The sequence below is a fragment of the Solea solea genome, chromosome 8, assembly GCF_958295425.1.
Source record: "Solea solea chromosome 8, fSolSol10.1, whole genome shotgun sequence".
Classification (NCBI taxonomy): Eukaryota; Metazoa; Chordata; class Actinopteri; order Pleuronectiformes; family Soleidae; genus Solea; species Solea solea.
The window spans coordinates 12,419,172-12,485,057 of record NC_081141.1 but is presented as its reverse complement, the minus strand read 5'-3'; the positions used below and the strand labels follow the sequence as shown (position 1 = coordinate 12,485,057).

Sequence of the window (65,886 nt, the reverse complement as noted above, 5' to 3'; positions counted from 1 at the left end):
TATATATATATACTATAATATATATATATATATATATATATATATATATATATATATATATATATACACAATATATAAAATATAATAGTATACAGTGTGTTAAAATCCATCACACACAGGAGCGTCCTGTTCATCAGGTATACTATTACAATTTGACAGAAATGGTAAATATGGTATATTTTCCAGCATGTGACCCCCACATGAAACAACAGAGACATGTTTGCACGCAGGTTTTTGTCCAGGTGAAAAATAGCATGTTCAGTTTGTCTTCTCAAGAGTCACACCTGTCCTTTAAGATGTCATTCATAACTAATATGCAGTTATGTTTTAGTTTGTATTCGTAAAAACAAATAGTAAAACGAGCAGTCATCTCTACTGTAGCTGCCTGCAGTCTGTGTAGCGTCTGCATGTAAACTGAACTCTTTCAACTTTCCTTTCCCTTAGTTTCACATGGATTTGCAGGCAAGAATTTGTCACGCTTATTGCACTGAGTGTTTGTTGGAAGAGTGCATGGAGGACACAGTTTCCCCTAGTTTCGGTTCATGTTTGAGACTGAGGTGGAGTGGGACAGCTGTTAGCAGCGACTGAGCAGTGGAACCGCTTTGTTTACAGTTAGCGCCATGAACCTGGAACGATACGTTTGTTCCTACGTTCTGTGGCCATCACTATATGTGTGTATTTGATGCTGAAGAACTGTGTTTCTGTTGTGACTCGGCCACAGGACGTTTAGCTCCTCAAATATGACGTCAAGACGCTTTTCATCTTCTTTCTGTTTAAGTCGTGCGTGAACAGTGAGTGCGTCCTCGCGGCGCGTTTCTCATTAGCAGTTTACACTTAGACTGTGGTTCCTCTACGTTCTCCATCCTTGAATGAATGAAACAATAAGCACACTCACCGAAGGATGTTTGCAATGCTGTCCAAATGGAAGTGGGACAAATAAGCTGCAGTGTCAGATCTCCTTATTACCACATTGTTAAATCCCCGGGAGGAGAAAGCAGCCTTTGAATTGACTTTGATTGACCCATAGCCCCTCCCTCCTCATATTTGTGAAAACCGGTGAAGTAGTTTTTCCCGTAATATTGCTAACAACAAACTAACTGAAGCATAGAACTGCCACAGGGGATGAAATCTATCTGATATAATATATCATTGTTTTAACTTTTTCTTCTTATAATGAAGTTGTTTTTATAACAATGCATTCTTCTCATTATAACAAGATCCTTTTTTACCTTTATGTTGGTTTTATTGATTGATTGTTAGTTACACAATGTTAAGCGGCTCTTAAGGCTCTTAAGGCCCATTAACACTCCATGTTCGTGCGTCCCAGGTGCTATCTCTGTCACTACCCTACATACTATCGTGTGTGTTTCGCATTGGTATGGACAATTACACAATACTTCCTCTAGGGGGAAGTAACCATTAAAAGGGTTTTTTTTTTTAAAATGTTTGCTAAATCTGAAAAAGACTGAAATGCAAGCAGATTTTGTGGTAGTGGAATATAAGACCAGTGAATCTGCGTCGGTGGGCCACGCGGTTGGTGTAGTGTTTAGCGCTCTTGCCTTTGAAGCAAGAAGACCCGGGTTTGCCACCCGGTCAGAACAAGGGCCTTTCTGCATGGAGTTTACATGTTTTCCCCGTGCGTGCGTGGGTTCTCGCACGCACGCATTGTCTCTATATGGCCCTGTGATGGACTGGTGACCTGTCCAGGGTGTACCCCGCCTTTCGCCCTATGTCAGCTGGGATTGACACCAGCGTTCCTCATGTGGAGGATTAAGTGGTAGAAGATGAATGAATTACTCGTTGGTGTTGCCGATGAGAGAGATTGATGATGAGTGGCATTTTCAATATTTCCATATGTCCGTCACAACTTTTGGCAACTTGCCTCGCCGGATAACCCTCAAATTAAACCACAAGTGACTGGAGCCGAGCGCCTGGTTTTCTGGCTGCAGGGATACATTTTGGGTGGTATTGCTTTGTTTCAACCGTCATCGTAAGCTCCCCTGCTTGGCGCAAAGTATGGATCGCCGTCTTTTAGAGTAGAAATGGGCCTTTAATGTTCTCAGGTTCACGTGCTGTTATGAAGGACACATGTTTTAATGGTAAACTCCCCCCTCTTTCTGCGAAGTGCATAAAATGAAACTATAGTCACTTGTCATTTACTCGCTCACACCAGTGTGCGGGAGGAACCTGTGCATTACCAATGGAAACACTCCGTATGCGTTCCAGCTGCAAGAGGAATGAACTGCCAAACTGAGACGCGACAAAGTCTCCCCTCCGAATGTAAACATCCTCCAACAATCATTTGATAAAGCCGACGTTAAGGTTAAAACCAATCAAATAGAGCACTATCTTGTCTTGTATTTTTTTTCTCCCATGGGGCAGTTCTGTGTTGCTGTACAAACTTAGTGAAGACATTGCATTGCTTTTTCTCTGATGCTGAAATATAATAAGTGTCGTGCTGTAAGCCATGATCTTTTAATATCAGTATGGGATACAATAAAACAACAGATTTTCTTTTACAATATTAGCCTCAAGTAATATAGTGAAATACATCTCCAAGTACTATTTTTTTGTTTTTTAATCATTCATTTTTCAGCCGTACTGCCGCCACAGTTTTGCAAATTTATTTTTATAGGTTTTTCCAAAAATGGAATGATCTGTTATGCAGGGATCAGGCTCCGGTTTACAAGGACTGAGGTTGCCTCATGTCTGGTTTGGTTTTTAAATGTTTGAGGTTGTCAGTATTTTTGCCTTTTGAGGCAGATGAACAAGAGACAAGAAACATGAATGGCTGGTCGACGACTGTGGCTGAAAGACAGCTGCTGGGTTCATGCTCTCATTTTGTGCCACCTACTCTCTCTCACTCTTCCCCCGCCCATCAAACTTGTTAAACAAAGCAATCAGGTTGTCATTTTAAGAGATGTTCCTAGGTTACATTATTATAATATTTCTCCATTAATCTGTGCTTGTATAAAGAATGGACAATTTGAATTTGGGACAGTTTGTGTCTTAATCTTTAATTATTTTAAAGAGCTTAAAATCTAAAATCCCCCAGGTTGAACTGGAAGAGAAGACACAGGTGAACAGTAATTTTCTGATTGATATTTTTCCTATAGATAATCTGTATATTGTATATAGTGAATGACTATTTTCTTAATTGTCTTACTGCTTGAGTTTCTGTATGTATATATATATATATATATATACATATATATGTATATATGTATATATATACATATATACATATATATGTATATATGTATATACTGTTTAAATGTGCACATAAAAATGTTTCATTCACCCCAAATCCTTTTTAGGAGTTTTTTAGTGTTTCCTCCCTTTTATGTGTCTTTTTTTGTAATAGACCCGTGTTACAATAAACATTCCAGAGGGTGTCATCCACCCACAGCCTAATTAAAGACCCAGTAGGCCAATTTAGACGGCTGACGGCTGTGTGTGTGTGTGTGTCAGTGGAGAGAGGCGGAGCAGTAGGGGTTGCGGTTCTACAGTGGCTGCTGGTTATGTGCAGGTGGCTGGATGTGAACGCTCGCTTTAATCTTGGCTTTGAACATGGCTACGCTCCGGGGCCTGCACAGGTGTGCGTCGGGGAATGGGATGGGAGTACTGGTGCAGTTCGGGCCTCGAGGCAGTGAATTCATCAAGTGGAAAGAGCTTTGCTGGGGTCAGAGGGCGACGCTGCATTGTGCGTCATGTTGTGTATGCAACCACTAATGATATGGATCATATAGACACTGGTGCCAAGGTTGTTGGTTGGTTTGCAGAGACGTCAGACAACGACCAGATGTTATGGTTGAATAATCATATTGACTCACTCTGTTTCCCTCCTAGGGCGAATGGTAGGAGTTGTGCATTAGTGTGTATGCTAGTGTCTTTTGTTTTTAATGAATGTAATGAAAGGTTATTTTTGGTGCTGAGGGAAATTTGTTCTGACCGCAAATGCTGACTCAGGGGGTGATGTCAGAGAAGGATACACAGTCATCATCCTCTTATCATGTTGTTGCTAAAACCAGAAAGGAACCAAGAAGACAGATTTCCCTAATCCTATAGATTTAGCCTCAGAAATGAGGTACGTGCTCGTTTTAAAGATTTGCTTCTTCAGGTTGTGCTCAGGTTCAGACATTTCCAACCTTGATACACCGGCTGTCCTCTAAGCATGGCTACAGCAACAAATCCAAAAAAAACAATGCTGATTTGTTTTCAACAATCCTTACATAAATAATATCCAGGATTCTCCAAGGGGCCAATTTTTGTTCTGCCACATATTTTCTAGTAATAGATTTGTCAGACAGATATATCCAAGGTGACATATCCACATTTCTCATAATATCCAGCCGACAGGCACAAATCTTAACATATGCAGTAGACTGTTGTATTATACAAAGAAATGGCGGGTTGAAAAATGTCTCAAATAATTGACTGGAGATTAAACTAGCTGTGACCTGTGCCAGCTGGGATTGGCTGCAGTGACCCACGACCCTCATTGGGAATAATATAGCAGTGGACGATGGATGGATGAAACTAGCTGTTTCATTCCACTCACTATACAGAAGTAGTGGCAAAAATGTCAGTGAATGGCTGGGTGTAAGTAAAGTAAAGTAAAGTAAGTAAAATATAAGGGAAACATGTATTTTCTATGTTTGATTTGAGAGTCTCAAATCACAATACAACGATCATGCATGCATGCCCAGAACAAAGCTTCGTTCTGACCACAAATGGGAGAAATGTGGCATTAAGATTCAGGTCCATGCTCTCATGTTTACTGAAGAGAGAGAGAACAAGGACATGACACAGTCTGGTCTCCTGAATTTTTGAATTCAAAGTATCTGGGCTTATACATCTAATTCAGCCATGCATAACTTCCCATTTGCTGGAAGGTTAGTGTTGTCAAAGAAAACCAAACATGCAGAACACACAGTGACACTGTTAGGGTATCACTTCTCACCGTAGTCACCGCTGACGAACTTTAAATATGACAAAATGGACAAAAGAAAATGGGAACTGTCCAAATGGAAAGAATGTCCATAGTTCAAAATGTGAATGTCGTGTATGTGTAGTGGCAATTTTTTTTTCTTTTATCTGGAGAGAAAGAAAAGAAGACAATTCTTGTCGACCACAAGGAATGTGGCCAGGCAGCATGTACAGACAAGCTCAACATGTGATCTCTCACACACACACACACACACACACGGTTTGCACGGCTACCATTGACTTCAGTTCATTTGGACAGCCTAAGAAAAAAAAGCATTATGCCTTACCTTAATCATAACACACATACAGAAAGTACTGGAGTAGTAATATTATGACAGATAAGGTCCTGAGGAGGGGACAAATACAAGTACACACACGCACACAAAGAGAGAGACAAAGAAGATAAAGGAGACCATGCTACAACAACCTCATAGAGTAAATGATAAAACTTTTTTATTTCATTCATTTATTTATTGTTGTTTTTAATAGATAAATATGTGATCATCTGTATTGCTCTGGAATCTTATTTGAGAAAATAATCGTTGTGGTTGCAGATTTTCAGTATTTTAAGTATCAAAGGTAAAGGTATATCATTTTTAGTATTAATCAGTGTTGTGATAGCAAAAAGGTGCATAAAATGAATGCAAGCGAATTAATGCAGTTAAAAACAGTTATATAAATCTATTTAAATAAAATGTATATTTTTTTTAAATACTAACCATTTGTATAAAATAGCAAAGTGTTTTGCTCTGAAAGGTAGTAGAGAGGTAATAGGAAAGTATCTCAAGACTCTTTTGAAGAACACATCTCGAGTAAATGTATTTGATCACTGATGACTTCATACTAAAAGTATACTGTAGCTGTCAGACAGAATGAAAGAATGCTGCACATCACAGTCACATATGAAACTGTCAGTACTGATCAACTGTAATGATTGTCAAACAATCTCAGATTGTCCTGTGTAGTACTGTACACTGTGAGTGAAGCTTTTACCAGCCAGTTTCTCAAGGCCACAGTTACATTTGTCAGAGGACACACGTCATGCTAGATGACTTTTGATTACTTTCCCAGTGCACCCCATCTCAACCCAGTCGGTTTTGGCAAAATAAATGTTGGGCCTTTCCTCTTTGAGAGTGGTGAGATCATCGTGGATTCTCTATTTTTAGGCTCGACTGGCTGCTTCACGGCTTGGACGCTTCTTCACAGAGCTGCTCAGTGAAACACAAGAGGGAGCTGTTTCACACTGAGGATGAGATTGGCCGTTTGAACTGGAATGAGGTGAGAAGCACAGACAGGGAGCTTGCACCTGTCTCCAGTGATCGAAGGAGACGAGGTGGGTGTTCATTTCAAATCCTAATTTATATTCAAATGTGTTAAACGTATACTTATGGCAGAACGTTTCTGCAAGAGTATTACTAGCCTGAAACGAATGAGCAGATCTGCTCCTTTGTTGACGCAAACCAGTTGGGAAAATAAATCCACAATGTGTGTGGATACAAAAAGTCTAATCATAAACTTTGGATGAAACCAAACTATAGCTCGATAACTCTTTTTTTGTATTTAATAAAATGTTAACCACTGCTCGCACAGGACCCTGATCCTCCCCCTGCACTTCCCTTCCTTTTATGACACTATATGGCTACTACTGTAACCCAGGGCTCTCCAAAATGTCATGGACCCCAAATTAGATTTAGACCTCTAATGTAAAAACCTCTTATTATGGGCCCCCTGATGATCCACAGCATGCTACTTAAAGGTAGCTCTAATCCAGTGGTGTGCGGGGGACGGGGGGTACGCTAAAGTACCTTCTGGCTGCCATTGTGGCCTCTAAAGCAAAATGTCCATCCATCCATCTTCTACCACTTTATCCCCCACATCTCAGCTGACATAGTGAGATAGGCGGGGGGACACCGTGGACAGTTCGCCAGTCCATACATTTTAAAAAGTGATTGTTTCTCCTTTCTAGTGGAGAAAAGTGATGCAGACACCCTTGCAACTTCATTTCCTATGGGTGTCCTTCCAATCAAAAACGGCGCTGTTATGAATGTCCCTTCTGTCCCTACATGACAGTGTCCCAAAGGGTGTCCTGTCCACAGAGGAAATTATATTCAGTGCTTCATAGAAAAAGCCCATCTTGTGCTGTAAAGGATGTCCCTTTATAGGTAGACACAGGTGTGTGAGAATGTGGGAAATTATTGGTGCCTGCACACGGTGTGCAGTAAGGTGCCCTTTTAATGTTTCGCCCCTGCTCTTCCAAATGCCTGCGCACGCCACTGCTCTAATCTCATATGCCTACTTTATAAGACCTAATAAATACAGTGAGTGATGTTGATTAATGGTAGTTTTTTATCCTCTGGAGTTATTATGATGTTATTTTTATTCCCGCAGTTGTTTTAATCAAGTTATTCCTGTGAGTGCATTTAAAAAAAACAAAAACAAAAAACAACAGTATCGTAATAGAAAAGAAATGTTGTTTTCTAATCTGCTGTTCAATGCAGCACAGAGTCCACCCTCCAACCTCAGCACAGCCTCCCTCTCTCTCTCTCTCCTTCCCTCCCTCCCTCCCTCCTACGTTCTTTCTGCTGCTTCCCCGGCGCTGCAGGTTGAATCTATTGCCCCTATTTCCTGTCACATGGGTTGGAAACAGGATCCCTGCTTTCTACTATCTGGTCCCGTCTTTGTAGTGTCAGCGTAGTAGTAGCTGAAAGACCCGTTTTGAAGTTCAGGGACTTTTTATAACGCGGACCAAAGAGTGAGTGCTGCACACAGACCCGGACACTCAGACAGAGAGTCAGTCAGTCAGTCAGTCCACTCCACCCCGCCGGTCTGCGCGCATCCGTCCGTCAAACTGCGCTTCACCTGAGATCCTAAGTCGCACCATGGATTCCTGGACAGTCACTTCTGCCCTTCTTCTCGCTGGCTTTATTTCTTCTGCAGCTCTTAATCATTTCGACACCGGTAAGCAAAACTTTTTTGTGTTTGCATCGCCTCGTTTTCTCTGAGGATGTTGGTCCGACATCACGTTCAGTACGCGCGTCGTCGGTGGCGTCTCCAAAGTGAATGGAGCTTTTAACGCAGTAGAAACTGCATTATTACAGTTTGTTGTTTGTTGTTGTATCTCTACAGAGACGACGCTGTCTTGTATCTCGCATGTCATGGAGTAGAGTCGCAGTTTAACTCCATTCATAGTTCAGCGCCTCCTTGGTTCAACTCTCACACAGGGCGCTGCTTTCCAAACTGTATGCTTCCTTTAGATTTTGGAGCCAGAGCAGAAGGGAGAGCTGTTGTATTGTCTTTTACGTTAAAGACAACAGTGTGGTGTGAGCCGAGAGACTGGTCTGATCAGATATTTCTGTTACCTACACACGCCTTCTGGGTAAACACATCCGATCCAAATCGTGCTCAAAAATGACCCGTGGGAGTCAAGTGAACAATTGGGGTTCGTGTGAATGTGGAGAAGGCTCTAAAGTCACCGTGAACTCTTGTTAGACTGTCCTTAAAAGTTACATTCAAGGGGAAGGAGCGGCTTTTACGCACCAGACTCTCGCGCCTACTGCGCTGCCAGTCCGGGTTTGTATTTCTCCTCTGCATCGGAAGCATTTAGTTTATGAATCACACTGAAACTGACCGAGTCTTATTTTTAACAGTTATAGTCGAAAATGCGTGTGAGGTGTTTTATCTCCACTGTGCGTCATTTGCGCTTGCATTGATCCACACGCAGAGATCAAATACACTTGAACTCATCCATTGAATTACGCTTTAAGTTCAGATCTATTCGCACGGATGCGCCTGCGTCTATGTGTGAGAACTGTGACAAAAGCTCCAGGCGGATCCCGTTTCAAAGCTGGAGAATATTTGTTTTAATGTGAATATCTAATAATGATGACCACACAAACCAAGCTTCTACTTGCTGTAATTTGCGCCGCGTTTCATGTCGAAGCAGCAAATCCTCGTGCTTTCCTTTTTAATTTTTTGTCTCTTAATTATAGCCTTGGATTTCAAATTAGAGGGTCCACCATCTGGGCTAGTGCGTAAGTACTCCCATGTGTACCTATGTATTAACAAAGTATTTAAAGCAATGGTATTCCCCCTCATAACACAGGGGGAAAGAAAAAAAGGGACCAAGTTCAGTTCAAGTCAGCTGTGGCACATTTACTGTATAGTAAAACAATAATTTCATGCGTCTGCAAGGAATGAACCATTCAAGCTCTCCTTTGCTCTGTTTGAGCCACACTTACATGTCAAGTCAGCACAATTAAAGGGGTAAAAGTGAATGGAAAACCAAAAGGAAAAGTCCACCCCTCAGAGTTGTTGCTTTAACTTTTGTAATGTTTTTCTTTATCACCACAATTTACATGCAAACTGTCTGGGGCTGCAGAGAAGTGGTCACAAATACTGCGCCGAATGTGTGCTGATTTAAAATGTCACACTCACAATCGGGGAGCAAGGGAAGGCTTTTCTTTTTCTTTTTTTTGCTCATGTCCAACAGGACAAATCTGTCAGAGGAGATGAAGTTGATGGTCGGTGTGGCTTGTTGTCCACGTCCATGCTGGGAAATGTGGAAACCTCAGGGGAAGTGGATGTGACACGCTGAGGGAAAGTAGACACATGTAAACAAGTAGAGATTCAAAACAACTCCTGGCCAGCACTGGAATAGTTGACTTTACAAGGATCTGCATTTGATGAAGCATTGCTGTTCCCATTCAAATTAAATCAAACTTTATTAAACTTTATCTATCTATCTATCTATCTATCTATCTATCTATCTATCTATCTATCTATCTATCTATCTATCTATCTATCTATCATACATGTATATATGGTATAAATGTGCTGTAAAATTGGGTCTAAATACTATGTATACACCCATACTGTGATGTAATTAGAAAGTAAGATCTCAGGATGTTTGCAAATGTGAATAATTAAATGGTTGATTTTTTCCCCCTTTAACTGCCGCAGCTGGGTCATGCAGCAGTTTATTAATGTTCTGCAGAGAGCCAGCCACAGTTGCGTTTGTGACAGAGCGTCAAAATCAATTATAATGGAGTGCTTTCACTGTCATGGTAGACTGAGGCACTTTATTTTGCATCCGAGGATAATCGTGTTCGGTAATATACGCGCGCACACACAGACACACAGACATTTATACACACATGCTTGAACGGTTAAAAAAAAAAAAAAAAAAAGGGGAAGATGGAGGTAAGGGTGGAACATGACGTGATGCGAAGCAGATAAGTGCCCTCATGCCACTTATGATCTCTTCCATATCATGCACGTCATACTGCCTATATAGAGCACCAGTAAAGTATAGACGATATATGCGATTCCTCTTCTCCCTGCACTCAGAGACTTTATCAAAGAACCTGTCCAGACTCCCACGTGCTGTTGTGATCGACTGTGGCCTGCTTTTGTTCACTTGGCAGGTGCTCGTGCCCTTCATAAAACTGTACATACAAGAGGAAGCTGAATGCTGTCAGAGCTGTCAGGATGAGCCGTAACTGAGTTGCTCTGTAAGCCGGTAATAACGTAGCTGATAGTTTTGGCCTTGTGAGCGCACTTGTGGTCGTTAATTAGCTGGGAATTGTGTTTTTCTTCATCTTTCCGGTACCGGTGATACTGAGCGAGTTGAAGATGTGGGTCTGGCAAGAAAAAAAATAAACCACAGTGCGTCTGCATTAATGTTGGGTTTATTTTTTAATGAACATGATCCATAATGTTTTTGAAGTAGAGGGTTGATGAGGATGCCAGAGTTATGATTCTCTTAAATTTCAGTAGCTGTTGCTGTGTTTGTACATGCAGGATTAACCTATAATCTGTCTTAATGATTCTCCACCTGGAGGATGGAGAGTATTAAAGGATTAGTTCAACATTTCGGGAAATATGATTATTAGCCTATTTGTTGTAAGAGTCAGACGAGAAGATTGATAACACTCGTGTTTGTTTTTTAGCCAACAGACAGACCGCTAAGATCAGTATAAAAGGCTAGAAACGGTAACGAAGGTAAACCTAATGTAACAACCAGGGGGGTTTCAAGGGACCCCATCCCTTAATGCATTGATTTTGTTCCTCTTCATTCTGCCTTTGCTTTCTTATATGACTCCATGAAGCACAAGTGTTCTGAAATTACAAAGTTGTTGGCAGCAAGTTAGAGGTACATGGAATAGACTTGTTCGGTGGTTTCTGACTAAACTGTCATTGCTGTTGACTGATATAATCAGTTGTTTTTGGGGGGCTTTTTCATGTTGGGGCCCCAGGCTGACTTTAGTATATCCATTTAGTATAACACATCACACACAAACAAACTTGCTTGAAGAAACGTACATGTTATGTAATATGTTTATGAGTAAGGTTAAGTCACATTGTTTGGGTTTGTTTGTTGTTGTTTGTTTCCAGTCTATATGACCTTGTCAATCTGCTCATCTTACTCAGTGCCTAAAACCAGATAAGCTTATTTCTTAGAATGTTGAACTATTGCTATGATATTTTTGTGTGTGAATCTTTAATGTCTTCTCCAATCTTTACAATATACTTGTGAAATTTTAAACAGGTTTTGACTTTTTTCTATCCTGTAGAAATCAATCAAACAAATGTAGAAGTGTAAAATTGCTTACGGCACAGTTATGCAGCCTGGGAGAAGACGTAGTCGGAGAGTACTGCTGTGGATTTAAAGGTTTACGTCGCAGTGCCGTAACCAGTATGACGCAACGTTTTGTAGTCATGAATGAGGGCAAGATCCGCAACAATAGCAACATGGATCGGGCACAACCTGTGCACGACTGGACTTTATTTCACCTTTAAAGGGAAGCAGTTAGATTTGGTTGTGTCGAGCTGAGGCTTGAAAAGGGCAGGCTGTAACATTCTGGCAACTTGGAATGTGTGCTCATTATGTGATTACAGAATTCAGAGCTGTCAGAAATATGTCTGCATGAACTGAGCATCAGGTTGACATCAGGTTGCGCCCGACCAAGTTTTTGGACGGATCAGAGTAGACAAGAGTTGCCTCATGGGCTTTCCTTTCAATTGCAGTCTTTGACAAGGTCATGTATAACTAGATATAGCTGCATGAAATAACTTGTGAGGCCATACTGAGAAACGTCTATAATATAAGGTATCTTATCAAACCAAGTTACCACAGGTGAGGTCGCTTGATTACTCCCAGACTGGATTGGAGATATTCGATCTCTTTAATCGTGTCCAACCCTGGTGCTTTTATTCCTCTCTCGAAGCAGTGCAGGCACCACAGTGAGTGATGGGTGGAAGAATGACAGCATGTGTTTTGATTTCTCTTTGTGGCCTGACATGCTTATAAGCTGCTGCGTAAACTGGCAACCCTCTGTTTCATCTGGCAACTCTGTGTTTTCCCTGTTCCCTGTCTGATCACTGTCCAGCAGGGCACGATGTTGGCCTGGACTCTGTGAGATCCCGTGCGTTCAGCCACAGACAGAACTGGGCCTGCTGTTGCTGCGCAGCAGACGAGGAGAGGTGGCTGGACTGTGGTTGAAAACACTGTACAGTGAACAGTAGCTCACACACACACACACGTGTTTGAAATGTAGATTTTGCTCCTGCCAACTATCAATAAGGGCTATGGTGCAAGTTTTGTGTTATTTTCAGCTGTGTTTTTGCACACGTTTGCTCACCTGCTCTTCTTCTGAGTCGACCTACATGTGTGCAAGGCTGCAGTTAACCATTATTTTTCTTTAGCTATTGGTTTTCAAATTCAAAGTTATCTTTGAACATGAGGTCCATTTCCCTCTGGAGCTTTTGATAGTAACATATGATTTGCATCAGCAGATAGAACTGTCTGTTGTAATAGATTTTTAAATCTATTCTGCACACATTCGGGACCTCTACTTAAAAGTAGTGTAAAAATGGCCGTGACAGCTTGCTATGACCTGAGGTAACATCTCCAAGTGCAAGAACAGGCAACGGTCCAACCCTTAAAGATATTTTAATATAATTAGCAAATTGCAGAAGCTGCAATTAAGTATATACAGTATGTTATGATTTGACCCAGGGTTTTTTTTTTCTGTCACTGCATTTACCGTTCGCCCATTTCAGTGACAGAGATTGTTTACAGAAAGGTCCTATTATTTTCTTATTGACATAATAATTATTTTCTTATTACCAAATCTATATAACACACTCACAGCAAGTGGCCATGACATCTGCCATTAGAAACTGTTCTTTTTGTAACCAGTGGAATCGACCCCTGGTGGCTGATGGTATTTTTACTTCTGCGTTGGCTTCCACCAGCAAACAGGAAGACCATTTTTATTTATGGTCTATGAGTCAGAGCTTTGTGATGATTTGTATTAAAAAAAAATGTAATACACATGGGAGGGAATTCATTTCTCTGAGTTGGCATAAGAACAGAGAAGTTCATATTTTGATTGCGTCTCATAATGCGTCCGATTGTTTGTTATTCAGTGACAATTGAAATCAAGCTCAAAACAAATTGCAGGAAAAATCACATTTGGATATTTTCTGCCCTTTGTATGATATAAACTAAGGAACGCAGCAAACTCAACCCCCCAACATGACATTTGCACTTCATTATTCATTTTCCATCCCTTAACAAATGACTTGTGTGTGTGTGTGTATGAGTTAAGTTCAGTTAAGTGTCTGCACTTTCTACAAACTCCCAACATTCCTGCTCCAGATTTTAAAGGGGCCACGTCAAGTGTCAAACCATGAGGTCGCACATCAATCTCATTCTCGTCTTGCTCCATCCTCCCCCGTCACTGTATCTGTCTTTACTTGATGCACCATGTCATCGGTCCATACAGTGCAGTTTCTGATTGGTTCCGTCAGCGCCCTTTAACCCCTGAGACAGAGCATTCTTTGTGAGTGTAAGTATGTGTGAGGAAGAGATATTCTGGATCATCTGCCTCACAGGATAATGACAGACCATCCGCTGCCGTTTGAAGAAACACTAGCTTGTGTTGGCAGAGGTAATCGCGATGGAGCGTTGGTTTGAGGAGAGACAGTGGGTTCTTAAAGAGTTTTACATAAGGGCTTTGGGTTAAACCCTCTGCGCTGACTGTGGGGAGTATCAGAGGGCATTGTGGGAAGAGGGCGGTTGGGGCCTGAGTTTCAGATGTGGGCCCTGTGCCCCGAACCCCCACCCACCCTGCTTTCCGGTTCACAGAGATGGAAACCTCTCATCCCTCATTGAGCTTCTGTGCAACAGAAACAAGTTCAGACAAACCACTGGGAAAGATCAGTGCACTGCACAGTGTGTGTGTGTGTGTGCTCTCTGTGAGACATGCATCTATGTAGGTGTTATGGATGTGATGTAGGAGCCAGATGTGATCTAGACACCAGACTTTCAGAGTGAAAACATTCTGTCAAAGTAGGTTTAACTTTGCCCCTCGACTTGCTCAGGGTTCAGGTTTATTTCCCATATAGGCTCATGAGTTTGATTTAGAGTCAGAGTTTGATTTAGGATCGGATTTTTACAATCATTTTTTTTAAAGTGGGCGTGTAACCACAATATAAATAAAAGTGTGGAACTACATTCTCATCCCCTGAACTTTTTTGTTATCGGTCCCCCCTCTGTGCATCAAAGTAGACACTAATCACTGAAAACAATTCTTTAAAGCTGCTGTCAGTGATGTCATCTTTTGGCTTCCTGTCTGCCGCCGCCGTCGGCATTCCCTCCCTCCTCCCTGCATCACCCCATGAACGCATTCGGTGGGGCGGTCATTTATTCACCTGTCAAAGAGTGGAGCGCTGAGACGACTGATTCTTTGTGGCATTCTGGCTCCTCATTGGATGACGTGTTATGGGACACTCAGTAGTTTTCTCTTAGATTTTCCAACAGAACCCAGAGAGTGTGAGACCCTGTCAAACTACCGAGCTGTTTAACACACATTTGAAGTAAATATTTGATTTCATTGTCAGGCGGCACCATTTGTAGTTATAGCTACCATTATGTGAGCACAGAATGTTTTTGGCATCCCTGGTGACATTATTACCAACACCAAAACAAATTACATGAATAGCTTAAGAGGAAACACAAGATGAGCTCTTTTTTTCTTAGCTTTTGACATTATATGACTCTTTTACTCTCAAGGGCATGCAAACATGGTGGCTTCAATTACACGACAAAGTGTTAGTGTCTCTTCTTTTGTCACTTGGAATGATAAGTGAACGGGTGACTTGGCTGATCTACCTAAACATGTGTACTTGTTTAAATGCCCTTCTGGTTGCACTCATGTCCAGTCAGTAGCCCGTGGTTGTTTTTAGCATAAACAGAGTCAGGAGTCTTTCTCCTCTTTGTGTTGCGTTCACGCATACTCAGGTGCACACCAGCCATCATGGAGCCCTCATAAATCTTCAGTGGAATGCCAGAAGGGGTTGAGCTTAGCAAGAAACACCCCCCCCCCCCTCCCGCAACTATATCAACTTGAGCTGACACTGGGAGTGTGATGTGACAGACAACTGTAGACCAGTCTCTTGCATTGTAGTGGAGAGATGATGCTAAAATGCTAGTTTGTTCTCACCTCTACCCAATGATGGAGAAGCACCTGCATAAGTAAGCAGTCAAGTCACAATGGTTGCCTGTTAACTGGATAGAAATATTAGAAATTTGATTATATTAAATAGTGTTAAAAAATATGCTAGGAAATCCATTGACCCCTGTGGTCTATACCAATTTGAATGGCTTTACATTTTGACATGGCTCTTTGTTTTTAAAACCAAGCTAAGTGAAATACATATTTCCCTCAAACGGACATCTACCTGCTCATATATTTTAAAGTGCTTTGCGTATATTTGTATAAATACAGATTAAGTGCATGATTAAAAACAAAGCTATCGCTGATTGTGCAAGCCTCCACAATGGGCTCCAGTGATGGTGTGTGACGGCATGAAAAACAAATCTATAATGGATAAGCATAAGTAAAGAGTAAAGAGTAAAGCATCCTCCCTTTTGAACATCCCAACGCTCTTGGTGCTCAGCATGTCTTGACATGTGAAGACAGGCCAATGTTTTGCAGAATTCCCTCATTTACTGAACATAAGTTTATGCTGGTGACAGCTGGTAACAAAAGAAGTCTTTCCATTTCCTGCTGATGTACTTCCTGTTGACCTCTGGGTGGTGCCCTGGGCCAGTCAAGTTGCGTGCAACACCCTATTCCGCCATGCCAAGTGGTTGGACCGCCCATAAAACCACTAACCACAAAGATGGAGAAACAGACCTAGTTATTATAAACACAATCATGCTTATTATCGTGCCACTGTGATCCCCGTCCTGTCGTGTTCAAAGGCTTGTATTTGTTTGATCAAAGTATCTCTCTGTGTTGTACCCAGCGCTCACCATTTCTCTCATTAAACTTTAGCTTAGCTCAGCTCTTTCATGCTTCTCTTACCTTGTGCAAATTACCACCTGCTCAGTCGGTTGGTCAGGGCAACCCAGCATGCAAAGCAGCCAGGCCATTTCCCCCGAGCCAGGATGTACGGTGGTGAGGGTGGTGTATGACAAGGCGTGATGGACCCAATAGTCATGGAAAGCATAGAGTGGTAAAGGAAAGGGCAGTCCCCAAACAAACTAGTGCAAGGTTTAGTGTGTCACTCTGGTCCATAATCCACGGAGGCGGTCTCGTAAGGCAACATGAAATTAAGCTGTCAAGCCTCTGCTGGCTGTATACAACTGTTGGGCTTTAAAGAGATAAACAATGTTTAGGTGGGAGAGTGTACTCATGTGGCCTGAATAGTGGTTTGTGAGGTTTTGTTGCTCGAAGGTCACTCAGGACCAGTCAGAGTATTCTCCCGAATGAGCTGTGACATGTTGGTTTTTGGAATGGAGCGCTGCAAAGCAATGCAATTTATTTACTTAACTTTTTTCATTTCAGACTCTCTACAAAATGTGTATGTATGAGGAAACACACTGCCGTCATAGACAACGACATTCTCTCTCTCTGTCTCTCTCTCCCTCCCTTTCTCTTTGAGCCCATCAGCTGGAAAACACTTGAGGCCGTGGGAGTAAATCAAATTTCCAGAGAACAGCACTGAAATACCATACAGCCTTATGTTCTTCTATGAATTCTATTAACTCCCCAACAAACAATTGTTTTCATTATCAAAACTCAATTTAATTTACAGAGAATGGGATTTTAAAAGAGGTTTAGAGGCCCCAGGGAGGAAGTGGCTGATGCATGAAAAAAAAATACAGAAAATATAAGTTCCTGCCTGAAAGTTGGATTTATATACGTGAAATCAAAATAGTGTGTTACCAGCTCTGGGTTTATTGTTAAAGCGAAGTGCAGCTTTGTGACTCCCTAACAACACTCAATGGCTGCTGTATTGTTTTTGCAATACGAGGAAAACAGTACAAAAAAAAAAAGATTAGGTTTCGGCATGATTTCTTCTGTCCAAAACCACTCTGGCTTCCTGTTTCCATATTCCTCTTTGAACATACTATTAATAAATCATGTTGGTAAATGATCTGTTATTCTGTCTTTGATTCAAACATATTACATGTTCCAAACATTGCATTGGTGACTGGTTGGGTGTTTTTACAAAAGAAAAACCTCCACAGACTCAGTTTCAGAGGGACAGTGTATTTTTGTGGTGTCACATGCAATTCCGAGTTTTGAGAGGCATAACCAACAGCAGAACGGCAGGATATTGAATTGCTACTGTGTGAGACATGACCTGTCCATCGAACTTTAGTTCTTTTTATACTGCAGTTATGGTTGGGCCAGGGCCACTGAGGTCTGTGCTTCACTGCGGTAGAGTAATGGCAACCACTTTAAATAAATGGAGAGTAATTTTGCTGCCGAGCCCCGGGTTCTGGTTTATGTCCAGTTGCAGCAGTCTGTGGCCAAAGAGGCAAATTGTCGCCTTTTCTCCTCACAGGAAACGCCTACAGACAGGACTTATTTAACAAGGACAAGCAAGTGGACATGGCTAAGTGGACAGGGGCAAACATTTGGACAAGTGAAGGGAGCAGACTTAGCTAAGTGGACAGCAAACATAAGAACAAAGCCAGTTGGCACAGGTAAGAGGCCGTGACAGTGAGATGTGCTAAGGATCAGAGAGTGCAGAACAAAAGACGGACAACATGTTTCCATGTGGTTGTTTTTGAAACAATATGAGAATAGAAATCCATTAACCTGAGCTCTGATACCTTGGGGGACTAAGCTTAAACAGTTCATAGATCCTGCTTTACAAGTGCACAGGAACATCTCAACTGTTGGCACAAAAAAACCATTGTCTCCCCTAGCCGTGGAGCCACTGATATCCAATTGCAATCCACGTCCCTTTGAAAGACGTTTGAACTGACGGGATGAAACCCAAGTCACTGAGAGGCCCTGATTTAGTTGTCTGTCCTGCATTGAAGGTGAATACAGCTCCCAAAGGTGGACACAAAATGAGCTAGGTCTGCAGCAGCCTATGTGGCACCAGCCCTTGACCAGCACCACCGGAGGTGTGGTCACACTCGGCCGATACCATGAAACAGAATCTGCTGGCCCTCAATAGATCCTCCGTAATGGATCCCCTTCTTAGGGAGGCCATTGGGATGCCCCCTGTCTTTTACCAGAGCCATCTGGTTCCTGGTACTGCACTCTTCCCACAGCCACACAAACCACAGTGAAAAAGGATCACTTTCACCATCAAGATCAGGAATTGGAGACGTAGGTGGTTAAAAGGGGTCTGAATTTTGAACGTTGTGGTCCCGTCTGTGGCAGCCTCTTGTGGTCGTGGAAGTACGTTTTTTTGCAGTTTATCTGATGACCTTTTATGACTGGAAACAGTGGAACGGTTCTGTGCTCGTTTGGTCCTCTGACCAGGTCGTTCAGTCAAGATTATTAAATTAGGAATATATGTGCATTTTTAAGAGACATCAATTTACAAATGAAGAAGAATGGGGCAAACTGTTTTCAAACCAAGTGATTCAGCGTGGCGGACGGTTAAGAAAACATCTGAATGCAAAGCTTATCGCTGCAATGTACATGGAGCTACAGTGTAAAAAAATTTCATTGTGCCAAGGAATGCGGGGAGAACAGATGAAGGCCTCCATCTGCAGTTTACAAGATAGACAAACAAATACACTGGGGCCCTTTTTTCTGATGTGTTTGCCCCTCACTCCAAATGAGTGTGCTGAGATTTCATTGGATACAGATGGGTGCATGTTTGTGCTCCACATATGGCGTGTGTTAATCTCCCACTGCAAGCAAGCAAGTAAAAGTTACACAGCTATGACTGTTTTTGGGTTGTTTTTTTTGACAGTGACCTCACAGTGTCCATCTGAATCTCTGCACTGGTCAGACTGTGGACACAGTGGACACAGTGGACACAGCGGACACAGCGGACACAGCGATGATCAGCTGTAGTTGCATTTAATCAGAACATATGTCTCAAAGCTGCACTCAGACATTTGATCAACTGAAGCCCAATTTCCAGTAAACATGTTGATCCTCATCTGATGGAATCAACTAATGAAAACAGGCATCAAAGCTGGTGAGCAGGCCCAGGATTCCCAGGCTGAGGTGACACTTGTGTTCGGGTTGAAGAAACTACGCAGACAGATCTATAATGTGTTATATATTAATGGTTATATTATAATGTTTTTATCCGCCTACACAAGTGCTCAGTTTTTGATGCAGAAAAAATAATCAATGTCCTTATGGAGTTAATGTCTCTCTGGTTAAGATGTAAGGGTTAGTCATACAAAACAACGTCAGACATATGAATTTTGTAGGAGACAAATTTTGCAAATACATGATATAAATGGCAAAGTGACTGAGTGTAATATACTGAGTGTATGTATAAAATAACTGTTAAACCATTCTTAAATGACAGTTAATAGGAACACTGTTGCAGGTTAAATAAGACTTGTAGAGCCTTTAAAATGTCTAAACATAAAGGACAAACATGTTTTGTTTTGGCAAGAGATGTCAACCGGTTTTCTATTACCCTCCTGTATTTTCCTCCAGTCAATAAAATAATAAACTAATAAAAGATAGCACAGCCTCAGTGTCAATAGCGCATATAAAAAACAAGACAACAACACTGTAAGAAAGATAAATGTCAATTGAGACTGAAGCAAAGCGGATTTGACTCCCCCCCCCTTAATTCATTGCCCAAATTAAATTTTGTGTCACATTTGACTGCTGGCAGTAAATCTACATTAGGAAATAACTCATTAAAACACCATGGCAAAAAAAATATAAAACTGTATTCAAAACAGCAGGAAAGAGCACTCTGTCGGAACAACGCTTGGTTGGGAAGTTTTGCAAGTAATGTCAGGCCTCCCTGGCTGATCGATGCAGAACATTAAGGATTGAAGGGTGCAGTGTTGTGGTCGAGTCACCAATCCTCAAATCCATGTCCGGTTTCCAGTCCCCAATGTTTAAGTCAAGTCTTCTTGGGTCTGAGTCATCAAGGTTGACTTGATTTCCATGATGGGCACCAGTGCTTTAACAATTACCGGAAGTGACACAATTGCTACTATTTCAGATCTTATTTACTGTGTAACTGGAGTTGGGAAAGATTTAGTTCATGGCATCACTCTTGGACATCTGAACAATCTGGACAATATCCATATATGCTGCTCAAGTCTAAATCAAGCAATGAATCTGGAAAATAAGACTTCAGTCCTACTTGAATCCATGTCCTCGACATGAGTACTACAACATATTTAACTAATATTAGTACTGTTTATTCATATAGTCCGAAATAAAAAAGTGTCATCCGAAAAGCTATTCCAAGCTAATTTGATCGTCTAAATTATTCTGTTGCTCGCAGTTTGTCCTTCCTCGATCATTGTTGTGATTCACACTCAAAGGAAAATGTTGAAATAATCATGTCCGTAAACAATAACCTGGAGAAAAAGGCCGAACCTTTGATCTGTAGCAGCCGTTTTTTTATTTTATTATCGCTATTATTTTTTGCACTAGCAGTGCTGGTCACATTGTTCCCTCCTCTCAACCTGAGACCATTATTTATTCAAGTCAGACTTCATCTTTGTGGAGCCTGTAATCACACAGGACTTCTTAAAGAGAAAGAAAAGACAGAGGAGGTGGTGTGTTATTGTGTGTGTGTGAGTGTGTGTGTGTGTGTGTGTGGGGGGTGGTTACACACAATCCCCTTCAACGGCCCTGACACAGCTTCAGACCAAACCAAACCACATATAATTTACATTCCTCAGATACCAGCTAACCTGAGAGCAAACGGGACGATCGAAAACAGGTGTGTTTAGCAACAACCCTTCTCCCTTTATTCCATGGTTTCGCCTTTCCTCGACGCTCAGCGGAGATGACCCTGACGTGGCTGAACGTACAGGGCAGGAGCTTATCACTGGACGAGCAAGAGAAATAGCAATAATCCTATGAGACAGGAGGCAAAGTGAAGCAGTGCGAGTTGCAACGCTTACATAACGCTGCCGCAAGTTGATTACTGCCTTTGGGATGTTGGACCATTGTGAGGAGAGGAGTTAGGGGATTGACTGGCGTACATTTAAACACACGTGCGTGTGTGTATATGAATGCTCACACATTTTTTGGGCAGATATCTACAGCACTGTGATGAATGGGTGCGAATGGTATTGCCACAATGACACTGGCCTTATTACAGAGGGAACAAAGGAGCCAGTGTGCATATTTATTTGCATATGTGTGTGTGTGTGTGTGTGTGTGTGTGTCCTCCCTTCCCTCCACATTGGATTCATCTTAAAATGCTGTGGCTCCTCTACTGATGAAAATTGCTCCCTTTCATTCTTACTGTAAATGCATATGGGGGAAATATGGGTACGAGGGGGGAGACGGGGGGGGGGGGCGGGGGGGAGCTGGAATGATACGGGCAGGAGTGCAGATTAATGCATGTTTTCTCACTGCTCACATGTTGTCTGAGCTCATTTTACCATTCATTTGTAAGGAAAACAACAAGGTAGAGGGCAACCTTTTAACACCTTACAAGGGATGGGCAACCATTCGCAACAGAACCGTTAGCAACATAAGCCATAGATCCTCTAGTTACCAAAGGCTCTGAGCTATGTGGGGCCCATATGGGAATGTGTTGTTTTCTTGCATTAGAAAGATAAAGCCTTTGTGTCGGAACGCTCTGCATCAGGTTTTTGTTTGCTGGTGAATGACTCCAGCATGCAGCTGCGGCACAGAGCTCCTCTGGAATGAGACTGGTACCTTCAAACTCAGACCCCTGTTGTTAGAAATGCAAAGTGCTTGTGTGTGCTGTTAATTTTACAAACGTGGGCTTTGTTGTCCCAGTCTATAATACAGAGGGAAATGTGAAAAAAAAACTTGTTCACTGGTGCTATGTGCAAGAAGGAGAAAATTAGTGCCTGGGTTAACAATCTGCAGGATCATAAAAACAGTCTTTGTCCCACCCTGACTCTGTGTTTGCCTCTGTTTTCCTCTCTTCTCTGTTCTTCTTATTTTAATCTCAACTGCCCTTGCTCTGTCCTTCACAATCCTAGATTCTCAATGCCCTGTTGTTATTTTCAGTTTGGTTTGATTAAAGATGGATACATCAGAGACATGGTAATTGTACATCTTGGAAAACTCGGAACACCCTCACCTCCTCTCAGCTTCTCTATCTCTGCGCCTACATTCATTTACAGGGCTGCAAAAGTCTTGTTTACTCTGGTGTCAGAGTTGGTTTAGAGCAAGTTCAACGGCATGTGTGTGAGTTTGTGGGAGATTTCCTCCTTTTATTTGTTTAACTTGTCCTCTTATTGTGTGAAGAGTTGCGTGATTACGCGTTGGCGTGTGAAAACTACTAGAAACAAGAAGCAAAAACGAAGAAGTGATTAATCTTCTCTTGAAATACGTCCCCTTTTTGGCAGATGGTAAGCATGACTTGAAGAACCTGTACGTAGGTGCCAAAGGGAGGTAGTTAAACACGACACCCCATCCGCCCTCATGTCAGGTTGGTTGGCAGGTCCTTGATGTCAAAAGTTTGCCGGTAGCTTTTTCTCTTGGGGTTGCTTCAGTGTCCTTTACATCAGTGTTAGGAGTCTAAAGCCCATCCGTCATTTCTGAATGTCTGCCAAGCAAAACTCAAAATCATGTCATGTTGCTCCAACCTTGCCCAAGAACAATGCCCTGATGCTGTGCATCAGATATCATCCTGGCCACTGGAAAATCCTACAAAGGTGAATTTGTTATCCACTCTGGTATGCTTACTGACTTATTTTTCCAAAATCTCTCCAGACACAACTATCTAATTTAACTTCAGAGAGCAGCTTGTAGTGGGGAGTATAGCAAACTCTAGCATGTGACATTCAACAGATGGGTTTGGCAGCATATGAAACCATCTATTGGCTCCAGAAGATTAGACTCTTACCATTACAGAGCCAAATAATAGGGACCACTCTAGAATGAGATGGGGCCATATTTTATAGGTGCTACCAAGCAACTTTGGCAGGGAGTCTTGTGGCTCTGTGGCTATCGTGGTGGTGAACTCAGGAGGTGGGGCAGTGGACGGGTTTTAGCAGGAAGAATGGTGGTGATAGAGGCTATTTTGGGAGTCAATGAGCTGCTGGTTTATGGCCTAGTTATCTGGGGCTACAAACTATGAAAAACCCATGAAAAGAAAAGAATGACAATAAAATCCCATTGAGAAGTCATTGTCAGGTTTAACTAGTTGAGGCATGAAGGGCAACGCCGCTCTTTTTGCACTTTCATTGACCCTTCCTCACGAGGGCTTGCTAAAAAAAAAAAAAAACTCTAATAGAAGAACAGAGATCGGAGATGCGGGGACAAGGTGTGGTCCATTAACTGCCAAATGTCCCCTTCAGCAGAGTCACCAACTTCTCCTTGGCAATCTCATTAAAAGAGCCTCACTAAATCTACGACTATCTGTGAGATCTGGATAATAAATGTAAGACAGTCTTTCTGCACTTCTCTGAAGTCTGATGTGGTTTTGGGGTGGAAATGAATGCTGTTAGGGAGAAGGAAAACCAGATTTGTGCTGCAGCCAGCTGTGTCCCCCCAGAAGAGAACTCTGTAACCCGCTACATCTGGCCTGGCTTGGCCTGGCCCTGGCCTCTTTTCTTACTACATTGACATTAATGAGCACCACAACAGTAATGGCTACCAGGACACCATAGAGGGAAAACATATTGTGGCCGATCACGTCTATATAACTCTCTGCAAGTATCTGAAACCGTGTGTTTGTGTTTAGCGCACAGCTCCCAGCTATAAACTCGTTCAGTGTCATTTTTGTAATAATGGGAAAAATGCTCAAGTTTTGTCTGTTTTGCTGTCCCCAAAGCTCAAAGCATATAATAAAGATGGAAGGAAGCTCTTAATGTCGGCCCACTGTGAGGAAGCAGTCATCTGTAATTATCACTGCGTTTCATCCCTCAAACACAACAAATAAGAGCTCTTTTGTGACCTGGCAATGTGTTTTGGTGAAACCATTGGTTTGTTTGTTGTATATGTTCCTGCGATCACATGACCAAACCCTCTCCAGTCACTCCACTCCTTTTCTCGAAGCATCAAGTGTTTTTGAAGTTGCAATATGGAAATCATTAACCGCAAATCCCAACAAATGCAATAACAGGCAATCAGCTCGCTCTCATTTGTCCTCTGCTCTGTCACATTTTTTTTTTCACTTATTGCTGGGGTGGTGCTGTACTCTGTAAGCACAGGGCTTGGTAAAGGGCGAGTCCTTCTTTTCCTTTTCCCAAAAAAAAGTCTATTTGTAGATCTGCATGTATTTTATAGGAGGCTTTTCCCCCTCCTTCTCTCAGTCTTTTATGCGGCGGTGGTTCTGTTTCCCATCATGGCCTATGATGAAACCACACAAAAGCCCAGGCCTTGTGACGAGCGCGCAATAGTTGCTTGGTGACAAAAAAAAACGGGTGTGAGGGGTGGGTGTGTTCAGATGGGAGGGGGTTTGAAGCGCGCGATGGACCGATCAGCAGATGAACTCGTCATTTCTCCTCGGAAAAGGATACAGTGCTAATATCTAAAAAGTACCAATGTAAAAGTTTCTCCTCAGCTTTATAGATGTGTGGCCATCCACAGGGCTTTTAAATGGTCTATTCATCTTTACGATGGCCTCACTTATCTCTGAGTCCTTGCAGATCTGCTACTTCCCATTCCCACCACAAGCAAATGGTGCCGAGAAACCACACGGAAGAACCTCCCTCCCATTTCCCTCATGGTGGCAAAATGCTGCCATATTTACCATCTCATCCTGGAAAGCTAACTTGGCCACAGTAGGGTGGGACGATTGCCAACAACAGTTTGTTCCAAGCGGACCATGTGCAGACAAGCTCTGCTTCATCCCAAAACTCCAGAGCAAAGTTTCCTGAAGGAGGAGAGGAGACATTTACAAAGTCATTTGGCTCTTTCCTTTTGATACAGTGTGTTGAGTAGCAACACACCCTGCCAAGTTTAGTCACTTTAATACTCGTTCTTTTTGAGGAGAAGATATTTGAAGGATGTGAGCTCATTTGGGATGCAGTCGGTTGCCCTGCCTGATGTTATCCTCTGTGACTCGGGCAGTCACAGTCGTGATTGCTTTTGGGGAGCAGTGACTCATGTTTGTGCTTGTGCAGCTGCCAAACTCTCAGTAGCAGTGTTTCCTTCTCTTTCTCTCTCTTGCTGTGACTGCCAGCATGTAGACAACTGCAAATACATTGAAAAATCATCATGATTCATATCTAATCATATTAGCATAAATCATTATCAGTATACCGTGCACATCCAAATACAGCCATTCCACAAACTCCTCAAAACTAGGTATAGCTCTAACAACCCAAGAAACATTTTCTTTTGAGAAAACTTTGCTCATGGATCACTTACATCCTTTGCACGTGCAGTAACGCAGACCTTCCATATGTTGTTGGATTCATTTAACATACTTAATTGTCCTCTGGGCATCACTTTTTGCACCCACCAGTGTAATTCCTCCCTTCTATAAAGGTGACAAAAACATGACTCCTGTTCTAACTCTATTAAACTTCTTTCTAACATTCATGGAGAGTCCTATTCTGCCTAAGCCACTCTCAGGTGGATTTACAATCAGGTGGCTGATATCCTTGTCTGCCATGGAGGTATTCATTTGCTTAGAGAGTTGGGACCCATTTACAGACAATAGCTTGGCATCATAATAGCAGGAACCTGACACTCTGCTGCTGTTAGGTTCCTGTCAGCCAGACAATGTACGGCTGATAAGCTTGACTGAGCACCATAGCCCAGGCAACTTTAATTACAGCTGCAATAGGAGGGATTGGTGGAAACATAGTTGACTGTTGAGTTTCATCCATTGTTTATGAAAATACTCATGTTTTGGGATCACCAAACTCATCTCATCTGATAAGCATGGACGGATGCCTTGTTTTTATACACGACAACATACCTGAGGCAATTTCTTTATCTCTGAAACTCTGCTGCTGTTGACATTTCTTATTGTGTTCATCGTCCTTTTCCATTTAATGTCTTTCTTTGCAGCCTATGAAGTGTCTTTCAGTGAGGTTTTTGTGATTTCATTGGTCAGAAGCTGACAGACAGATTTGTGAGATTTGCTGTGAGGCTGTAAACAGATTACAGAGGGTGTAGAAATGTAGTTCTCTCGCAGAACTGATTCATGCTAAAGTTGAGTTTTGGCATAGCATTACAGGTGAATGCAAGAGGCTTTTTAAATATATCATTTTTAATATAAAGTAATGCCTATTAGAATTAAGCCAGTGGCAAATGAGTTCACACAAATCTAATTAAGCCTCACAGCTTCACACAGCTCTCTATTTGTTTATCAGTATAGCTGTGCTTAGTTCAAGTGATTTGCTTTACATCACGAGTGATGCATAGCGGCTACATAGCCAGTAATGTGAAACGCCTGCAAATGGCATGAATATGTCTTAATACCATATGGCCAAGAATGCCCACAAAAAAGTTTCAGAAGTGGATTCTACTGCCATAAATAAACGTGGACATTAAACACGTATTACATCTGGGTAGCAGTGGGAGTGGTGTGGGACATATGACAAGATGTCTGCAGTGTTTTTATACTTACTTGAAGGCTGATATTTGCCATTTTTAAATAATAACAATAATTGGCATTGGCCGATTTCATATATTTCATATTTAGTTCATACATTTTTTTATTTTTTTTTTTTTAATGTAATGAAGTTAAACAATTCTTGTTTAATATTATTTGGTTTATTTTGTTTTAATTTTTTTGTTTCATTTAAAAAGTATTTTATCAGATGGAGGAAAAAGAGGAAAATTGGCTAAATATATGGATTTAAAACATCAGCATAAATGATGGGCCAGAAAAACCCATATCAGTTGACCTCTGGGGGTGACAGAAGTAACTGGTAAAGTGCTTAAAGTGTTAAACTTTACAGAACTCTGACAAATAAGAAATGTGCCCCTTTTAAGTGTTTTATCTTAACTTGGCTTTAAATTACTGATATTGTCCAGCCCCACTACACCTGTGAATTGACCTATAGTGGTTGTCAAGGGTGGACCTGGCAACTGACTGCAGACGTTGCATTGCGAGGCTAAGCAATCCCCACAGAAATGCTGAGTTGAAAGGAGATGAAAGAAAAGGCAAATAAGGGGGAGAAAGGTTAGAGAGAGATATAATAAGAAAAGGAGTCCTGGAGCACAGCTGGCTCACCGAGGGGTATAATGACCGTCATATTGCGACGCATTAGCTCATACTCAGCTGAGACAGTTTGCCTTGATGAAAGGGACCGGTCATTGGCTAACCACGTACATAGCAACAAGACGCCATGGAGATGAGCCAAACAAGCAGATGTAGTTTTTTTTTCATTTTCTTTTTCGTTTTTTTTTTATGTCCTGCTTGTCTTGCTCGACCCAGAAACCACCCCTCACCTGAATGTTCTGATAGTTTCCCTGCTGTTTTTCATATGTCTGACCCAGACTATCTCCTGCTCAATGGCAAAGTCTGTTAAATGTCAGCAGTTCATGGACGAAAATGTTCTACAATTCCGAGCTGCTTTAGAGCAATGACTGGTTATGACAGTCACACGATAAATGAATTGTTCTATCCTGATGCAATCAAACGAAGAATTCAGCTGGAGCTGTTCTCTTCGACAGGAGCCTCTTCGAGGTTGAGTGCGATGAGTGGCGATGGCTCGTCATGCGCCTGTCAGCCATTGTTTATTTGAATTCCCTCTTCACAGATGAAAAGCTGTTTCTCTGTTGCCATTGTTTCTCCTTGGGAACTTGGATTTCTCTCTTTCACACTTTCCCTCTCTCTCTCACTTGGCCATATGGTTGTCATACTCTTCCTGGAAATTTGAGCCATGTTTGCTTTTGTTGTATATCCACAGAGCATTTTCCTCCTGTGTTCATGTGTTGACATTAATTGAAACAGTGCTTTGAATTAATTATGCCTGGGCAAAGAGTGCAATTACTCCAAACTTAGTGCCTATGATCATTCCAAACACATTAAAAACATTTAATAACACAAGCAGGTCACACATGTGGCTGGCTTTTACGTGGCTGTATAAAACCTCTTGCCAAGCTCATGATTTCCATCTTAATACATGTCTAATCCCTAATAGCAAACAACAGATTTTGATTTAGTTTCATTTTTCTCATGTGCCCATTTCATCTCTCTGTTTACAGAGTGTTACACTGCCAACGGAGAGGACTACAGGGGCCGCCAGAACCAGACCAGCTTATATGGCGGTAAACCCTGTCTTCTCTGGAATGAGACCTTTCAGCACCCATACAACACCCTCAAATACCCCAATGGAGAGGGCGGATTAGGCAGCCACAACTATTGCAGGTGAGTACCTTTACGTCATTGTTTACAAGTGTGATGATATTATGTGGACTGAACATACTGTATGCCCACAGAGTTGGCAAAAAAATAGTAACATACACTTTTTTAAAATTAGTATAAAAAGTAGCTGTAATACATTTCACTGTATGCTTATTGTATTCAAAACTGTCATTTTTAATACAGCAGTTATATCACATCACTTTGATTGCATTCAACAGGATGCTGTATTTCCATCACAATAAATATTAGACTGCTATTACAGGACTTACAGCTATACCGTCTGTATTTATCTTCATCTTTATTCAAGTTTGAACAATGTCAGTTTAACTGACAACGCAGCATTGTCAGTTAAAAGTACTTGTTAAAAGTTCCTTTGTCCTGTTGTGTGCAGTAATGCGCGGTAAAGGGTCTCTGTGCAGGTGACAGCCGAATGTGATAGATGATGATCTTGCTGCTGAAAGGAAATCCCGCTCAAAAAAAGTCACTGTATTTTGATTTACTGTAAAAAATGACCCACCAATGAATTATATATATACTTTAACCAGCCTCTACAGCTCATTATTCAGTAGTAATGCTGTGAATGATGGAATTTTGTTGTAGTGTACATAAAAGTTTGATAAATCTGTAATCAGCATACATCCTTTAAAAAGTTTAACCCTTACATTTTTCACAAGAAACAAATCCCAGATTACAGAAAAGCCAAAATAATTGGAAAAAAAGGTCAACAGGTCACGACCCCTGAGATTCATATAAAAGACAACAGATGACATTTCCACGCACCCTTTATTTACATTTCCCGCTTGTATGTGCTCACTTGCCAAATGTGAATTTTAGGAACGGCCATTTTAATCCAGTATTAAATGGGCCCTGGAGCAAAATCATAAAAGAAGCTAATGGTATGGGTTTGGCTCTTGTGTCGGCTGGCACTGGAGAAATGAAGTAAAAAAAAAGATTTATTGCTACATCAGAGTTATTGAACAAACTTTATCTTCCCATCTCAGTTTCTGATTAAGACGTATTTCACTCAGTTTCATTGTTCTTAGTGCAGAAGATCTCTCTCTCTCTCTCTCTCTCTCTCTCTCTGTCACACATACATTAATTGTTAGATGTAGCATTTTGAATATATGCTATATGTGAATAAAACTGCCCTGCTAGTCCCTATCTATCATCATTTCCACTTTGTTATTGTATATACAGTCCATTCATATTTTTTCTACAAGCTTGTCATTCATTTTGCCATTCAGCAGTACAGGAAGCTTACTCTGGTTGCCTGAAAGAACAACAGCTTGTTTTTATTGAGAAGCAGTCTCCTTTAGTGCATGAGGTTCTGCAGTTTTCCCACTAAATTCTAAGCAGTGGCTCACAGAATAAGGCTACCCGTGTTTTAGCATTTATAATAAAAGCATTATAATGGTCATTTGTGTCACTGATGTAAAAGTGTTTTGAGCAGTGCCTCGGAAAGTCTTTCAAAGATACGTATGTTTGACAGAGCGTTGAACTTCCTAGACGAGGCAGTTGACTTTCTGAATAATTTAGAACCAGGACATTGTTGTTTTGCAAAGGCTTTGGAGCACATGGGACCTGTTCACAGAACTGCCCATGAATATTTTATTGGTGGTATCTGAACAGAACATTTTTTACACAGAGTTTGTGTAAGCAAAATGTCCTTGGTGTTAAAAACAAAAGAATCTCTATCCATCAGTCACTGTCAATGCTGTCAGAAAGATTTTGTATTTACAGGGAGCCACACTCCATCCGTAAGGCTGTTCAGATTTATCAAGCTGGCTAGAACAGTGCTTTGGCCTAGATTGCCAAGCCGTAAGAATCAGAACGCCCCCTTCCTCAACCCAAAGCCCCTGTGCTTTGAAGTGGCACTGAACAGATTCAGATGACAGTTCTGAGGAATTATGAGTAGCATTGAGGAAGGCTTTCCCTGCAATTTTTTTTTCTTTTTTTCTTTTGGCCGCACATGCAGTTAGCAGCTTTCCCAACTCACTGACAGCTCTGAGCTTTGTTCCTTTTCAGACAGAGGGATTTCTATCACATGGGGCTGGAGCTACAAATTCTCCCAGTCTGTCTCAGACTCCCTTCTCGTAAATAGTCACCCATCACCAGTGCTGTGGGGACCAAAGTGGCCACTTCATTGTGACATGATGAGGGATGGCATTTATAGCATGTCTGCACAGGGTCAAGAATGTGTGCAGGCGCTCATCATCACGTGCATGTGTGCATATGTTGTACATACGCGCTTGCAGAGACCATAAGGTCATCGCACCGCAGAGAAAGCTGCGCAACGGTTTTATTTTGGTGTCTTGCTTGATTACAGAAAGTTGGCTTATGTGATGGTGTTTGCTGCCCTGAAGGTTGTTGCTCAATTTGGATGGCAGAAAATCTGTTTCCAGTATTTGTTTAACCCCCTTTAGCCCTCAAACTTTCCCATCTCCTTATCCTCTCTCTCTCTCTCTCTCTCTGTTTGCTTTCATCTGAGGCTTATATTTGCAGACATTCCTGGTTAGAATTCTTGGTGGTAATTTCTGATGGTAATTCTCAGACAAAAGAGGGTGATAACAGAATGAAAGGGAGAAGGGGGCGGGGGGTGAGCCAGAGCAGTTTTGGCACGTCGTTCCCTGAGACAAATTGTGATTTAATGAGATGAGAGCTAAGGCTGGGCCACAGGTGGATAATGCGAAGCCAGGAACGCACGACTCTAAGCACGCAGAGAAGTAGAGGATTACAAACTCACTTCCTGTCCCATCATTTGCTTTTTTCATGGTGGTGGTTTTATTGTAGAGGACACCACAGCGGTGCTGAAAAAAAGAGGCCAAACAGCCCCCACATTTCATCTTTATAGCCTGCTGTAAAATACCCCAGTGAAAAGCGGGACAAACTGGGCGGGAGGAAATGTCACATTATTCCCCTGCAAAGAAAAAGGAGCGCAAAGCTTAAAGAAAAGGGCAGGAGCTCTGCTGTGTAAGCCAAGACTAATTTCAGCGTTGAATATACTGATCCTCTGCATGTTTCAATTTAGAATTTGTTTTATATCTTCACAGAAGTAAATATAAATATGTAGAGTTATTAAGGTCAGGCCTCAAGCTGTTGTTCCTCAGTACTTTTCAGTTGAAGCCAAGAGCTTTTTCAGTTCTTAATTTCTTCCCTGACTCTTTCTGATTTCTTCATGACATTCATAAGAACAATATCACTCTAATCAAACGACCATTCAGTGGTTGATTGAATACATTTGCCGTCTATGTTCTGGGCTATTTATATGCAGGTGTGTGTGTGTGTTGTAGGTGAGTGTCCACTATGGCTTCCAATGCTTTTCCTGAACATAGGTGAGATAATGGAAATGCCAGAATGAATAATGTCCTCCAAGTTGATTGTAATTGAATCTCCGATCTGTGGTCAAGGAAAATGCAGCCATCTTGTCCACCGTGGTATGATTACATTACAAACCCTGTGTGCTGCTTCGTTAAATTGGAGAAGTTAATAGAAGTGTCCTGTGAGAAGATGTAATGTGTGGCACCGTCAATTTAATTGTTGTCGCAGAATGGAAGTATGATCTCGCTCTTCTTGGGCTTCATGCGCTGGATTTTAAGAAGGATTCACTGATCCTTTGCAGAAACACATTATGTCTCAACTTTCACCTCCAAGTTTTTATGTAAACAGCTTTAAAATTGGATTCTTTTTCAAAGCACAATACCCTCTTAACCAGTGTTTGTGTTTCATGTTTTGTTCTGATTTAATGTTGCCGTCTATGAAATACTACTACTTTTTTTCCCCACTACATGTTACATAGCTCTAGTCTATATTCTGACAGTTATCACTGATCTAAACTTACATGGCTCTAATGTAGGAGACAATCCCATTAGGAGCAGGAATTCTATAAAGAGGTGATCATCTCTACTCATCAGAGAGGAAGGAGGGGAAACTGCAGCAATGGACAGGAAGTTATCTGAAAGTTAGGGGTGTCTTCCATGGAGTCCGTCATTTTGTGCTGGAATGTTTGTTTGCAAAAGATGTTCTGTTGTAATATTCAACTCCCCCCCTAGATTCCACTCATTTCTACACACTGGACATTTAAGTGGGAGTTTTATGGTGAAGCCAAAGCAGAAAATCCAACAGTGAGTCACCACATACTTCCTGAGGGAAGGAAAGGCACCAGAAATAACTCCTCCCATTTTTTTTTGTGATACTCAAAAAGGGCACTATTGTCCTTGTGACAGAGGATAATCCTCAGTCCTTGTTGTCACTATTTTTATTAGAAACACCCTCTGGTAAAGCTTTAAACAACATCTGTCGACCGTGACTTCCGCGGATCACCCAACGTAACAAGGTTTGTTGTCTTTGCGCATACACCTGCTGTAGGATCATTTCTCTATGCTGTAAGAACCACAAAGAAAAAAATCCATTCAGCACCATTATATTTGGTTGGAGGCAGGAACTCAGAAACAGTCATTTAGGCGTTTGTTGTCTCTAAAGCACAAGTCAGGGAACTGTGAAGTGTCTTCAACAGCCGAGCATGACACAAGAACATCATTATAACTTCCTCAGAGAACAACAATGGACAGTAGACTATACATTTCGGGCCATAACCAGCAAGCTCTTATCTTATTACCTTCTCTTATTACATTACTCTTCAATACATGCATTCATGCAGTACAGCAGAAGGCAGCGGTTTGCATGCTAAATCATCCAAGTCAATTAGTTTTCTCTCAGGCAGTAAATTGCCAGACTCTGATATGCCGTTGACCTCAAATCCCAATCCAGACAAGCTTCTCACCACCACTTTCCAATCAGCCTTTCTCTTCTCTGCAGTTCTGTGAAATGAGCAAAGTTTCACTTCTCTTGTCTCCTAAGGCAGGGAGGGTTACATTATATTTGTTGTTCTTTTGAACCATTATCTGCTTGTTCTCTGACTTTTTTTTTTTTTTTTAAACCAAAAACCTAATAACTATATATATAATGGGTATTGCACAGGATTTGCTATTTCCTGTAGCCACATTCAGAATTGGTAAAAACACAGAATGGAGGGTCATTGTTTGTTTGGAGGAAGCCACTGAGCCGAGTTGATGTCTGTGTTTAAGTGTATGCGAGCATGGCGGAACAGGTGTTAATGCGGTTATTTGGGGCTGGTTTAATTTCGACATCTCTGAGTGTGGGTTTGAGTGGCAGAAATTTTGACGCTTGACAGTTTACACACCTCAGATTTTGAAAACACGCAAAATCTGTATTGTAGGGTCAATTAACACTGGTGTACTTCTTCAGTCTCACTTGGAAACTTGTTCTCCTGGCATTTACTCACCTGGTTTGGTGTAATTAAGATTGATATTTTTATGTGCAGTTTTACAGTGCCAGGCATTCTAAAGAGGATCGTAAATGTACTTGTTAAGGTACACGGGAAACGGTTGTTCTATAGGAAACCTTTTGAACAGCAGCCAGCCAAGAGCAGCTGCTTTCCTTGGTGTTCAGATGTGAGCCACTCTCTCGTCTTCAAATGCATAACCGGAGACACTATGAGGCAAAATGCATGTGGCTACAATTGGGTCTGTACCAAAGTGTGTGGCTCACTGTGAGCAATAAGTCAATCGGCATAATTGTGCCAATTAAGTGTCCAAACATCTTTAGAGCACTACCTCTGGGTATGGGAGTGTTCCAACAAGCTCTTCTTCCCAGAGCCAAGTGAGCCATCTCTGACGCACACGGATGTGAACACAACCTCCCCCTTAAGACTCCTTAAATACAGCCATATACTGTATATACAGTATGTGTTGCTCTGTGCTGTTGGAATAAACAAATTGATTTCTGCTCATCGTGGTCTGCTCTTGTCTGCACTATTGCTTCTCAGCTAATCTGAAGAGGTTGTCTGCTTTACAGCGCTTCCTTTTATTTCCCATCCACACACATGCAGACAACACACGGGTTTGTGCAGCTAATCTTCTTAGGACACTGCATTGACTTCCATTCAACAGCCCAAACAAGTGTTATCCCTAACCATAACCAGATAATTCCTAACCTTAATCTTACCACAATTCGAACCTTAGCCCTAAATCATTTCCTCAGAAATTATATTCTGCCTCATTAGGACCAGGTTTTTGGTCTCCATGGCTACTACTGGTCCTGACAGGGTCAGTTTTTATGCCAGCACAGGTCCTAAAAAGGTAACAAATACAAGTACACACACGCAGCTCAGCACTGCACTCACTTCCATTAATTTGGACAGCCTAAACAGAGCAGTATCGCTACCGTTAATCATAACCATGTCATAACTTTAACATAACTTTAACCCTTACCGCATTTCAAAGCTTACCCCTAAATTTAATCAAAATTGAAGTTCTGTCTTATTGGGACCAGGTTTTGGTCTATATGAGGACAAAGAGGTCTTGACAAGGTCAGTGTTTACACACAAACTACCACCTGGAGCGAGACTGATGATGATTCTGCGTCATGTGGCCTTTGTAGTTCCACCCTGCGGATGATGTTCCTATTCTTTGGCTAAAAGGGAGCGCGCAGGTGTTATGTCGTAATCTGACAATGTGCAGATTGCGGTAAGTACAGGTCTGAACGCTCCAAATCTATCCAGAATGCATCCTCAGGTCTGATCAGCTTCAACTGAGGACACATGTGGCCGGGGGGGCAGACATGGTATGAGTGGACTACAGAGCTTTTTGTTTATACTGATGGTTGTAATTCATATCTGGCTCTTTAAGGGATGATTAAGAAAGTGCAGTAAATTATATAAGTGGCTATAGATGAGTTCTTGGGAATCCTATGTCAAATAGGGCTATTACGTGTTGACGGGGAAGGAAAAAGAGAAGGGGGACAGAGATAGAGAAGGGTATATAATCCAGTCTTTTCATGACCCGGACCCAGTTTTGGTTCCTTTCAACTATTTCAGTAGTAGCTTCAGGCTAAAAAAAAACAGGTGTATGGATATGGAACAACAAACAGATCTGGGCTTATTTCTGAAAACACAGGGACAGTTCAGGTTGAGAAGAGTTCATAGTTGTTTGTTGTTGATAGTAAAATGAGAGAATGAATCAAATGTGACTTGGTGAGCTCTTTTTCTGCACATTGCCATTACTGACAGGCTGTTAGAAAGAGCCTGCTAACTGCTAACTGCCCAATATCGAGAGTGAAGAGCTTTAAGGCACTTAAACTTGAGTTCAACCCAGAAAAGGGCTTAACAGCGACATCTTTGTCAATACCCCATTCTCACTGTGAAAAGAGAGGAGGAAACTCAGGATAGTGTTTTTTGATAGGAGAAGAAAAGAAATGGAAACGCCCTTCACAACTTTGCACACAAAGGGCGAAACGAGATAGTGCAGAGCCGCGGGGCTATTTCAAGATGCTACAATGAGGTGTGTCAAAAAAGAACAGAAAAGGTCTCCAGCAATTACAGTCAGGGCTGAAAAATAGCAATGTCATCTAAGAAGGTGTTGTGAGGAGTGTGTTTTTACAGCTCATAGTCATTAGAAATAGCGCAAATAGTCTCCCCCTGCAAAAGTAGTGCTTTGATGTAATTGAGCAGCAGTTTCGAAGTTCCAGTAATGGTCATGATTTACGAAGATGCATCCTGGAGATATGAAGCTTGCACAAATATTTTAGAGGGTGTTTTTTTTTGTCTTCAGTCCTACTCTGTGTCACTTTTGTAAGTGAAACTAAAAATCCAAAACACCAAGGGGCCAACCTGATACTCACAAAAACAAGTTCAGAAGAATTCACTTAAGTTCTTTATGGTCGCCTACTGGCTTTTATGCCAAACAGAACCTGTGTTTTGGGAGCACTGAAACGCTATTTTTGGAAAACGGGTTCCAGGGTGGGAACATTTCAAACGCCACCCTTGCGCTTCTGTGTTTACAAGCAATGTGCTACTTTGGGAAAACAATGATGTCATAGTCTCTCCTGCCTTTTGCATTAGCTGTCACTATATTTGTTGTAGATTGGTATATTCCCTTTATGATAAATGTTATTTTATTTCTTTGCCACCCTGGCTTGGTTCATTCTGTCTCTGTTTATGTAATTGTGTACTCTATATCGTAATGCACACTTATTTGAAGATTTTTCTTTTTTTTTTTAAAGTTTGTACACACATGGTTTATGCGCATGCTCAACGTCTCGTCCGTTGTTTGGTGTATTTGTGTTAGATAGATAGATAGATAGATAGATATATAGATATATATATATATAGATAGATAGATAGATAGATGAAAAGTAAAGAAACAAACAAACAAACAAAAAATAAAAGAAGCAAGCAGAGTTCTGTGTCTGCGTGGATAAGGCCTCAGCGTCACAATAGGTTAAAAGGTTCCTTTCCTGCAGCCTCAGACGAAAGCTGTAGCCCATCATACATGCCTGTTTTCAGGTTTGTGTCTGGCCCTGAACAAAGAGCTGTCCCCTAACCTTCAGCCACCTCCACTCATCAAAGACCCATTGGTCTGGCGCTTGACTGACTGGTCAGGCCATCAAAGCACAGAAGAAGACGCTAAACCAAACAAGCACCAGCAGCCGCCACTGAGAGTGATTGACAGCCAAGATAATCTCCCTCTCAAAGATTATTGCGAATTCAGCCCTTGACAGCAGGGTTTTCAGTTGATAAGCTGTCTGTGTTTGTGTGTGTTTTTTTAACCCCCATATCCCTTCTTTCTTTCCTCCACCTTTCTGTCTTATCTTTTCTTCTTAACCACTAACGTCACCCCAGCACACCTCTACAACGATACATCCACATGTTATATTATACTTATTTTCTGTTAAAAACAAATAAATTCCACCCCTGATATGACTGCTGTCCACTCTAAATAAGATTGAAAACACAGCTGGCTCCGTTTTTATTTGAAAATGCTTGGGTCGTATTTAAGTCTGAATGGGCAGCAACATAGATCTTTCATATACTTATGACTGGTATTCAAAAAATACAGTTTTTCCTGTACTGCTACCCCGAAAAGAACCAGCAGTTCGCGTTTGCTCGAGCGTTTCAAAAACAAAGGCGTTAAGGTGTGTTCAGTTTTGGCTGCAGAAAGGTTTTTGGGAGTAAATGATGCATCATCAGATTTAATCGATGTAACCTTTACACCTCTGTGTCTGCAGGAATCCTGATGGGGATGTTCAGCCATGGTGCTACATTGTTGATAATGAAGATGGGGTCTACTGGAAATACTGTGACATCCCTTCATGTCAGAGTAAGGAATCGTTGCCACTCCTTTTTTTATCATTTAATGTCATGTATCTGTCTCTGTCTACTCTGCCCTTCCACACCCTTGGGGCCATATCATGGGCAAACAGACCTGATCATTTTCAGGGCAACGCTCGTAGCTGTTATAGACTGCATTTCGTGTACACAGCTATTACCATTGAAAAAAAATGCCTCTAATTGCCTCCCATCACCCCTCTTCCTTCCATGTCCGGGCCTGCCCTCACTTTAATGCGAGCTGTCAATCATTGCCTCTGTGTATGTGTGTTGTGTCTGTTTGCATTTTTTTCTATGTGTGTTCATAATTTCCCCTTTGGCTTAGTAGCTTGTTTTGACATGTCTTTTTATGTGAGTGTTTATATGCACCTACCTGTGTGTGGATTTATTTGAATGTTTTGTTCTCACATGGTTTGAGATGTCCAGGGTTTTTTGATTTGGGTGAGTTTTGCATTCTCTAATGATCTGTGCTAAAAGGAAAACCCTACCTGAAATCCTAAAGATCATATGTAGCATTTTGAACTTTTGAACTTGAGATGCACTGCTGGACCTTAGTTAGCAGACAGTGCATGTGTAATATTTGTCACTGCACCACCAGGGCTCGAGATCTACACAGACCCTCCAGCTAGAACTGCAAGCTTTACTATAGTCTACTGTTTGAATGACTCAGTGTACATTAACCCAACTAATAATGCCTGTTGGCTGATGGCCTGTATATGTGTGTATGTGTGTGTTAGAGGTATTATACTATTGTGGGAATCTAAATATGGTTACAGTCACATTATGGGGATGTGTCTTCCTTATGGGGACAAAATTGGGAGACCAAAACCTTGTCCTAAGGAGGAAGAACCTAATTTATGTGTAACTGGTTCAATTTAGGGGTACAATTTGAATTGTGGTTGGAGGCTTAAGTTAGACATTAACTGGTTATGGTTAAGTGTAGGGATAATGCTTTGTTTAGACTGTCCAAATGAATGGAAGTGAGTGCAGTGATTAGCTGCATGTGTGTGTGTACTTGTATTTCTTACCTTTTTAGGACCTTTGCTGGCATAAAAACTGACCTTGTCAGGACCCGTAGTCCTCATGGGAACCAAACCCTGCACTTAATGAAGCAGAATATCCTTTCTGATGAACTGGTTTAGGGCTAGGGCTTAGTTTAGGGTTTGATTTCTGGTTATTGGTTATAGTCAGGGATAACACTTTGTTTGGGCTGTTCAAATGAATGGAAGTCAATGCAGTGTCCTAAGACGTATAGCTGCACAAATGTGTGTTTGTCCAAATGATTTCATGTGTAAAGGAGAATTGTGTACCTCCCATTAAGTTTGTTAATAGGTTTGTTTATTTGACCTATTTCTGACAACTATCCATTTAGTTTAGCTCAGTATGTAGACAAAAAGCTAACCTTTGTGGTTTGAGAGGAAAGAGGAGAGCAGCCCACCATTTCTGTTTGGTGTGGGGCTTATCTCTTATCTTTGGAGAAATTAGGCCACCTTTTGTTCCAAATGGGTTTGCCATGTGCTGGTTCAGCCTTGTTTTTGTCTAGGATCCAGTCCTGGACAACATGTAACCCATCCTCGCAACATATGGCCCATTTCTAATGGCTGAGAGCTTCACCCGTATCGGATGGTGTCTTCCACGAGTGTTCCCTTTTCTGTTTGGGAAATAAAATGTATACTGAGCCCTGTAATGTTAGAAAAGGAGATGAGGTTTGCTGTGAGACAGTCTTCCAGTGTCATGAAAACAGGCCTCTTCATTGGAGACGGTTTCTCCCTGCAGGGATCTTTCAGACACAAATGCTCTGTCTCATCTATTGTGAAACCACAGTCGCCACGTGGTGCCTTACCTTCTGGCAGGGTTTCTTCACAACACGCACTAATGCATTTGAAGCTCACAAGTGACAAAATACTGACGCTCACTCCCTCCGTGTTACTGTTGTCAGTCTGCTGCTGGCAACAAAGAGATGAAAAACACTGTGGTGTGCTAGAAACAGTACCGTGGTCTTTGTTTTCATTTTGTCTGGCTTTTGTTTTGTCTGTGCCTTCGTTTTGTCTACACTTTGCTTACTTTTGATGTTGAGTGGCTGGTAGTTGGTGGCCACTGGCTGTGGCACCTGGAGCCTGCCAACGGCTCCTCTGTTATCCAGCTGGGCTCCCTGTCATCTCGGGTCATGCCACCCTGGTGAGGGTGACACACCCTGGTTCAGCACACACTGTCAGGCAGGTCACATGAGGCCAGAGACGCATACTCTGACAGTGTGTATTATAGGGTAGGTCACAACATTTGTTGATATTAGTAATCCCTCACGGCTGCAGTTGTGTTGCTGGTGGAATTATTTCAATGTTTCAAAAAGGCACGCTGTCTACTGTACAAATATATATTTCCATGTGTGTAGTGTTACAGTGACAGGTGGGCCTCTGAATGCCCAGCTCATTCCCGTTCCTGTGTATATTTGCAACTCTATATATTCTACAGGCAATGTGAAGAATAACAAGATGAGCTGAGAGGAGATTAAATAAAATAAGATAGTCCTTTATTAGTCCAGAATCTGTGAGTACTCAATATAGAATAATATTAAGTATTAAAAGAGAAACTGAGCAACCAGAATATATACAACATGAGCTTAATATTTCCTGTGTAATGGTCGTATTACACAATACCGGATCAGCACAGGATGAGTTTCATGTGGTCTAATGAGAGCAGTGACTATTTTTTTTGACTATTTTCCAACTCTTTGGTGACAGGCAGAGAAGCCTTTAATGTCATCTGGCTTAACAATGAGGTGTTCTCTACTTCTACTGAGGTGTGAGGAATGTTCTTGTGGAGCCGCTGAAGGAATTTCCAGAAGAGAATTCCTGGATGTTTTTGAAACCCAATTTTTGTGGTGAGGCCAGTTTCGAAACAATACACACACATTTGTTGAATGTGATGGCAAAGGACTTTTATTTAAAAACGGTTCATTGTGTATGGTATGTACCTATTTTGGTCAGTGTTTTTTGTACAGAATACACAGTTCTTACTTACTGTAAAATTAAAATTAGTCTTTCAATGAAAACCACATTGTGGACTAGAAATTAACATAAAGGGGATCAATAAAAGTAATTTCTCTAACAGCATCACTCTCTGAATATTAACATCATAATGACAAGTTTAAGTCACATCTTTGTTTATTCCAGCTTCATTTTTGTGCGTGTATTATTTTGATATTGTGACATCTGCAGTCAGCCCATGGCCAAAATAATTGGCCATGGGATGGGTTTTTGTCAAAAGCTTCACATTTTTTTCATAGTTTCCTCTCAGCGTGTCCCGCACTGAGAGGACATTTTGTTTTGTTGTAGCTCCTATAAGTTGCCAAGCATTTGCTCAATGATGTGCCCCGGCTAAATTCAACTGACAGGGTGAAACTGTCAGACTGAAGCCTCAGAGCGTTTGCCAAGATAAAGTACACTTTGATCTGCTTGTTGGGAGCTCGTCTCTCAACAGCATAAAAGCAAGAAAAACTTGTTGTGCCACTGTGCTTTCGTCTTTGAAGAGACTGGTTGCATCTGTAAGATTTCCACCTGTTATTTGATTTTATTTTGTATTTTACTATATACTATATAAAAACAAAGTGCACTGAATACCCACTTAAAAAAATCAAAATTTGAGAACGTCTGAGAAATTCCGTTGATTAATCTTTTTCCATTCATTATTTATAGCTTTAAATGTACGATCATCTTTTTCAAAGTTGTTGATTGATTTAAGATTTCAGAATTCTTTACTGTCATATACTTGATAAGAATTCAAAACGGAATTTCAATTCTTTATCTCAGTGTCCAACTTAACAGACATACCATTATGGAAAAATACAGATGTAATTTTAAAAATATTAAAATAGTTTTATACCAAAAGCAACATTTTACTTTTGTTTTTAACAGAACAGAATTCAACAGAACATGTACACACATAAGGAGGGGGACCAAAGGTCCTGTCCATTAGGTCCACGGTCCATGACAGGCCCTCTGGCCCTGTTCAAGTAGGCAAGAAATGGCTCCCAAGTAGATGAGAATTTTTCCATCTGTATGAGCAATGTCATGTCTGCCTTCCACCTCTGAAAGGAAGGGGGGAGAAGGTGACTCCCACTCCCTCAGAATAAATCTTTTGACCACAGTTATTTCCAGCATCAGAGATTGTTGCGTGGCTGCAGGGAGGCGCATGGACGCCGGCGAGCAACCAAAGACCAGGTTCCATAGGGAGGGGCCTTTTATAGTCAAATATTTATACTGGATAACTTAAATCCAGTCAGTGAAGGGCAAGACCAGGGTGTCCTCCAAGACTTTACATCTGTCACATGTTGGTGCAAGAGAGGAGTATATTTTGCAGTGATAGGTGTGGCTCATAGATGAGGCCTTGTCCCATTCAGCGACAGGCAGTCCTATACCCAGCTCTTCCTTCCTACCTCTGTAAGGCGGCTCACTGTGGTGACATTATTACCACCATCAAACAAACTTACAAACCTAAGATGCCTGCCTCAGTAGGGCTATTTATGACGTCAAAAAGAAAACTTGTTTCCCAGAAAGAGATGAAACATTTTGAATCTTACATCCGACATAGTGCGTTGCTTGCAGATAATGAAAAAAAATGTGAGTGAGGTGGTGAAAATATTTCTCTTAGTGGGTCAGAAGAGGCAAATTATCCTGTTATGTAAAACTCTTGAATTGAAACTAAGTCTTTCCGTCTTTTCGGCGTGACCATGGAGGAAGAAAGGAATTATTTAAACTAATTGAGGTCTCTGGTAAACTCAGAACCCTCCAAGTTTGATTCAGAATCCTAACTCAGATGGCAGAGAAGAAATGACAACAGAATTTGCTTTCATGTGCAGCCACAAGGGGGCACCAGGGGCCAAATTACCTGAAGACCCCATTTAGCATTAGCTGGTCAGTAGTAGTGTCTGAACACAGGTGGTCAGACACTAGTCAGGTTTGGGCTTTTGCCGGTGAACCTTAGAGATTCCATGGCTCTTAGAATTCCAAATGTAAGACAAGATTCTAGAATCCAGTTCTTTAAAGAAGGCTGGGCTGAGAACATATGGGAGAATTTAAAGAAACCTGGGAAGGGAAACTACTTAAGATTAATTAATACAACCAATCATAGAAAGCTTACTATGTTCTGTTTGTGTTTAGAAAGAAACTATGCTTACAGTCCTAAAGTATTCTGAGAACTATTTTAAATAGCTTACCAAAAAAAGGTGATTAACTCAAGCAGTATCAGGACAGATTCCTCTTAATTTTGTGAGTCCAAAATGATATCATCAGCATATAAACTAATGAGTGTTCCCACACCTTCACGTCTTCAGAAAACATCCTCCTCTTTTGTCATACGTTTTCAAAAAAAAATCTATTTATGTCACATATTATAATTGCTGACAGTATTTGATTACCTGGAATGAGGCTCATTATTACCCTAGGCAAGAATTCCCGTAAGTGACTGTGACGCTTTGAGGTTTTTGTTCTAGACCTGAAGGTGTGTTTATGACTCATTTGTCTATTCAAACCTTCTCAATGAAACAATTGAGGCATTTCTTAATTAACTTTGTCTGTCACCATGATCTGTCAATACCAAGGGAACCACAACAATCTGGCAGGCTGGGCAGCCACACCTGAAAGACTGATGTGCTTGGTCCAAGCTTTTATTGCTGCATGTGAAGGAAATATGCAGTAATGACGTCTGAATTAATACGACCATATCTCTACAGTACATTGATGATTGGCCACATCAGTAAAACAGGTATTTTGTGGATGATCATAAGTTCAAAATGAGTTTTAAATGACGTTACAGATGATTATGAATGATGTCCTTTTCAAACAGGGCACATCACAACATGAAAACAATTACCTCTTTTATTATGGGTTCATCCTTGTTTACCTTTTGGGATGGAGTTGAGCTGCGATGATTCATGTTCTGAAAGTGCTTTACTGAGGTGAAGCTGAGAGGAAACAGTTAAAAGCACGTCGATGATCACACATTAAGGTGGAAACATGACAATGAAACCACTTCAAACTGTAAAATAAAACATCGTAAAATTATTACGGTAGTACAAACCGTTGCGTGTCAAAATAAGCAAGATGTCGAGACAAGTCGAACATGTCGGACATGTGGTGTGGAAACTGAACCCAGACTCAAGCACCTCAGCCCTGACTCGTGGCTGTTGTGGTTGCTTGAACCTACGCAACCTAGTGATGCTTTCAGGTTCTGTTATTGCAGTATTTATCTCGCTCTCTGTCAGAAGGAGAAGATTTCCCCTAGGTGGTCTTGTACCAGCTTTCACCACAACCAACCCGCATACTGAGGCAGGTTCAGGCATCACTGAGTGGAAAAAAGGTGCATGTTTGTGTGTGTGTGTGTGTTTATGTTTATTCCTGTAGTTTTGGCAGTGTAAAAACAATTTCATAATGTACATGTTCAAAAGAGGATATTACTGTGATTTGTGCCATTCCTGTCTTCTTTAAGTGTTTTTCTGATGACCAACTTTTGTTTATTCTTTATATTTTTTAAAAAGAATGGTAAAAAAAAACTGGATAAAATATTCCCTGAAAACCCTCCTGAATTATTTTCGACAAACCAAGTGAATCCTCCTCGCAGACATATTCCAACCTCCCTTTTTAGGAGAATATTTGTTTAGAATTACCATAAAAATGTGTGATGAAGTATCTGCTCAAATTTATATCTTTCCAATGGCATGACCATAACTTCCTGCTGACATCCGACTTGAGAAGTATTTATAAACAAGAGAAACAGAAGGAAAAGTTTGAAGACAGCTTGGTACCACACTTTTAACACAGACCGTAAATCTGGAGATAGTATGTGGATTTATTACACATTGTAGTATAAAACAAATGTTTTACCAGGAGCCTGTTGGGTCTGATTTGTCTTAAGTTTGAGGCAGTCCCATCTGTTTTTCCGGCATTTTTTTTAATATGCCAAATATTAGATGTGTCCTTACCTGACGGAGAGGGTGGAGGAGCCTTGAGCACACTTATTGTTATCTTACTCTGGCCTCTGACCTTCTTTTAGCTCCACCCACAGTTGCCCTCAGGTGAAATACCTGACTGCAGTGGCGTGAGGACACTCTCAGACAGAAACTAGAGTGAAGAGACTCAAACAAAAGCAAGCCAGGGCGACATCAGGTAGATTTAATTTCCCAGCCTCCATCTCTCTGGCTCCTTCCCTCTCTCATCATGGCCAGGGTGGAATCAGCCAGGGCCATTAGGGAATTAAAGGTATTGATTACGAGGCGAGCTGGTTGTGTTGAATGTTTGCTAATGAGAGCAAGTAGATGGCCATTGTATCATGGTTGTCTTGGAGAAAGGGGGGATGAATAGCAGGTCAACCAACTCAGGGCTCAGGAATGACGGCTCACATCCATTAGTATACGAGCCGACCACAGTCAATATACTATTTACAGTTATTTTAGTGTCATTAATGTACATTGAAGACCCAAATTGGCATGAATTTGCCATGTCTGTTGCTAATGTTTTTTAGCTATATTTGTTAAAACAAACATAGAGGTTACAATAACATGCTCATTTGCCAACAATAATACTAAGAACCTTGCTTGTTGCTGTCATTTTTAGCATTAAAGAATGCAAATATTAGCACTAATTGAGTTACACCAACACTCTTGCCTTTGCAGCAAGAAGACTGGGGTTCAATACCCGGTTGGAAGTTTGCATGTTCTCCTCGTGTGTGTGGGTTTTCTCTGGGCTCTCCGGCTTCCTTCCACAGTCCAATAACATGCAAATTGATTATGTAAATTGATCACTTGGTTGTTTGTCTCTATGTGGCCCTGTGATGGACTTTCTATCCCCCGCCTATCGCCCTATGTCGGGTGAGATTGGCACAGCTCCCCCCGCGACCCACATTTGGTGGATAACGCAGTAGAAAATGGATGGATGGAGCTACACCAACAGGTGGAATAATCCAAGTTCCTGTGGTGTATATTGTCACATGGTGTGAATATTTGCACCAAATATGAAGACAATTAATCCAGTATTTGACAAAACAGTTAACTTAACTAACAGCTTTTAACTAAGTCATAATTAGCTCTTCAGAATAGTGTCACTTTTTCGAATTTTCAGATCTGAAGTTTGTCCACAGAAAAAGTTTTTAAGAATCAGAGCTCCAAGCCTTTGGGGATATTGGTGCAAAGATGATTCACAGTTTTGAAGAGCATCTGAAGGGGTGTCATATACAGCCTATATTTCCTAAAAAAGAAAGAAAGACATCTAAATTTGCTGGCCATGAGATTTACGGAGCACATCTGTATTCCCCACAGGATAAACTATAACACTACTTCTTTTTCATCTCCTATTCAATGACTCTTAATGGAGTTGTCTTGTTCTACCCTCAAACCAAAATGTCAGTTGTATCCAGAAGATGCAGTGTGTAATTATCTAAGAAATTTGCCACAAAATCTAAACAGGATATTAATAGTCCCCCTAAGCCCTGTTGTTTAATAACCATGTCTTTTTTTATTTTCTCCAGCCTCAAAATAAAACATTTTGCTCCAGGACTGAATGAAAATAATCAGAATGCTGTTTATGATGCTCTTTACTTTCATATAGTGGAGCTATAAATGACTAAAGCAGCTCCAAGGGGCCATTACGGCTTCTTCTTGTTTCAAACAATGTTTGAAACCATACATCCTTTTTTGTCATGTGGACATTTATTGTCCCATTATGCTGTAGGAACTGGTTTTGAAGTCAAGATCACAACTTGAGTGTAAGAACGAGACTTGTAGGAGACAAGAATCAAGACTATGCCAGGTCTTGGTTTTGGTCTTGGCTGTATTGCGTTTTTTTACTTTGCAATTTGCATGCAAAGTGTTTGTCTCATATAACAGAATGTATATTATCCATTTCATAAGGACAATTTGAAAATCATCTGTCAATTCTACATGGAGCCAATCCGACATAAGGCAAGAAGTGTTGTACTTGTCTGTCCTCGTCCACCACAGGGACAACATACAGAGACAAACAAACATTCACACACTCATTCACAGCCGCCATCATTTTAGAGTCAAATTCACCTAAACAGCAAAACAAAAAACCCACACACACAGGGAAAACACACAGATACCACAGAAAGTCTCTGGTCAAACTGACATGGGAACACTGTAAACCACTAGTTCCATTTTTATTTGTTATATATGGGATACAGACATCTTTATGGGGTAAAAGACCCTGTTATTGATATCCAGATATCAAGGACATCTTGCCACAGCACAAGGTGAAATGATGATAAAGTGCAACACCGTGGTTATCCACCGCCTGAGGTGGACTGAAAGTGTCTGCTCATCTTTTCATCTCCCAGCTGCCACAATATCAGGTCCCCTGTGTCTCCTCGGGACACAGACTTTTTGGTTTGTCAGGGGAGGCGGGGAGATGCGTTCCGATGGCCATTTTTCATCTCTTCCTTCCATTGTTCAGCCACTTCTTTGAGTAGACACTAATTATTCATTTAAAGCTCTGACTCTCCCTTCTTCCTTCTAATTAGATGGTTAGTCACCCTCCCAAGGCCCCGGGTGGGGGCATTGATCTCGTCCATCTCAGTCTTGTTGTAACACAGCCTATACCAAACAAGACTACACTCCCAGGCCAGCAGTGTGTTTTGAACATCCCACAAGCAAAGTCACTCTGTTACGTACAAGGACTTCTCTCATTCTGTCCAGTAATAAATCCCTTATTGTCTAACTGTAAACCGTTCCCATTTACAGGCTAGAGAATTTATGATCTCTATAAAAAAAAACAAAGCATAAACTCAATAGAAACACATGATAGCAAGTCCCACTTCCACAAAACAATCACTGTGTCCACGGGGAGTTTGGGACATGTTTTCTTTGTTTCTCACCAGCTGTGGTGCAGTCCGCAGGACGGATCGCAGGCTTGTTGGAATGCAGCAGCTGTATTTTTTTTAATGCATTTAATATCCTGTCATACTAAAGGGTTAATGCATGGGGCGAAGACACAGAGAGGAAGAGAGGGTGAGTTTTAAAGGCACGGAGGAAAAATAATTAATTATTGTTGCTTCCGTGCTTCGTTGCTGGGAAGGTAGAGCCTGTTCCAGGAGGTGCATGTTTGTGAGGGTGTGCATCGCATTCAGCTGGCGGTACATTCATGGGTTAGTCAGTGGGAGGGATTTAACATACCTGTGTTTTAAATGACTTGAATTCAGCCTTTTAGCTCCTGAGGAATGTGCTTTAGAAATCCCGCTTCTCCTCCTTTGACTTGAACATAAGCTTTAATGATTTCCTTTTTGGTTGCTGTACAGGGTAAGTGGATGATCAGGAATTAGTGGCGCTACTTAAGAGGTCAGTTAATGTTTTGCCAGTGGTGATGCTGTTATCAGACACATGTATCAGTGATTCCCATGTCTCGAGACTTTCTTTCGTTTGCCTTGATGTTGGCCTAAATCTCAGAGATACGAATCTCAGTGTCAGAAAATAAGCAGTGGAAAAAGGGAGCTCCTGGAAATATGTTGCCATGGCACATGAGGAGAAAAACATTTAGACGCTTATGCCCCCACAGTCACTGTCAGATGACGAAGCATGTGATTCATTTGTTCATTGTCTACTGTTTTATCCTTCACATGCGGCAATCCCAACTAACATGGGGCGAATGGCGGGGTACACCCCGGACAGATCGCCAGTTCCTCACCAATCAAACATAAACCAGTGGTCACATTAGTGTCCATTTAACCTCTGCATGCTTTTGGACTGTGGGAGGAAACTAGAGTACCCGGAGAAAACCCACACACATACGGGGAGAACATGCAAGCTCCACACAGGAAGGCCCTCGGGAGAAATGGGGTGTCGAACTGGTGATCATCTTGGTGTGAGGCAACAGTCCTAGCCACTACTCTGCTGTGTGACCCGCAAAAGCATGCGATATTAAATGAATCCCTGATGTCATTTACATCAATTTGATTTTGAACAACCTGTCGAGGGACGGATAAAACAGTAGACGATGGACAAACAAATCACACGCTTTGTCACCTGACAGTGACTGTGGGTGCATAAGCATCTACATGTTTTTCTCCTCATGTACCATGGCAACATATGTCCACAACTTCTTATTTTCTGAGATTCGTATCTCTGAGGTTTAGGCCAACATCAAGGTAAATGAAAGAAAGTGAAAGTCTCGAGACATGGGAATCACTCTCTCTAACTGACCTCTTAAGTAGCACCACTAATTCATGAACATCCAGAATGGATATTCTTATTGTTGATCAGCTGTTTTCTTTACTAGTCGATATGCATTAAAGTTTACCTTTATTTAACAAGGGGTTTCATTCTTCATGAAGACTTGTTTTTATTTAAACATATACAATATAACGTATTATAGACAGCATTCAAGTGCTAAGTGGCAGCAGATTGAAATACTAAAAATGGTCAAAGTTGCCAAACATGATTTCAGTGCCCCCCAAAAAATGTTTAAAAGAAAAAAAAAAGAAAAAAAAATCCGCAAATGACTTCAAGCTGCACAGCTTCATAGGCTGCTGTAACGTGTCCCATGATGACGGGGCAGATGTACAGTACATCGCGTGGCAAGTATAAAGACAAGTGAGTGAATACAGCTGAAATGTTAAATAGTATGATGTCATTTGAATGAGAGGAGGCATAAATGTCTCTGTGACTGTAGTCATTCATTACACCGGCCCCACACCATCACCTACGCAGTTGAGTGTGATCTGTGGGCTCTGTCCTTCATCCCCATTTGAACTGGCCTTTCATATTCCCACATACATAACGGACATAACCTTTGGCATTTTCTCTTTGTGACAACACACAAGCAACTGTCAACAGAACAATATCGCGAGACAAGAAGTTTTTACTGAAAAGGTTAAATAAAAGGAATATGGTGTGCATTGTGCAGTGGCCATGAATCAGAAATATATCTCAGTGCTCTAATTTTTATGTTTTATTAGATCAATTTTTGTTTTATTAAAGTTTTATTACAGGCTCCTGTGTTTTTATTGCCATCATAGCTTCTCAAACAGTGAGAGACACATTCTCTAAACCCCTCTAGTGTTTTAACTGTGATTATAAAGCAGGGACTTTTTGAAGGTTCAGTACTCCTTAAGGATTCATATTCTCTTTCTCTCTTTGCCTTACCTCATCTTTTAAGTGAAATTATCTCACATATTATTGGTGGGCGGATGCAAGCAAAGCAAAAGCGAGACACCCAGAGTCTTATTAAAAATAACAACAACACTTCTTTAACTCCATCCCACTCCCCGTGTATCTGCCCGTGTTTTTCTCTCGATTTCTTTTACTCCTTTGCTTCCAGATGTCACAGGAATTTATATCTATAATTATGTTTCCTTAATCACACGTTTGCACCCCCCTCACTCCCCCAGCTCATCAACCTCACATGCTCTCCCTGCTAAGTGTACTTGCCAAAGCCTGCTGGAAATGTTTGATGTTGTTTGTTATATTCCCGTGTATTGTTCCTCGCTCTTCCTCGCTGATGTGATTTGGGTTGGCGTCATTGTTGTGTCTGCTGCACCGACAGAAGTGTCTCCTGTTCCCTTGCTAGACAGACACCCATGGCAGTTTGTTGTTCTGCTTGCCGCCGCCTGTCTGCATCACACCGCATTGCACTGGGAAGGCCAAGTAACTGCTCTTTCCCGAGCTGCCAGGTTGTGATGAGTCTGGCTGCGGTTGAGCTTGTTTAGCTTTTTTCTGTCTTTTCTTTTTTTTTGTATTCTTTTTTTTGAAACCTTTGTGGGAGTCCCCTCCCAACGGCTCTGATCTCCTGAGGTTTTCAGAGGTCTGGTTTGGGCTGACTAGAGAATTTATGCACCTTGTGTTTCCTCCATTTCTCCCCTCTGGCTTGTAAAGTGTAAATTCCAACAGTTGCTTTGAAGTGTTTTGAACGTGTTTGTGTGCATGCTTTTTTTTCTTTAATTGTACATGTAGACATTTGCACTTGTTGCACCTGCAAAGCAGATGTTTTTTAAGGGACAACGCTTCGCTCAGGGGTTTCCATGCCAGGACATTTTTGCATTGACTTATTTTTAATCAATTCTATGCATGCAGGGAAGGTGACACCTTCTATGTCTTCTCTTCCATACAAATCTCAAACGATCTCGTGAAGCTATAGTGCCTCACAGCCTCTGGGACCAAAAGGGGACAAAGACAGATAAATTGACTGTAGTCTGCAATCTTCTTGTCAAAGCAGAGTGAAAAAAAGAGCACTGCTGCCTGTAATCTGGCTGATGGCCCTGCAGTGGGATTTTCTCTTCCAATTATCAAAAGCTCCATTGAAGTGGTACCTGCTTGCCTTGTTCAGTTTGCTGGTTCCAAAACAAGTGTTTATATATGTCCCCCTTTTACCATCTTACTGGGATTACTCTATACTATAAAAAAAAGAAGAAGAAAATGATGTTACCCTGAAAATATGAAGCGCCTGGAACATTCCTATGAATGTGATGTCTGCCTTAAACCTGTCATGTAATCCAGTTAGTAAATCTGTAGGTGTGCATCATGTTCCTCTTAAATTATTCAGACAACACATGACGCTCAGGTTTGATACTGCATAAAAAATGTAATGCCATTCTGAGGGAGTTTGTCTGACTTTGTCGTCAAGCGTTGAGTCATCTGACAAACACATTATTTTTACTGCCCCCCTCTCTGCTGGTCTGATTCTCTTAATTTCCCCCACTTCACCTTTTTTTTCCTCCCCCGTCTGTGGTGGACTTTCTTCTGTGCAACAACTTGTGTGGAATCTAAAACATGTCATACGTTTTCTTTCTTTTTTTTACATAAACAGAATGAATTTGTAGCATCTGTTGAGCAAGATGAGGAGATTTCATCGCAGTCCAGTTAACATTGGCCACAGCTGGCACCTGCACATGTGGAAGTTATCAAGGTTACTCTAGTTCATGAAGGTCGTTTTTTCATGATGCTTCTCAACTATGATGATATTCAAATTGAGTTGCATACTCATCCGTACATCTTTCTTCTTCAGCATAACCAATATAAAGTCAAACTTGAATCAGGACAAACTTGTAAAAAAAGTGTTTTTCAGTTCCTTAGTTCTAACAACGTTGGTTCCAGTTGTTGACAAGCAGAACATGCTGACTTTGAGCAGACTGCATTCAAATGTGTGAGAGAAAAAGGATCCCACAACTCAGAGGTGTTCAGTTCTAAGGCACGATGTTGGTCAAGGGACAAATGGCTCCACAGTGTCTATTTGTAGCACCCAAAAAGCAAGATATTGTTGTTGTTTCCATGTGAGATCCCACCCGTGGAAATAGCACAATATATAAGTGTCCTGCTTTTATCAGAGCGACGTGTCAAACACTTAATTGCTGCTTTCCTCTTTGTATGTAGACAAATATATGTAGACTTGATACAAACCATCAGAAAAGAGTCACAAAGAAAGACAGAAAGAAAGAACGTCACAAGCTTCCATTATTTATTTAAAGAGCTTTGAATTATACTATACTATACTTATACACTATCACACAGTGTGCTCTGTATGATTTGTACTTCATTTAATGTATCATCAAATACACAAATAGTTGATGCTTGTGGAAGTGCAAGAACATTTTAGAATATCGTATGCGTTTAATTGTTGCCTCCTTTCAAAGCAGCGCCGACCAATCATTTGTACATGTCTTTTCTGTCTCTTTGAAATTTGTTCCGTTGTTCCCGGTGCATGCAGTGGAAATGACTTTCGAATCATACATTTTCTTTGGTTTGTCAAATTCGTATCACCCCCAGAATATGGAAATGAAACAAGAGTAAGACTGGAGACTGAAGGTCGGAATCGTAAGGAATAACAAATGATAACTATGATTCGACTGCCTGAGGCTTTGTTGCCACTTCCCAAGCTATTATTTCGAATTCAAAGATGTGGCAGTGTTTTTGAATCCACTGCTGTGTATGAAAAGAAAATGAAATAAAATAATTTGAGACAGCTTATTTCTTTATATGTATATCTCTTCCGAAAGAGTTTGGACCCCCAGAAGGAACTCCTAAAACTTGTAGAAACAAATCATTTGAGTTTGGGTGTCTGATCTGAATGGCTCCTTGGCACCTCCCAGAAGATTTTGTAGACCCAGAAATTGGTTGAGGAATTAGGCATCGCATCTGGCCTGGGGAGGTGAAAAGTGTTGCTGGGGATAGGGATGTCTGGAACACCTGGCTTAGCCTGTTTCCACCATGATGCAACTTTGTAGTTGTAGCAGTATGAAAACTGAATCTTGATCAAGACCCAAAGTGTTGGATTTCCTGGTGGTGCTATTTGTCTATTTCTCTCTTGCAAGGTGCCACGTAACATGTTGTATTTCTCCCACTATCTGACTTTAAAGAATACAATCTCTTATACCACACACATTTGAATTAGTTGCTCTCATATCTGACTGGGTACATTTTCTAGATTCCAGCTTTGTCTCTCAAGCATCTTGTCTTTCTTTACCCTCCTGTTCTCTACCAGCCTTATCTTCCTCCCTTTTCTTTTCAGTGGCCACATTGTTGCTTGCCGACTGGAAATACACACCAACACAGAACTGAATATTTGTGGAGTGTGTCACCTTAGGGGACAGGGGTCTTTGGCCTTAGGTCTGTGAGGCATAAACAACTCAAGAGTACAACTCAGAGGAACCCATGACATAAGTAATACTGTGTTCAAACCACAACAATAATTGGGACTGTGCCTGGAAGGCTGCGTTTACCAATCCAATTGAAAAAAAGAAAAGAGACAAAAAAGGCCATTATATTTGTACCGGAAATTCTAATCGACAGCCTGTGATGAGAGTGGTGTATTTGATTATTCTTGTTTTCTCTCTGCAGTGCCTGGGAACTTAGGCTGCTTCAAAGACAGCGGTAACCCACCCACCCTGTCGGGCACCAGTGAGACCTCCACCAAGCTCACCATTCAGAACTGTATCAGCTTCTGTCGCAAGCAGAGATACAAGGTAAGATTTCAAACAAAAGGAATCTGTGTTGATGCTGCTGTCGGCAGAGATGTGGCTCCTGATTGGATTAAGTGTTGTGAATGTTGAAAGTTTCTCCACACCTGGTATTAACATCCGTTTTGAATGAGCCAATCAAATTCAGATTGCACAGGTCAGGTCAGGTCAGGTCTGATACTAATCTATCCTGAATGCGTCCCCACATCCAGTCACAAAAAACACATTATAGGTGGTTTGAGGATGTTATTAGGATTGAGGATATGGCCAGTCGTATTTTCACTTTTTTGTTTTTGCACTAATCAGCACGGATGTGTTAATTATTTGTATTCACTGCCTGATTATCACATGAGGCTTTTTGTAATCGGTCCATTTTTATTTCATGTTACAGCAGCATGAATAGAGCATTGAGTCATTCAGCTTCTCTCTCTTTGACATCAAAAACATGTATACGGTCAGACTAGTTAAAAACATCATTTCATTCTCACTAAAATTAAATTTCGCTTGTGTCCTCAGTTGTTCATGTGTCCCCTCTCATTTTATAAATAAGCTTTGGCAAGCTTTTATGTAAATAATCTGTATTCATGAGCACTTTACTGACAATTATCCGAGTGCGGTCTATACCCTCTTCATACAGCCATCATAAGTCTTTGTTTCAAATGTTGCAAACCAACCAGCAGATGATAAATAATTGCAGCAATCAAGGCTGACAACCGGAAATGAACGATTATGAGCCTTTTCGCCCCCCCCCCTCCCTTTCAATCCGTGTTTCTCTCTATCTCTGTATCTGGCACGCCATTTTCCCAAACTGAAAACAGTGCCAGGTGTTCATTCTTGGTCTCAGCAGATCCGGTTCAGCTTCGTCTGCATTGACAGGTACTGACAGCTTCTGCCTCCCCCCCATCCTTCAGCAGATGGTACGGGATGCGGTGGCAGATTGGCACCGCCTGCCTATCCTTGAACTGTCACTGTCCATGAAATGTCTTGTGCTTGGAAGTACGAATCCCATGTGACTTTTTGACAAAGAGCATGCCTGATGAGTGAGGCAGCGATTCGTCGCCTGTATTCACACTGGTGTCCTCAAACGTTTATTCATCAGATAGAATAATGAAACAAGGATGTAGCTTGACACGTCGTGGCGGGAGCAGAGGCTGCATGAATTCCTGGTCCATGAGGCGAAGACGGGGAAATGATGCAGTACCTACAGTTGTGTGAATTCATTTCGGGCCTGACAATTGGACAATGGTGTCCATTTGAATGAAGGACAAAAGTTCTTTTGAGAACAAGCAGCCAGTGGTGGCGAGGTCAAGATGTGTGAAGGTTTTTTGACGTGTCGCATTTCTGCGTTGACGCGAAGAGTTCGTTGGGAATGCTGAGTCAGAGATTCAACAACAACAGTTTTGATTGGAAAGAAGGAAAAGTTCTTATTGTGCTGAGTTCTCTTCATTACATTCTCTGTGTCGCTGTGTGTTTGAAATCAGACCTCTAAACTGCGCAGTGGTTGTGGTTATTCCCGACTCGGATTAAAGCATCGTGTAATCTTGTGAGAAAGATTGGACATGTTATAATCGACAAGAGCAAAACAGCCAAAATGATCATGTTTCCTCCACAAAACATGTTCGGCCGTATAAAATAAATAGTATCATAAAAAGATTTATTCAGGTTTGGTTTTTTTCAATTGCAAATGAGATGATTTGCATAACTCCTTTTGGTTTTTTTTGCAGCTCGCTGGTATGGAGTCAGGATACGCCTGTTTCTGCGGCAATGAAGTGGACCTGCATGACCACGGCGAGTCACCCAGCAAGGAGTGTAACCATGTTTGTTTCGGTGACCACACACAGCCCTGTGGCGGAGACGGCTGGGTCATCATCTTTGATAGTGAGTGTTGTCTGTGTCTGATTCCACTATCTTTTCCAGGGCTTTCATTTCAAATAAAGTCAAATGAACTGAGAACAAATTTCAAGAGCAGATTTCCGAACTGTCTGTATTTGTTGTAGTACTTGATGTTGCATATTATTAACAACTCTCAGAGTCATTTAACTGAATCAGGCTCCTCGTTGACAGAAGACATAAACACTCCCCCTTTCCCCATCTTCAACTGCAGTTACACCTACAGGATTACACACTACTGCACATTAAAGTTTATGGTTTACAATCCTTTACATTATATATGTAAGTTAAACTTTTCTCATTGAGATATTCTTCATAAGGTTTTGAAAGAAGTTAAATAAGTAGAACTGTGTGTTTTTAGCAATATTTATGAAGAATTGTTTCATACTTTTAGTCCTAAGGTTTAAAGAAGTCATAGAAAATAAAATTTCCCCTTTTTTTAGGCAAGAACACATTTTTGGAGAAAACATCAATAAAAAAAAGTTTTTCTCCTCCTTCTTCCAGCCCGAGTAGGAGCCTGCGGTGGGAATTACACCTCTCCATCAGGAGTGATCTACTCCCCTGATTTCCCTGATAAGTACTCAGCTGGCCGTGTTTGCTACTGGACTATCCAGGTCCCTGGAGCCTCTGCTCTCCTCTTCAACTTCACCTTCTTCGACATTTCCGATCAGACAGACATGGTGGAGCTACTCGATGGCTACACCAACAAGGTGGTGGCGCGCTTTGACTGGCGCAGCCAGCCACGAGAGCCGGTGAACGTCACTGGTGACTCCGCCATACTCTACTTCTACTCGGACCGCACTAACCAAGCCCAGGGATTCGCTCTGCTCTACCAGGGTAAGAATTCATCAACTATCAAAGAGGAACTTTGTTAAAAATATAAAAGTCTATAATTCACTTCATCACTTTTCACCACCGGTGCCTTCTCTGAACTACATAATCTCCTCAAATCCTCAGCAACAGCCACATTTGCATGCTCAGGTGTGGGCTGGGCTGCCAGCTCTATAGGATAGATTTGCATTACAGGCCTGGTTTAGTGGAACAATGCATGTTTACTCTGTGAGGCAGTTGTCATGCCATTGGCAAGCCCTTTTCTCTTTTCATTTGTTAGTCAATGTCTGACCACCGCGGGTGATTCTGCATATTTAAATTATGTTTTGAATGTTGTTAGGAGCGCGGCCTCTTATCAACTTATAGCAGGCTGCTTTGCTTCTCTGAAGTGTCTTCCTTGGTGAATTGCACTTTTTTTTTTATGCCACCTACATACAAAACACTGTGATACGATGTGTCGTGCTTTTTGATATTGCGATTTGACTTCAGAGCACACGCACAGCCGAGGAAACTGTTTTGCAAATTTAGAAACCTCACAGTGAATTATTTCATCTCGCTCTAGACTAATCTTGGAAAGGGAAAGCTGTCCTTTTTTGTTATATTGTCGTCTCTCGTGATGCGTGTCTCTGTGAATGTTCAGAATGAACTGAATGTGATTTAATAGATTAATTTCTGCAGACATGCAGGCAGCACAACTCAGATATAATACAATCTGCTCCCTCTCTACCTCCCTTTGTAATTATATGTCCCTCGCCTGGTGGTCCTACAGTAAGCGCAATATTAAAGGGTCCAAATCCTCTGACCACTGGGCAGGCACAAACATTCTGCTCATGTCTTGGTTCTTCTTTTTTTTCTGGCCCAATCCAACATTTAGAACTGATGAATCTTATATCTCCTCAGTGGCAGACGGATGGTGTGTTTCTTTGACGTTTCTCTGACTTTGAAGCGTGGTATTTTGTTTGCGAATGGGGAGCATGTGATAAGTTCTGGGAACACCACTGTCAGGTTGAGTTATGTGAGGATATATAGATTGGATTCTCACGAGAAGCATCCTGGATGGAGAAAAGTCTACTTTCAAAATCATGGTGATTTTTAAATAAATCCCATCTATGTTTAGTGGAAATAAATGAAAGTCAGCAGAAGCTTTTTTTTAGGGTATCACTTTCCTCTGGGAAAAAAAAAACATAAATGAGTTGCAATAGTCCACAATCTCTGGAAATGTGGTTTTATGAAGCAAACTGCCCATCTGGTGCAAGCAGGTTGAAAGAGAAATTATTGCAAATGGAAGTGAATCATGTCTGGGGCATAGAAGAGCTCTCAACACCGCAGGTTTACAGCACAGTCAGTCCGTGTCTTAACAATGCAGCTGGTCTTAAATAGTCACTCGTGTATATACTTTGAACAGCATGATCAACACAACCTATCCTATTACTGTGTGTTTCATGCAACAGGCGTGTTTACCCACAGGAATGATTACAGGCGTGTTCAGTGATCACTCAGCTTTTCCTCTGATCCACTGCGCAGCGCTCCTCTCCATGAAAATCTATGAGAAGTACAAATAGTCACAGGTGATCGGATATGTTGGAGAGAACTGGAATAGTAGTATTTTTAGGTCTGGGTTTGAGTAAGAAAAGGCTCTTCGAGAGTGCATAACTCTGCCAGAGCATGAAAACATTTCCTGGAAATGTCCAGTTCTACAAATATGACCCAGGATTTTGTGGGTTTATCCTTGAGTCATGAACTCATGCTGCATCCCTTCACAAAATATCCAGGAAATGTGTTCAGTAGGTTTTGAATCAGTGTCAGCTGTTTACATGGCTGTTACCTGTTACTGACAAATTAAGTATTTTAATTTCATATATTTTTTTCCAATATAGGTTTTGAGAATATAAGTTAAAATAATATTATGTTATCAAACTAATGAAAACAGTGTTGTGCTGTGCAGATGTTTGGTCAAAGCACAGGTGTGTCATGGAAATGAACGCTGACATTATTATTTATTGCGTGACAAGAAAGTTTAACACCTTGTTTTCAATGTCATTAGAATATAATGACGTTTAATGACACACTATAGATGCTGTTACTTAAAGTGTCTATAATTATATCAATTATTGCCCCACCCAAACTTTAAAACCGTATTACTATACTATAAAATCCCCCTTTGGCATGAGAACATGTTTTTTCCATTGAATTAGAAATACCTGCTGGTTGCCCAAGCGTAGTATCATCTATCAGGTTAAAATGTCATTTTAGCATATGTGTGTGCGTTTGAGAGGGATTTTGAGAGACTCAATATGACTTTACCAGAAACTGCAGCGCATGACAAAGGGATTTTTGGGTCCTGATCGGCATTAAAGGTCTATTTCTGCCACGACGAAATCATCAGATTGGTTTCCAGTAGTTCAGTAGATTCTAATCTAATCTAATGTAAACAACATTAATCTCCCTGTTTGCATTCTTGTTGTAGCACTGAGAAGCCAAGACACCAGAACAATGGAGGCTGAAGGAGACGGTGAGGATGAAGGAGAGAACATCCCCAGCACGACGGGGCCACAGTTGGCTGGTGGCATCACTGAGAGATCCAACAGTACCTCGAATGGACGCTCCCAGATCCTCTACGTGATCACGTCCAGCCCCGGTAAACCGGAGCACAACATGCCAGGTCAGTGGGCTGGACGCGGCGAGACCACCGGCCACAGAGCTAGTATGTTAACACTCACGATACACTGCATCCACTGCACTCGTCTTTCCCTCTGTCTGGAAGGTTTCTTCACTGACGCGCCCATTTAGCTGACCTTCTTTCCGTGAATGCTCGTGAAACATCTTGGTCTGTTAAGATGTTTCTGGAAGCTCACAGTGACCTCCTGTGATCAGACATAGAAGTAATTCTATGTGTCACTTAGTTTTCTCCCCCTCTGTCAGGGTCTCCCTGCTGATCCCAATCAGGCCTCCTGTCAAAGCCTCTTGGGATGGACTGACGTATTCTGTTCTTCAAACATTATTGTTTCCAAACCCTGTCTCAGAGGGCTATCTGGTGTATTTCTCAACCAGAGGGGAACAGATGTGCACTGATGATGCATCACTGTCTCTTGACAATGTGCTGGCTGAACACTGCTAACAGGTGTGCCAGCGGTGCTTGAATAGTTCTTTGCTTGCTAATCCTTTCAGTCTGCCTCGTTTTGTTTTCACTACGTGACACAATATCTGATGTCTTGTTGCTGTGGTTCTCCCTCGCTGCAGTGTGGACCATCTACGCGCTGGCCGCCCTCCTGATACTCACTGTCATAGCCATGGTAGCGAAGCTGCTGCTGCATATCACAGTCAAGTGAGTATGAGAATGTCTGCGGGTTTGCATGATCAGCCAAGCATCAAATGTCAAAGCACTTGTCTTCAGTATTACATTTTCATGCACGTCCTATTGGGGAAAAGATGAAAGGACAGGATGACATTCAGATTCAGTGTAGAACCTCAATGTGATTCCAACATTTTACAAATTCTTCCAATGCCGGAACTTTTTGTTTGGACACAGTCCTGTGCAAGTTATTACATCTACGTGTTACTTTCAGCTCATTAATGAATAACTGGAGCCCGTCTAATAATCCAGCTTGCACTGCCAACTGGTGGCCACAACTCGCCGTTTCCACTCTGTGGCTTCGTCTGTCCTCCTCTACCCTCTTATGCAATTGTAATAGCTTCCACTCTTTAATGTTGAAATGGAGAAGTTTTAGTTTGTTCCAAAGCCAAGTTTGTGATTTACCGCTGGCCTTCTCTCTGTTTTTGATTGCTTAAAAAAAGAAAAACGACTTTGAATCTTTTAATGTTGTCGTGAGTGACAAATTTATTTAAATTATGTGTAAAAATAAAAAAAAGGAAAAAAGGGTTCTGTAAGTAAATCTATGAGAAACTTTTCCAGCACTGCACAAAGAGGCAATCCTCTTGGTTCTCTGTGAATAAAGGCCCTCCCAATCTCACTCACACCCAACTATGCTCTTTAAAAAATTGCAATTAATGCAAAATACAGCCTTTAAACACATCTCCTACGTCCCTTTATGGCTGTCTGACATTTTTTTAGGTGGTGTCTACAATAAGTCAGGTGTCACATGTATGTATTGATAATGCTCTCTCTTCCTCTTTTCTCTCTACCTCTTCTCTTTCCTTTCTTTCACAGGTCCCCCAACATCCCGACAGTCAGTGGTTCAGACAGCTGCAGCCAGAGCACAGCATCGTCTGAGCCCTGGATCATCCTGTACCGACCCTCTACCATCTCCCTCTTCAAGAAGAAGCTAAAGAACCACCACGGCGACCTCAGCCCCCTGGTGGGCAACTAGCATTACTGCTGCGCTCAACCATTAACCAGACGCCACCTCCACCCACAACTAATCTGTACAAGGGCCACTAGGTGTTATGTCCTCAGACAATGAAACTACGGGAGGCGCTACACTAACAAGCCAATAGCGGAGTGGCTAAAGACAATGACTGAGTGATTGCCACTGAATGGCCCATGTACCAAACGTGGCTTGGCTCTCCCAGCATGCTCAGCACCAAAGGAAAGAGGGGCTGTCAGTGGCCACGGTGTGGGAGAGGAGAACAGGGATGGGATGGGATGGATGAAAATCTGTTGCTCTAACAAAAATACAAGGACGCTTTAGACATGCAGAAGGTTCCTTCTGCTCGGCAAGGTTCCATTTCAGTCACCCACCGATGTCTCTAACAACCAGCACACGTCCGGACTGCAGGCCCACCAGTGATGTCACAACACAGGCAGGTGCCGAAGAATGGCTCGCTTCACTGTTCAGTTATGGACACGCTTCACTGTCACTGTGGCTCCCAGATCATCGTCAGGACAGTATGAAGAAACACATACACACATACTGTATGCTGTAACCCTGTAACAGCTCTTTACAGCTCTTTTAACTGCCTCAACCCTTCCATACAAAGAGTTATTTGTGTAATTATTTGACTTTTATATGCAAAGTGCTGGTGTTTCTTTTTGTTGTGCTTTACATAGAAAAAAAAAAAAACGTGCTCTCTGAGGAGAGAGGGAAACAGGATATGAAATGTCTCACAGAAATTAGATATCGCAGCACTTTGGAGTTGAATCACTTGGTGTAAAATAAAAAGATCAGAGAGAGAAAGAGAGTGCGCTCACCCACACACTTGCTCAGTGCTCATGTGGAACTGGGTGGAGAGATGAAGTTGGGGAGGGGGGGGTGGCAGTCTGTAGACTAACTGCCATTTAGGGAGATATGGGAAGATCTGAGGGCTTTTTTCCCCTTCTAGTTTGTGGGTGGGAATCCTTTCCGGTTTGATGGTGTTCAAGTGCCTTTTGAATCCCCCTCTTCCACATCTCAGATTCCTCACATCTGTTTCTTTCATGAAGCGAGTGGGGTCTTACACAAATCTCTGCACTTTTGAAAAAAAATAAAAAATTCTGTGTGGATGTAAAGAATTTCATTCCAAAAAGGGATTTCCACCTCTTAAATGTAAATAAGAAGAAAAAAAATGCCATATCTTGTACAGTGATTGAAATAGTCTTTTTAACCATAGTGCACTCAACCAAACACCTCTCCAAACTGGATGTTTTACATTTTTGTTGATCGATCATTTGTTGTTTTGTTTTGTTTCCAAACTGAACACATAGCTTTTTGGATCGGACATCTTCATAATATTGTAACAAAAAAAGAAAACGTTTGTCTCTAATTTCTGTCTATGCTCTTATGTGTAGTGTTGGACACTTACTGAACATATTGTTCACATTAAGTTTTCTTTTGATGACGGGGGGTGAATAGTGTTGTACATTGTGTAATTCAGTGTGGGAAAGATGATATTTATATCCCCACTCTTTCATTTTGTGTCTAAGGATTCGAGAGACCTTTCAAAGTACTTTTTGTACTCAATCGCTCAAAAGAAGAATGCATTTTCTTCTCTCTTTAAACAGCAGTAAGTGGCCTAAAAATCACATGGTGCTGCACTCTGTGAAATTGTGACCAGTCACCTTGATTTCAGGCCAAAAGAAACAGAAACAAAACCAAAAGCACTCACGGCACTATGCACGAGCTCTTGATAGATTCTCCGTTTTCTGTGCATTGCTGTGACATTTAAACTGCGTGAAGGGTCAAAGTCCACTAGTATGCCACTGGCATAGTAACTAGCCTTTTCCTACTGTGGGACTGGATGTTAGTGTGGGCTTCTGCAGATGGTCACCCCAAAGATTATGAATTAACCACCAGGAGAAACTTAAAAACTGGCCATAAAGCAATGCACTTACATTTAGAGACCGTACTAACACAGTTGAGCACTTGAGACAAAAAGGTCAGTTTTTACACATTATATAGCAGCATAGTCACATTTATCGGATTATATCTGAGTGAAAACTCATGAGGAGACCTTTTTGTTTGTTAAAAAAATAAAAAGCAACCCTGCTTTGCTCGGCTCGCCTGTTCATCTGGAACTCGTGGTAATTATTGCAAGACGAGAGCACGCGCCTCAGGGTCTGTAATGGTCAGAGCAGACGGAGCGAGAAGTGTAGATGTGACAATGATGAGGCATTAATGAGATAATTGTACATTGAAAGTCTAACACAAGCCACATCAAAATCCGGCCGTTTAACTCTTAACAAGGGTATGTTTGTAAGTCCCATTTTCACCCCTGTCCTCCAGTCAATCAGAGAATTCTTCTGAGTGGTGGAAACATTGGTGGTTGACGACATGAGAACATTCACCACAAGCCTTGTGTGAAAATGATCAGGAGGCCCCGTTAACATTGTTTTCATGAAATTGTAAATAACAAAATAGTGAAATTTTTAATTTATACGATAAATTATTGTTATTTTGTATGTGAATGGGATATACTCTATCTTTTGTATAAGTGAAGTATCTTTGTAGTTTTATTTAATGTGTCCTGGTTGCGAAATAAACACTGTATGCATGTTTCTTAAGTCTGTGCGGTGCTCGTTCTTTTATTTCGTTCCATTCCATTTATTCAATCAACGAACATAATCATAGTGATTAATTGAGTTGCCGAGAGGGACGTATGACACAGATACGTAAACAAGCTTATCCTGTTTACACATTTGAAACTTATGTGCTTTTTGTGTGAGAATCAAAAAGTGCAACGCTGATTTCGTAACAATCTGTTTGGTCTTAAAAGATTCAGTCTTCAGTGTTTCCATGATGGTGGGACATCTGCACCCCCTCATTTTCTTTCTCTGTGAAGCTAAATACTTATCAGATATGTGAAATGACTCCCAGACTGTTGGGAGATGCACACGCACACAGAGGGTGGATTTGGAGTGCCATGTGTAACCCATTCACCAACCTCCCCCAGGATGAGGTCAAGCATGCAACCTGCACATTTTAGTGGGAACAGCAGGAGTCCAGCTTCACTACTGGAACACCATGAAAAAAAAAAACAACAAACACGGTGGAACGTGTAAAAAGCTGCATGGAACACTTGGCATGTTTTTAGCTATGATGTATTAAAACATGAATGGTGTTTCTTGCATCACACTCTTGTTTTATGGGCTTGTTTCTCTGGCAAGACGACTGCAATTCCAAAGACAAACTCCCCTAAAATGTTTTCAAGTGCTTTCAAACACGTTCCTATGGAAATACATTCAGCACAGGGAGGATTTCCTGAAAACTGTGATGCTATGAGGCTTCCAAAATCCCAGATCAGGTTACCTTTGGAATCTCATGTGCTTCTGCTAAAACCACATCCTACAGCGTAAACCAAATGCAGAGTCTATTTAATAATATTGTAATCCCACTGATGATTCAGCACAGAAAAATCAAGGACAACACAGAGCTGATGGTTACAGATGATTGTGATTAATCTCATATCAGAACCACACACATTCCAGTACATGAGGATAGTAATTGTATAGTAAATGGTTCTCTCACTCCCTCTACTGGTGATAAGTGGGTTGAAATGCAGAGGCTCAATAATCTGGTATCTGATATTTGCTGTGGCACAAAAATAATAGTTTTTTCATTCAAACACAATCACAAATGTTGGTAAAATGTTGAATACATTTTTTAATTTATTATTATTTATTATATTTAATATATTATATTATTTATAAAACGTTTAATAACATTTTGATTAAATTCAAAACACACACATTCAAAATTACAAACTATTACAATTCTTGTATGAAGTTGTTGGTTGGACCTCTCACTTTCCTAAGCCCTCAGTGACGCTTAATGTGTTTTTCTCAATAGCAGACTTATCACGATTCCTCTGGGTCCCTGTGTAAAAGCCATGGCCTCTGATGCACCCAATCCCAGGCAGCCTTCCCATAGCCAGGGAAAAGAAAACGTTGTAAGCTGATCACTTTGAACCCAAGTCGACCAGTAATTAAGGCAACAATGGGACAATACAAGGCAGTGTCTGGTTACTGTAAGAACGAGAAAGTGAGAAAGAATGGAAGACAATACCTGACACTTTCTGCACTCCTGGTACTGAAGTCAGGTACATTAGGAGAGAGTAATGACAGAAAAAAAAGGGAACCCGGTATCCCATGATGAACTTGAGAAAAGAGCTGTGTCAAAGAGCTTTATCAGCCATGCAGGAACTTGTCTGTTTGGATCTGCAGCACCGTCATATACTGTACCCTGGTATGTTTGATGCCTGAGACATTCATTCTGTTATGGTAGATTCAAATTGCTCCTGAAAGCTGTTTATATACATGACTCTTCCACTTCTGCCTTCAGTGAAGTCAATTAGTGCGGAAAATAATTTAAAAAAACATGCAAAAATGTTAACAAACTGCAGCGTTTTAGATGACAAGATTTCCTGCCTCTCTCACCTTAATGCAAATTAAATAAAGTCATATCTGAAGCTGAGGTGAGTAGGTTGATTATTGACTTTACACACCACAACAGCTCTATTAGAAATAAGACAAATATTCTTAAATTTATATACATTTTCATGTTTAAGACTAGAAAATTCTGCGGCAAAATTTCAAGTATGCGTCATGCCATGCTTCTTGCTGACGATTTTGGGTGGATTGAAAGATGAAGCTTTTAGACTGGGGGTGTCCAAACTTTTAATGTGAATATGTTCGGGGGCCAATGGTCACTTCACACCTTTTTTTGTGTAGTTAAAGTTAAGTTGTAGTTAAAGTAGTTAAGTTATTTGGTGATATTCAAATTTTTGACTATAACCTTTTTGTCAAATTTTGGATGACATACTAAACTATGATTTTTTGTCAAATTTTGGACGACATACTATATAATGACTTTTTTGACTGATTTTGGACAAAATACTATACGATGACTTTTTTGATCGATTTTGGA

At 41.3% G+C, this 65,886-nt stretch overlaps 1 protein-coding gene across 2 annotated transcripts; it reads left to right on the top strand.

Annotated features, from left to right (window-relative positions):
- The first annotated feature begins 7,573 nt into the window (after positions 1–7,573).
- Positions 7,574–63,524, top strand: kremen1 (kringle containing transmembrane protein 1). Of its 2 annotated transcripts, none has more exons than XM_058636999.1 (9): positions 7,574–7,947; positions 28,569–28,731; positions 37,813–37,904; positions 53,748–53,872; positions 55,591–55,744; positions 56,261–56,593; positions 59,055–59,291; positions 59,828–59,912; positions 60,756–63,524. In XM_058636999.1, exons 1-9 carry the CDS (start codon positions 7,869–7,871, stop codon positions 60,913–60,915), a joined length of 1,428 nt encoding a protein of 475 aa, XP_058492982.1. In that variant the 5' UTR covers positions 7,574–7,868; the 3' UTR covers positions 60,916–63,524. The 2 variants fall into 2 exon arrangements, with proteins under 2 accessions (XP_058492982.1, XP_058492983.1); XM_058637000.1 differs by having other exon boundaries at positions 7,575–7,947; positions 59,055–59,249.
- Positions 63,525–65,886: the final 2,362 nt, after the last annotated feature.

Excerpts from the sequence above, each read along its gene's own strand:
- kremen1 (XM_058636999.1), top strand. The coding sequence starts at position 7,869 with ATGGATTCCTGGACAGTCACTTCTGCCCTTCTTCTCGCTGGCTTTATT. Across the intron at positions 59,292-59,827 it reads GACCACCGGCCACAGAGCTA|TGTGGACCATCTACGCGCTG; the intron begins GTATGTTAACAC and ends CCCTCGCTGCAG. Across the intron at positions 59,913-60,755 it reads CTGCTGCATATCACAGTCAA|GTCCCCCAACATCCCGACAG; the intron begins GTGAGTATGAGA and ends TTTCTTTCACAG.